This window comes from Leptosomus discolor, chromosome 10 (assembly GCF_034619465.1).
Source record: "Leptosomus discolor isolate bLepDis1 chromosome 10, bLepDis1.hap2, whole genome shotgun sequence".
NCBI classification, from domain to species: domain Eukaryota; kingdom Metazoa; phylum Chordata; class Aves; order Leptosomiformes; family Leptosomidae; genus Leptosomus; species Leptosomus discolor.
The window spans coordinates 14084218-14153611 of NC_141400.1; the positions used below are offsets into that span (position 1 = coordinate 14084218).

General features: G+C 50.6%; 2 protein-coding genes and 1 long non-coding RNA gene across 4 annotated transcripts in view; all 3 read left to right on the top strand.

The window, feature by feature from the left end:
• The window catches only part of FAM114A2 (family with sequence similarity 114 member A2), a 10591-nt gene extending 2201 nt beyond the window's left edge, over positions 1 to 8390 (top strand). The window contains exons 5-14 of the mRNA XM_009959112.2: positions 50 to 162; positions 1126 to 1260; positions 1427 to 1585; positions 2215 to 2338; positions 3355 to 3434; positions 4117 to 4242; positions 4463 to 4602; positions 5354 to 5426; positions 6009 to 6062; positions 6799 to 8390. Of these exons, the coding sequence (XP_009957414.2) occupies positions 50 to 162; positions 1126 to 1260; positions 1427 to 1585; positions 2215 to 2338; positions 3355 to 3434; positions 4117 to 4242; positions 4463 to 4602; positions 5354 to 5426; positions 6009 to 6062; positions 6799 to 6897 (1103 nt within the window). The 3' untranslated portion in view covers positions 6898 to 8390. The remainder of the gene's footprint in view (positions 1 to 49; positions 163 to 1125; positions 1261 to 1426; positions 1586 to 2214; positions 2339 to 3354; positions 3435 to 4116; positions 4243 to 4462; positions 4603 to 5353; positions 5427 to 6008; positions 6063 to 6798) is intronic.
• A 5258-nt stretch (positions 8391 to 13648) lies between these two features.
• LOC147414800 (uncharacterized) lies at positions 13649 to 15271 on the top strand. Its single transcript, XR_015183819.1, has 4 exons — positions 13649 to 13846; positions 13942 to 14081; positions 14922 to 14978; positions 15175 to 15271. It is a non-coding gene; the product is annotated as an uncharacterized LOC147414800 (long non-coding RNA).
• A 9657-nt stretch (positions 15272 to 24928) lies between these two features.
• LOC147414801 (LON peptidase N-terminal domain and RING finger protein 1-like) lies at positions 24929 to 38271 on the top strand. 2 transcript variants are annotated; one of them, XM_086471090.1, is made up of 12 exons: positions 24929 to 25319; positions 29160 to 29278; positions 29882 to 30004; positions 30697 to 30828; positions 31563 to 31695; positions 32477 to 32570; positions 34213 to 34327; positions 34970 to 35091; positions 35483 to 35641; positions 36550 to 36712; positions 36800 to 36946; positions 38074 to 38271. In XM_086471090.1, the coding sequence occupies exons 1-12, from the start codon at positions 24929 to 24931 to the stop codon at positions 38269 to 38271; spliced, it is 1896 nt and encodes a 631-aa protein (XP_086327216.1). The 2 variants fall into 2 exon arrangements, with proteins under 2 accessions (XP_086327216.1, XP_086327217.1); XM_086471091.1 differs by having other exon boundaries at positions 32486 to 32570.
• Positions 38272 to 69394: the final 31123 nt, after the last annotated feature.

Here is a 69394-nt window from a genome sequence, read left to right on the forward strand (position 1 = left end):
ATCTTTTAGGGGGGCAGTGAGGAATTTAATTTTCTGCCTTCTAATGCAGGAAGTGAGAATCCTGGTGCTAGCAGCACAGATGCAGCTGATGATGGCAGTTCCTTTCCTATTGCTGGGGCTCTTGGAGTTTTATCAACCATCTCTACTGCTGTCCAAAGCACAGTGAGTGAGTTGGGAATGCAGGAGAAAATGGGTTTAAGAGAGCATTGGGGTTTTTGCCTTTCATCTGAAACATTGTAGGAGGAAGCTTAATTTTTACTTTTGTGGGACATACGGTGAGAAACTGTTTCAGCCTTCATGCAACCTTTATCTCGTGCCTTGCTTCTAACTGGTACTTGATGCGTAAGTTCTCTTCAATTTTGATAGTTCTGTATTAAATGTTGATGCGTGTGTAACAAAAAAACCTAACGGTGGACGGTGTGGTGCGTGCATTCCTGTGCATGTCACCTCTGTAATCTGTTATCTCTGCTCCCTTCCTTCAGAGTAGTCAGATAAATGCAGGGTCAGCCTCGCTCCTGGAATATTTCCACTGAGTTCTACAGTACTGTCTAGAGATGACATCCATTCTCCTCTTCAAAAACTTCTGTGAAACTAGCTCAAATTGCTTGGAAATCAGCTTGCTCCTGTGACCATGAGAAAGGCACTTCAAAGGAACCCATTACCCTTAGAAACTGTGCTTTTGTGATCTGCTGTCTTGTCAATTTGCCCATGAATCTGAAAGAGCCGCAGATGGAAAGCTTGCTTCTGCTTTTAAGGCTTGAGCAAGACTTAGCAATGAAAACCCACAGGTCCCGTTTTCTGATTGGAAGCGTGAGAACTAAATACATTAATACTTTAATGTGCTGAGAGCCAGCCTGTTCACAAAATAAAAATGTATTTCCCATCAGATTGCTGCAGCTAAGTGCTATATTAAACTGTTGGCTGGTAGCGTACTGTGGCTCTTTCCATGTCCTTCTGCTCTTTTTGTGTCAATTAGGGTTGAATTTTAGGGTGACAAGGACCAATTTGGCATGTATGTGAGTGTCTGGCATAACACTGCTGATATAAATCCCCCAATTCAGTTTCTTGAGTTGTATAGTCTTCTGTGAGTCTTACATGCTGTCTGTATCGAAATCTGATTTCTAGGGAAAAAGTGTTGTTACTGGGGGGCTGGATGCCTTGGAATTCATTGGGAAAAAGACAATGGATGTAATAGCCGAGGGAGATCCTGGATTCAAAAAAACAAAGGGCCTAATGAACAGAAACTCTACGTTATCTCAGGTATGGCAGTTCCCTATCAGCCCCTCATTGGTTTCTCTTATTTCTTCTCCCTTCTTTTTGCTTTTCTCTCATTAAGTGACCATTTTTACTATTGAACCAAAAACCTTCTCCTCCTGTGTTCTGTATCTTCTGGCGCTGACCCGAGTCCTCTGCTTTTCTTTCTCAGGTCTTACGAGAGGCAAAGGAGAAAGAAGAGCAGCAGACTGCTACTGAGGTTACCATGGCTACGGAGAAGAAAGCCCATTATGGGTTACTGTTTGATGAGTTCCAGGGTCTTTCGCATCTGGAGGCCTTAGAGATGCTTTCCAGAGAGAGTGAATCGAAGGTAACAGCCTTGAGCAATTTGCCTTCTATTTTGAGTTCAGCTGAGCAGGGAAAAAAGACTAGAAATATATGTATATACATGTAAAATCAGGTGCTCAGAACTTGCTATGAAGTGATTGATTACACAGCTTCACTTTGGAAGCTGCGTTATGATCTGGTGTTTACCTTGGGAGCATTATGTCCTGTCATCAGCCCCTAAAGCCATTCTCTTTACCCAACTAGCCTCAGTTCCTGCATGCCTTCAACAACTTTTCACAAGCCACTCTCTCCTCATACCCACTTGTTTGCTGCCTTGGCCTGGAGAAGAGGAGAGTATTGTAAGCACAGCAGAGATTGTCCTCTCTGTCTTGGGGCAGGGAGGAAGGCAGATCAGCATGCAATTTCAGAAGTCATTCGCCTTTTTTTATGACAGAAATTTGAGTAGCTCCTTAAGAATCCATTGTTACCTAATGGGGCTTCACAGATAGGTCTTTTCCCCTTTCCTCCTTCCTGTAGGAAAATACCACTTGCTCATTACCATCAGTATGTGATGTTTTTACATGCAATATAAACCAGTGCTGCATCTTCCACCCTGCTTCTTTTTCTTTTTGGATTTGTGATTCTCTCTTTGGCTGTGCTGCCCCTAACCAGGTGAAATTGGTTCTAAATGCCCTCTCTGGAGAAGAGTTGGGCACACTGAAGGAGGAAATGGAACAACTCAGGGAAGCATTTTCTTTACCTGAATTCTTTGAAGAAGAAGAGGAAGAAAAGAAGGGTAAGAGAGCCCCAGGTTCTGGGAGAAGCTGGTTTTCCATGAGATTCTCAGTGTAGAACCAACCAGCCCTGATTGCTAGCAGTGGGCATGATGCCAAACTTATGTTATTCTTTAGCTGGATGCTTAATCCTAGAGCTGTCTGTGGCCAGGAGCATGACAGGTAGCAATACCCTTTATCTTTGGAAAGCTGCTGTGCATTAATTCTGTAGCAGGAACGATTTCTTACCAGAGCAGTATTAATGTTGCTTTACTCCTGGGCAGTTCATACAACTGACCTTGAGCCAAGATGCATATTCAAAGAGATGCTGGGTTTTCCTGACCATGAGGGAAAAACTGTGAATAGAATCGTCCAACCTGTGGGAAAGCAAAGAGCCTTTTTATTTAGTTTTTAAATGAGAGTTAGCCACACAGACCAAAAGACTCAGAGGTGCCTCCATACACAAAAGCCATCTGATTCTTGAGGATTATGCAGATTTAAATGTAAATTTCTTGCTTTGCTTTTACCTAAATGGCTCATCAGGGAGGGCTTACACACCTGCACTTGCTATCATTTAACATTTAATGTCTCTTTTATATTTGCACATGACGGATCTCACAGCCTTCCCCCCACTGTTAACATCTGCCCTGGCGTATATAATAGGAGAACCATAGGCTTTAAGTGACATTTCGGGCTTTCCAAGGTGATACACAACTTAGGGCGTTGTAAAATGCTGCCTGTAAAAAAAAAAAAAAAAAATCTATCTCTCTCTATATATATATATTTACCTTAGCTGCAAAAGCTGACTTGGGAAAACAAAAGCTAACCTTCTGGCAGTGGTGTCTCCACCTTTTCAGAACTTGCCTTATAAATTGTATTTTAAAAGACCAGGTTTGATGCATTCTTGCCTGAGGTGATTATTCAAAGAGAAATAAAGGAAACAGTTGGCAGACTTGTGCAGAACTAGTTGTGCATTGAAGTGCAGCTTATTCCTCTGTCTGCCCTTTGTGTGGTTTCTTTAACCTTTCCTGTCCTTCAGGAGATGAGGAGTTCACAAAAGAAGTTACAGAGTTGTTTTCAGAATTGCATATCTCCTCAAAGCCGGACAAACTGATCATGGTGAGTTATTCCCCATCTTCTGCTCCTCAGTCCTGTTTTGCTTCTGGAAATATCAAATGCATGAAAACAAGCTGTGTTTTAGATCCTTTGACAATGGTTGGCAAAAGAGGTGGGCCTTTTTCTTTGACTTTATGGGCAAAATCATGTTCTGTAATGTCTTTGGCTCCGAATCAGTAGACACCAGTGTGTCTTTGCCCTGTCACTGGCCAGTAAATAAGTGGTTGCAAAGATGACCGGGAGCAGTAAGCCTTCAGCCGCCACCTTGAAATCAACCTACAGTCATGAACTGAAGCCCTCCCCTTGGTACAGAGCAGCTCGCTTTACTATGTTCAGAAGTTGATATGAGGAAGAATCACCTTTCTTGCCTTGATTTCACTACCCTTCAGATCCACCAAGTGGCAGCAGCATTCTGCAGACGTGGTTTTAAAGCACCTCTGTCAGTTATGATCTTGCTGGTAAACTCCAGCACCCGGTGCTAGAGAAATGACTGCCCTCAGCCACATCAGTGCAGCCAACCCTCTACAAAGTCCTGAAGGCACTAGGATCACTTGTCCTGGTTCTTCTCACTAGCTCAGGAGTCGTAGCTGTTTCCTTCCTCTAGAGAGATCCAGTACTCCATGTTTTGTGGTGGGTGGGGGGATGTCATTCCAGTCTTTAAATGCTGTGGCACATCTTCATACAGGTGAGGACATCTGCTCATGAATGGATAGTACGATTCAACAATAGTCTTCTTAAAGAAGAAAAAGAGAATGAAGAAAACCAAGAAGAATCCAGAGATGGTGACCATGATGCTAAAAAGTCAGTAGAGGTAACTGAGTAATGAAGGAAGAGAATATCTGACCGCGGAGGGTTTACCTGGCTGCTGAGTTACAGTTACGATTCCCAGAGTTTATGGGGTTTTATTTCTGTGCAGATTCTGAGGTCTGAAAAGGCAGTCTAGTGAGATAGTACCTTGTGTGATTCGCTGGTTTTAAATAACAAAAGCTGCTAGTTTTTTATGGCCTGGGGAACCTTTTTAACTCTTGCAGGATATTCATGCGTTTGCCATAAGAAGCCTGGCTGAGCTGACAGCATGCTCCATTGAAATGTTTCACAAAACTGCAGCTTTGTTTCTACATGGTCAGAAACAAGAGGTGACAGCCACAGACAGAGCCAAGTCCCTTTCGCAGTAAGTTCATCTCCTAGTACATGTGTAGTATAGAAGTACTTCCATACCACTTAAACCGAATTCTGCATGTGTGTTCAGAGTTGCAATGGGTGACATCGCTACCTTCCAGCAGAATTCAGCTGTCTCTTTCTTTTTCCAGCTTAAACACATTTCTTGATAAGAAAGAGGAAACCCTACTTGAAAGCTTTTATATAGCCAAGAAGAATGTTTGCCCTAAGTTTATGTTGGTTGGTAGACAGACATTTAAAATATTGACAAGGCAGTTGTATGAAAGTGATTCTTAATTACCTCTTTGTTAATTATTTAGTATGTTAGGTACATGGTATTGTAAAGTTACTGCAACTAATTAATAGACTGGTCTTACCAATAATGCATAACATGAGATTTTTCTTTTACGTCGGGAGATACTTGGCAAGTGTATGAAATATGCAGTACTTTCTGATTCAGAAAATGACACTTGTCAGTAAAAAAAGCAAGTTAGTACCGTTCCTTCTTGAAGGGATGGGTCTGTCCTCTAAATGCTGTTTCAGTTCTACTGCTTTAATTATTTATTTTTCCAGCTTTTCCCCTCCCTAATTTATTTGGGGAACTTCTGGATCTTCATACACTGTTTATGTGCTCTGTATCAGTTTTAGTTTAATTTAGCCTTATGTGCGTGGGAACGAGGTATTTGTGTTTTAGAGGAATGCTAAAAGAAAGTTATTCTTGTAGACTGTATTTACTACCTGGTTTTCCCACTTTTCTTCCCCAGAATGACCATCGTGCTGTGTAAAGAACTGTCAGTTTTCTCTAAAGAGTTTACTACGTGCTTAACGACTGCAGGGGTAAGAGTTACACCACAGCTCTTAAGAATGAGGCGTGGTTAGTTGATTACAGCCTTGGGATCTGCACCATGAAGTGCTTTTTGTGTTTGCACGGTTATACATGCATTTTTTTTCCCTGTGAACTGATCTGCCAGGTCAGTGTTCCCCAAATTCTGGCAGCTGAATGCGTGCTGAGCTTTTGAATGCCTCCTGCTGCGTTCAGCCTGGCGCAGCGTGCGGGTGGGAATTGGTGCTGACAGGACTGAGGAGGCAGAAGAAGAAAAAGATTTGTGATCCCGTTGTGGATTTTCCAAAACACTCAGGTGTTACGGAAGATAATGTCATTGTCTCTGAATTCTCCAGTTGTCCACAATTCACTTCAAGATGTAATGTGTGTATTCATGTATGACTTGTGTTGGGCATATGCAGGGTACTTTGTTCTTATTTGCATGCTACAGGGCAGGTCCTCTGCGGCTTGTGACTTGGCTTCCTGTAGCCGAGGGAGCAACAGTGATGTTGAACTGACTGAGGATTTAGCTTTATCTCGCTTGAAGGAATGTGATCAAATTTTCAATCAGGATAATATATGTCTGATCTCTGCAGGTCAAAGAGAAAGCGGACGTGCTTAATCCCTTAATCACTGGAGTGTTTTTGGAGGTCAGTTATGCTAAAGTTAAAACTTTAAGCTAATACTTAAAAAATAGATACGCTGGGTTTTTTCCATTTCAGTATCCTTATGCATGCCAAGTTCTCTAACCTGTGGTCTGAGATTCTGATTACCTACCTAATAACTTAAAAGTTTTAATAAATGTCTGTAGGTTTGCACAAGAGATGAGTTAATTAGTGAAGAGTGAGCTTTATGTGCTCTCAGCTGACAGTTGTGATGGGTCAGAAGACACATATTAAATTCAACAGTCTGGATTTCTCAAATTTAAGTGTCCAAAGTCAAACCTTAGACAAGCTCAGACATTAGTGTGCAAGAGTCCCAACGCTTCCTGGCTGTGAAGCTGGTTCTCAGTGCTTGTAAGCTTCCACGGTGTGGTAGGAAATGGGTGTTTCCTGTTAGCATGTTCTTCCTTCCTGCCACAGCATGCTTATGTTCACTTTGGAATAAATTCTTCTCATCTGCTATTGAAAACAGTATCCTACATTTGGATTGCACCTGCTCTTGTTTGGCAGTTTTTAAGCCAGTTCCTTTTTTGCCTAGTGGCATAAGCCCCTCCAAAACTCAATATTAAATGGATTTTTAGAACAAAGCCTTAAAAATCCAACAAGCACTAGGCTTCCGTTTCTGATGTGCATTAATCAATGCTGTTTGGAATGAGTAGGTAGTTAGTGAAGCTGATTCGTAGCATAATTACTCACGTGTGTGTTTTGATTTTTGTTTTCGTAGGCTTCAAACAGTGCTTCATATATCCAAGATGCCTTCCAGCTCTTGCTGCCTGTGCTGCAGATCTCTCTTATTGAGGCTAGAACGGAACTATCACAGTAATAAAAATCCTTCTAATTAAGAACTCTTTGACCTTCCCACTTCGTAGTTTCCATGCTGGAGAATGATGTAATGGCTCTTATTAAAGGGAAAAAGATTAACTCTGATCGCTGCTGCTGCAAGAACGGTGATTAAATGCAGTCTGGCAATGACAGCTCTTACAGCACATGGAGAGATGTGATTAGCATAGTCCAGGCTGGTGGACAACGTGACAGACTTAACGTGCAGATTGCTCGTCTGTTTTCATGGACTGGCCGTACCTTTGCACTGAAATCCCTCTGCTGTGTGTGTTAACGAGCTCTTTGTCTTCACAGTCCAGAGAGCTTCTCCAAGGCTGGAGAAAAGAGTAGCAGCTGGCTAGTTAAAGAGTTAGATAAAATTACGGTGTGATTTTTAAGTCAGAGAGACATAATTAGGTTCCTGATAGCTCTGTGTGGGTGTTGAAGTGAATATTGGATAGGAGGTGCAAGAAAAGGCAAATATTTATGATTATGAACCTGGCAGTTCCTAGGCTGGAAAGACTAGAGCAGAGAGGATTCCTTATCAAGCCGTTGTTGCTGAAGAGAGGCCCCGGCTTCCTGAAGGTGTCTGTTAATGACTCAGGGATGTGGGACTGGGAATCTCACTAGGGTGCTGTTTCTCATTCTCTTGCAGAGTGCTTGCTTCAGCACAAGCTGGGAAAATGCTGATCTGGCCCTAAGAATGTGGGTACTTTGCTTTAGAGCAATAAATGAGAACTGGCTAAAAGGGATTGCTTCGTGTTTGGGCAATTTAATGAGAGAATTCAGCAGGAAGGTTCCCCTTTTTCAATGCAGCTTGACATGTCAGCTACAGACTGTTCATAAACTCAAATACTGCTTTTCTCCTGTTTCTGTGTAAAAACACTACAATGGAATGCTCCTTCTTCTTGGAAGGGGGAGGAAGCAATTTGTTTCTGTTAGCGGGAGTCCTGATTTGTCTCAGAAGCTGCTCCACATATGGTGTCTGTTTCTTTGTGCTGTGGAAGTTCCCTGCTTTGTTGCTTTTTGCGGTTTCTATCTTCTGAGCCTGCCCCTGGGGAGGGAGAAGCCTCTGTTGGAATCACAAGAGCAGAAATGCCCAGCTAAAATGGAACTTCAACAAGTCCAGAATAGCTAACCAGAGGTGACTGAGTGTCACACCTGCCTCTGTACTTGCTCATTGGTAATAATGATGCTCAAATCCCGTTTCGAAAATCCTCTGGGTTTTAGCAGGTCTTGCACATTTCTGCTGTACTGAAGGCTTAGCATTCCTCTGCTCTATTTGTGCAGTAGAGAAGTGTTTTTATTATTAAAATACCTTTTGGCTAATGCTCCTCTGATTTTATATATGTGGAAAAAGCCTTGCCTTAGTCGTGGTTAGACTGATCAGATCTCTAAAGGGAGAGCATTTTTTTCATCTTAAAGAAAACTAGACTTGAAAGGAGTGTGTCTGGGGTACAAAAATCTGCACTGTAATAAACTCTGTATTTTTTTCTTTATTTGGCTGATAGCATTATTAAAGAAAGGATTTCTTTTGGCAACTGTTTCAGTTAAAAGCTATCACAACAGCAATGGGCATGAACGAAATGAGAAGGAAGAACTGTGGGGTTTTTTGTCCTCAGCCCTGACTGTGGTTTGTGGGGCAGGGCTGGGTGCTGCTCTGGGGCCAGGACAACTGGGGCTTTTCTCAGGGCAGGGTACCACCTCATAGGAAAGAGGGTTCTGAACCCAGGCTGAGGCGTGAGAGCTCCCACAGCTGAGCTCCCAGTTCCTGCATCAGTGCAAAATGGCAGCTTTGCTCCTGCCGCAAAGCCAAAATTTACAGAAATGACAGAAGAGAAGGAATAAAGATAATGGGGTTTTATGAAGCAGCAGCTGCTTTTCTTGCAGATAAATTCTACTGACCTACAGTGCTTTAGTGTAGAGTAGTTTAATAATTAAAGGAAACGAGGTAATTTTTTTTTCTATTTGAAGATGCAGACAGTAATTCTTTCAGTCATATGCCCACCTGGGTTTTGTTTTAGCAGCCAATAATCAAACGTGCACCAGCTTCGCTTGTGTGCCAGTGCAAGGACTGCAATAGATAGCCAACAAAAACAGTTCCACAGTTGCTGAAATCTTCCTACCCAAAGGATTAATCAGAATTCAGCATCCCACTGTCCGGAGGTCTTACTGCTTGCCCTTGCCTTGCGCATGAACCTAATGAGAGCTGGCAGGAATTTGAGCACTCCCGGTAGTGTTTGGGGAGGTGAGAGATGGCTGAGAATAGTTAAGAGTTAGCTAAGATGCTGGCAGTGACTTGGAGGCGGAAAACAAGCCTTCCACAATTATTTTCTTTCCTTGGGAGAGATTCTGTAACTTGCAGCTGTAAAAGCTGCTTCCTGCCAGCTGCTGTGGAAAGGTTTAAAACATAAAAAAGGCTTAGTCCTCCCGATGGGCTTCAGGACTTGCTCCCAGTCCTTGCCCAGCCAGCTTCCCAGGGACTCGTTTTTCATTATTAAAACACGCATGTTCAGGAGCGGCAAAACCTCTGACACGGGCAGGATGAGCAGTTGTCCTCCTTTGGAAGAAGCAGCAGCTATGTTGCCACTGGTGGCCCCGACCAAGGGGAGGGATGTCCCGGGTCACCCACAGCACAAATTAAACAGCCTGACTCAGAAGCAGGAAGGGGAGAAATGGCAGGAGGAGAAGGAGAGCTCTGGCATTTCCTTCCTAGGTGTGCACACTGGAGCCTAAATAAACTGGTCTGTGATGATGTGATATAAGCAGAGATTGGTCTTCTGTAGCCAAAGGCTCCTTGTAAAGAAATGGAGGCCATAAGTGCCCGGTACTGTGCTAATTAATGTTTTCTGGGAGTTTTGCTAGTCCTTCACAGTTGTGACAGCAGCTGTGTGCTAGGGTTTCGGGTGCTGGCTGGCAGGTTGCTTTCCCTCCTTCAGGGGCAGCTTTGTGCCTGCTGCAGAGTGAGAGCAGAGGCCGCACAGTTTGTGGGCTGGGACCTAGAGGTGGCTGGGGCTGCTGCTCTCCGCTGTCCTGCTGGGTGGTGGCAGCTGCCCCCATGCTGTAAGATACTGGTGGCTGCAGCCTGGCCCGATGGTTGGGGGGGTCCCTGACTGCCGGTACCTTGGGGTGGTGCTTTGTGTCCCCGTGTCCAGGGAGCGATGGCAGGGCTGTCCCCTGGGCTGCCCTAACTGGAGGATACTGCAGGCTTAGGTCCCTCGCATCAGAGTACTGAAAGCCTGGCTGGGGCTGGCAGGGAGCTAGTAGTGAGGTCACCAGTTAAAAACGAGGTCAAGTGCGGTGCTTGTGGGGAAGGATCCTCCTAAAGCGGTGGCAGGAGCTGCTCGGAGGAGTGGAGTTGGCTGCCAGCTGATCCCGACACCAAACAGCCTCCCTGGATCCAGCCCAGGGTCCCGCGCTGTGTTCCCTGTGCACATCTCCACCGAGCCCCGGCACTGTACCCTGACTTCCCCAGCTGGGTCACTCCGGGACAGGCAGGATTGCTGCCATGGTTTACCCCACGACTGAGTGCTGACCGCCGGGAGTTCCTTGAATGATTTGTGTGTGAGCTGAAAGCATCTCTGCTAGAAAGCACCACTGCGACTGATTGCAAAATTGGCAGCAACAGGGACTCTACCACCAGCTTTGCTGAGCTGTTCCAGGGTTCATCCACCCTTGCCGTTAAAACCCATCCCTTATTTCTGAACTAAACCTGCCAAGGCAACTCCTGCTCTGCATTTGGGGCCAGTGCAGGCTCCAGTGAAGGAAGCCTGGGGCAGACATGGCCACGTTTTTGGAACGAGTGACTTCTGTGCGGCTGCTTGCTCCCTGCATGAGTTACCCAGGGTTAGTCTCGCTCGGTGGGAGGGGGCTCCACGCACGCTGCAATTACTGTAAATTAAACTCAAATGACTGCAGGAGCAACTTTGTTGTAGAGTTGGAGGCTTTAAATGGGGCAAATCTTGTGGGAGAGGTAATACCTTTTATTAGGTGGAGAAAACAAATTAGCTTTCAGGTACACAAGCCCTTCTTGACATTATCATTAGTGTTATTATCCCATATTGGTGCTATTAGAAATGAGGGCATTGCATTAGAGGGGAAGCACATTATGCAAGTGTTTAGACCTGCTCGTAACTGCTCTCTGCTGACAGGTATTTGCTTAATGATATGTTGGAGTGAAAGCCAGCTGCAAGGACAAGCGTCGGAGGGAGCTGGGAGTGCTGAGCTCTGCCTGGTCTGGCCTTGCCTGGACCTCCTGGAGCTGCCTGACACCTCCCACCAAAAGGGGAGCAAGGACCTGCTGGAGGTGCCTCTCACCATGGCTTTAAGGACACCCGCAAATCCCCTCTTCTCTGCCGGCAGGGTCCTGACCATAGCACGTTCCCAGTCTGAGTCCCCAGTGACCTCCCTGGTCCCCGTGCCTGTCTGTAGCCTCCAGAGCTGCCCTGGCTTGCTTGCGAAGGGTCTTTCTGCTCCTGCCCCTGCTGGAGGCAATGCCTCTTGCGGGTATGAATGCGACTGGTCATGTTCCCGGTGTCATGTGCTGTCCGTGGTAGGTGGCAGAGCCAGTTTTTCTGCTCTGAAAGTGGGACTGGGGAGGAGACCGCAACACTCAAATACCCAGATCCCTGGCAGCTGCCAGTCAGGCATCGAGAAGGCCAATTGCCTTTTTCAGCTCCAGGTAAGGCACTTTCCTGTCTCCTTCGTGTCATCGAGGGGTTTTCCAGACTCGTGTACCAATTTTACAGGCTGGGGAGGCAGAGGAGGAGGGCAAGGTGAAGCAGAGGGTGCAGCAGAAGCATCCCTGGGATGGCTTGCGCCCCGTGCGGTCTTGGGGATGGCAATCGGGCATCGTGCCTGAGTCTTCCAGGAAGGACTTTGGTCCCCTGGGTGAGACAGGAGCAGGCACAAACACCATGGTCTGTAAGCCCGTTGTGCTTGGGAAGAGTAAGGCCATCCAGGCTGGTGCATCTGGTGGGGTATGAATTCATAGGTTTGCTTCATCAGCCAGAGCTCTGATCCACGTGCTCCTCACGCTTTGCTCGGCCGTGGAGGACAATTGCAGCTTATCAGTGGGGACCATAGAGCCCATTGCTGGGTTTTGCTGGTTTGCCTGCCTGGGCTTTTGGGAATCAGCTCATCTGGGGCAGGGAAACCTGCCTGGCCAAAACACCGGGTGGCCAAGGCTCCGAAGGAACAGGCAAAACTGGATCTGCTGGTCTGGGATGGTAAAAAGATGTTGGCAGCTGTCATCTGAGCCACCACCCACAATGTCGGCTGCACAGGGTGCTGGATGGCACCCCCCTGGACAGGAGCGTGGTAGAGCCTGGGGCGGGGGAGCCCACCCCATCTCTTGGAAATCAGCTGGGTTTGTCCCCACGGACAAAGTGGTTCGGTGGGGAATTAAAGGGTTGTAACCCCCCACAGTGGCATTTCCTAGCACGCGTTGGGGCAGCACTACACCTTCCCAGCCCCCGTTGCTGCGCTTTGGTCTCGTTGACCATCTCCTAGTGCAAAGCTTGAGGTCCACCTCTATGTACTTCTGCGTACCTTGTGCCTTTCCTATCTGCTCACCCTTTGGCGGTGAAGGCACGAGGCAGGGGCATCCCCGCAGATTTGGGGCTGGGCCCATGTTGCCAGAGCTGTGGAGCAGCTTTGGTGAGCAGGACCTGGGGTCAGGGCATCAGCTACATCTCCTGCAACTTCCCAGGAGCTGCCTTTTCTTTTGTTAATGTTTGATTATTTTTAATGATTTAAAATTAATTTTAAACGTAATTATTTTCAATTAGTATTTGCACTTCTTAATTATGGAGATGAATTAGATTACTATTCATTATTAATTAGATTTTGACTTTGCACTGATTACACCTTTATCAGCCACTTCCCACACTCCTGCCCTCCCCGTCCAACCTGCCTCTCCCCCAATGCCACCCCAAACCCCACTGCTTCCCACTGCCCTGCAGCATCCCAGGGGTTTAAAAACCTGTCTGGAAAATAAAAATCAATGTTATTGGCTCAGAGGCTTCAACCAGCTCTTTTAAAAGCCCAAATACCAACCAGATGGTGTCATTTTGTGCCTAGAAAAACTTTAAAAGAAAGCATTAATATTCTGCCTCCCTTCGTCAGTGGCTGGAAGAGAAGCTGTTTCCCAATTACCTGCTGTGGCAGGAGAACAACGCTGCTCTTCCGTGTGAGCAGAAGGGACCTGATCCCTCACCCCTGCTGCCTTCCCTCTGCCCCATTTTGCCATCTGTGTCTGAGAGGGAGGGTTTGACCTGCCTGGGCTATTTCATGGACTTTGTTTGGTCCTGCTATTTTTAAAGCAAGCTGCCATCATTCTTTTCATTTGTCAACTTTCAAGCACCTAATCAATGCTCGGAGTTTTCTTGCCATTGCTCTCGGCTTCTTTTCTGTTTGCTGCTGTCTCCATCTCCATCCCTGCCATCGCTCTGTCCCCAGGGGAGGTCTCCTTTCTGCTGGGACTTCCTGGGAGCTCCAACACCTGCTCTCTATTGATTCATCCTTATTTAATTTGAAATATTTTTGTAATTTGTACCTGCTCCTGGGGTGTTTAAGGCATCTCCCTGCACATTTGCCCTGAGATTTCTCTATCTGCCTCTGTCGCTCTCCCCTTGCTGCTTCCCTAGGCAGAAAGCAGTGGGTGCTGCCTGGATGGCCACAAGTTCTGGTCCTTTTTTTTTTTTTTTTTGTGGAGGCCACAGACTGCTTTACCCCTTTCCCTGTTGTTTTCGGTGGTGGGAAGTGCACAGGGCCTCTTATCCCGTGGAGGAGAGAAAACCAAATGGTGGGGTCCAGGGAGGAGTTTTTATCCCTGAAAAGCTCACCTTACTCCACCCTCCAGTTGCTCCTTCAGGTCCTCTCTGTACCGTAGGTGTGACGGTCTCGTGCCCCAGAGCTCTTTGGCTTCGGTGAAATGTCGACAATCCTGAAATGTGAGTGTTCGGCGTGAATCCAGGGCGACCTGCTGGGTTTGTATGTGCTGGACGCTGCACGCTGGCAATGAACCTTCCTCTGTGCCCTGTTGTAGGGTTTGGACGGGAAGATAAGGAGAAAGAGGAGAAGGAGGAGGACAAGGAAGAAGAGAAGCAAGAAGAGGAGAAGGAAAAGACTGAGGGAGAAAAAGAGAAAGACAAGAACAAGAGGAAGAAGAAGGAGGAAGAGGAAAAGGTAGGGGAATGATGGAGTTTTCTGCAGATGAGCTGCTGAACCATTTGCCAAGGAGTTTCCAGCCCCGAAATCCCCAGGGTGGTGCTCAGAGTGATCCCAATGCTTCCCAAACCACCTGATGCCAGGGGTCATGCTGGGGACCCCCTGGACTAACTGTACCACTGTCTGTGGGGTGTCAGTGTGTCACCCAGCACCCTGAGCACCTGCTGCCCAGCACATGGGATGGGGCCAGCTCCTGCGAGGTGCCGCAGGGGGAGGCAGGCAGCTATGGAGTAGGACCACCTCCACAGATGAGCATGGTGCAGTGGGGACATGAATGATGCAGAGCTCCCAGGTTGCCACCGAGCCCCGTGGAGAAGGATGCTTGGCACAGGCAGCAGCCAGGACTTGTAGGGTGTTGGAAAGCATCGGCCCCAACTGATTTACATCCTGGCTGTGAAGGGAAGCGCTGTCTGACCCATGGCAACCCCACACCTCTGGTGGATGGAGCTATGCCATCCAGAGCCTAGAAATCACACTGTGTGGCTGGCTTTTCCATTGAGAGACAGCTCTCCCTTTGCTCCTGATATTCCCAGCTAGTTCTCCCTCCTTTCTTCCTATTTCAACCCAAATGAGACATTGCTGTCTGTACTGCACGTAACACCAAATCCTGGCTCTTGGCTCTGGAGGTCTCTGCAGGGCCATGGGCACACATGGTTCCACAGCAGCACCATTGGTGTAAAGCCTGGCTTGACATACCCACCAGAGCAGAGATCTCTCTGACTCAAGGCTCTAGCTCAAACAGCGAACAGGGTGCCAGGGTCCCCAGTGATGCTCATCCTTCTTTCTTCACCCCTGCAGGGAGACGGGGAAGAGGACAGGAGGAGCAGCAGCAGCTCTGACAGCAACTTAGAGGAGGTAACCACACCAGCAGCTCCGTGCTAGGGCCTGGCTGCCCTGCTGCACACCAGCCCTGTGGGGTTTGTACCTCCAAACCCCAGTGTGGGTGCTGGCTACGGGTGCCATCGAATACCTAGAGGTACTGGGGGATGGGATGTGAAACACTCAGCACTCCCCTCACATGCTGTCCCTTTTCTTTTTGTTCCTGTCCCAGGACCAAGGCATCGGTAAGGATGATGAGAAGGAAGACAAGGATTAGCCTTTCTGAGCTGGAGCAGCAGTGCACGTCCTGGGCCCACCAAGGAGGTGGGGACGCAAACAGCAGCTTGTGCTGGGGGAGGCCTTGGCCACTTTTAGCCAAATAAAGGTGTTCGTGGACTCCAAAGAGAAATGCTGTTTATTCATCCAGTCACACCTACCCAGGGCTCTCTGTCCCTCCCGAGAAGGAAACAGCCAAAGAAAGGCAATAGGCAGGGAGTCGGGATCTGGTGAGCAGGTTTTGTTCAAGACCATGAAAGAATCTGGAGAGAAATGCAGGGGCTCCGGCTGCCTCAAAATCAGGTAGCAGCACTATCCTCCCTGTCCGCTCCGTAGCTGCTTGCTCTGGGACGGAGCCGCCTGAGTGGGGACAGACTCCTGGGGCTGTGCTGAGCTGTTTACAACTGACTGATTTCAAATTTATCGAAAACATACGAAAAGCAGTACCAGGGGGAAAGAAAAAAAACCCAAAACCAGCCAAACTCTCCCTTTCTGCAGGGCTGCCCCCAGCGCAGGGGGCTCAGCGTGTGAGCAGCCTCCTCGGGGCTGGAACCGGGAGCAGGGCCAGGAAAAAAAAGGGGGAAAAACGAGCTGGTACCGCCATCTACCGGGGACGGGACGGGTGGCAGCGGGTCCCCGGGTTTCATAACCGCTCGGCTGTTTTGTAAGGCCGGGAGCGCACCGGGGCGGTGCGGGGGGCGCAGCCGGGGCTGCCTGCGGGCTCCAGCCCCGCAGCCAAAAGGGACCTCGGAAGTGGGGATTGTGCCCTTAAAAGCAGTGCCAGCACCTCGACCCACCGCTGCTGCCGGCAGGATTAGACCAAGCCCAGAAGCCTCACCGTCAATAAAAACTTCAATGCAAACACACGCACAAGCTCTCCCCGCTGCGTCGCTGCCTCGGTTTGTTTTCCTTAAGGAGTCTATTTTTAAAGGTGTTTTTCTGAGTAATGCAGTTTTCAGACAAACTCGAGTTTAAGAGTCAACACCGTGGAGGATTTTACTTTAAACTACAGAACGTGGCTTTAGATGTTGTTTTTATGGAACAAATGCAGCAGGCTCTTGAATAATCACAACAAACAGCAGGAAAGATGCTGAGGAATGTTGTCTTAACTATTCAGCCCAAAGATTAAAGGGGAAACACAAAGATGGGAAAAACAAACAACCCCAAAGGATAAATTCGGTTTCAATGCACTGGTTTGGCTTCGGCAGGCAAAGGCTGAGTCTAAGTGCCCGAGCTTATTGCTCTGCGAACAAGGGTACCTTAATGTAAAACAACTCGGTGGTGAGTTATTTTACATATTTTACTCTCCCCTCCGTGCAAGTACACAGGGCTCTTGCACAAGACACAATCTACTTTCAAATAGTATATGGAGTTACGGCATTTTACAGTCCCCTCGGGCCACGCTCCTGCAGGATGGGAATCTCTTGGAATAAATTCTCTCCCTCTGGAAAAGGGGAAGCCCTGCCTTTGCTTTTTAGGTTAAAGACTTGAAACTTTTCAAGCATGTTGTGCCAGACTCTATTTTCTGAGGTCAAGCATTCCTGTAGATGCTCAGTTGGAGCTGAGAGGTGTTGCATCTCACTGAAGCAAGATTCTGCTCTTCAGCTGATGACAGATATCTCACCTAACAAACTAAAAGCCCTAAAATTGTCCTGTGCACCTTGTGCCCCAGCTCCTGAAGTGGGTGAAGCTTGCAACTGGCCATCTGCAGCTGACCCCACCAACAGGTCCTCACACTGCCCTAAATCTCAGCATCATCATGCCCTCAGAGCCAGTGTAGGGTACACCCCGCACTGCTGGCTGATGGCGAGCATCCAGCCAGGCAAATTCTTACTGTTTGTATTTTACAGTCCCTGCTTCAGGCTACTGTGCTAAGCTCTGTGCAAATATGACGTGTGCAGCCAGATCCCTGTGGCACAAGAGCAAAAAGCAAAACACACCCAGGGACTGGCTGTGCGAACGTCCAGGCGTCTCCTCCAGTGGCCGAGAGGTTCTCTGTCCTCCCTTCAGCACCTTGCCCTGCATGTAGCTCGCTCCCCTCTGCACCTGTGTGCTGCCTTGATTTGAACTGGTCAAGTTTCCCCAGAAAGTTGTGGGGGTGAAAACCATTTCAAATTGTCTGCTGCCCCCAAGTCCTCATTGCATCTCAGCCCTGGCTTGAAGCCAGGCGACGTGAATGGGCATATAGCATGAGCATTCACACCAGCCATGTGGATTAGGGCTCTGAAAACCCTTGGTAGAGGGGGGAAAAAGTGGATGGAACATTTGGCTTTTGGGGATGCTGAGGACCCTCAGCCACAGGGGGACAGTGGCTGTCCTGTGGGATACAGCCATGGAGAGCTGGGCATCTCCCAGCACAACCTTGGCACACCGGGATGGGTGCTTGCCCACAGACGTGACAGCCAGCAGCTTCCCAAGCGCTGCTGGGCATGAGGTCTGACTTCATTTAACCACCTCATTTGTGCGAAGCATCTGCAAGCTTCAACTAGGGGCTCCTTGGAGCTGCTGTGCCTTCAGCCAGCTAGGAGAGGAGTACAGACAGAGCTGTGCTGAACAGCCGTCACGTCAGGCTCTGGAGGGGTGGAGCAGAAAAAGGAGACCAGCAAGAGAAACCGGCAGCCGTGGAGTTACTTAAGCAAGTGTTGTTTACACACATTTACTCTTCTTTATGTAACAACCTCGGCTGGTCCTCGGAGAGCAGGAGGGGTTGTGCTGTGCCTGCTCACAACAGCTGGGGGTACCCACAGGGACCCCACATGACACGCAGCCATCCGGGGCCTTGTAGGAGCAGAGGTGCTAAGAGAGCTTAGGTGTGGAGAAAGAATTGATTTCCATACCATTTCACGCAGAGACGCCCCCAAATGCAGGCATTTTTCTATAAATGCCAACAATTTCAGAACAGAAAGGCTGGACCTTTATTTTACAATGAAATCTTTCATCTTGCAACTAGGGGCTTTATTATATAAAGTGTCCTATTAAGGAAACAAACCTCTCTGAGGTAGAGATCAAAAAGAAATCTTTCCACTGTTCCCAAGTGACCTTCTTCATGGAAAATTTCAAGCTGCTTTTTCATTCTACTAAAAAATGGAAACAGTTAAGAAATCCTGACTTTCCCAGAAAAGCTGATTCTTACAGACCAGCTTATGATCTGCTAATCTCTGCAGAGCACCGGGCAGAGGTTTCCTGTGAAACAACTCTTCTATTTTTGCACTGGATAATAAGAAAAGCAAAACCCAAACAGAACTTGAGTCTTGCAAGTGAAGGACGATTTGGAAAGTCAAATCGCTGCTTCTGCTCCTGCACAGCACTCACACTTGCTCCTCTCTGTGCTGCATCCTTCTGCAACCTGTCCCTTCATTCTGAAAATCTGTAAATTAAGGCTTTTTGCTATGTTAATTAGCAGCTAAAAGCTATAGCAGAGCTTTATTCACTGAACTGCTTGGGTTTCATTTTCATAAAAAAGACTCTAAGGATACACAACTTTCTCAGCACCCTTTTCTCCCCTGCAAACCCTTCCAGGACTCCTGCATTTGCTCTTTTGGAAGAGCAGAGTAGGCTCTTTACTCCCCAAACCTCACTGCAACACATTCCTAAAATCCACAAAGAAATGGTGCCAGGCTTCTCGTGAAGGAAAACCTGCAATTTGCTCCGGCAGATCCACCAGGACAGGTTTTTGGGTGACGGACCTTTTGCCGAGTACTAACAACCTGACCTCTTTAAAAGCCGTGACGTCCACGCGTTATGAAAGGGCGCGCTGGCGGCAGAGGCGATGACTCACTCACCCAAACATGATGCACCTGCCGTCCAAAGTGCAGCGAGAGGTAGAGGTGGAACAGCCTGTGAAAAGAACAAGGCACAGCCAGAAATATGCATCTGCTCCCGGCGCAGAAGGCTGGGCCCAGGCCACCGCCGCTGCAGCCAGCCCAGGAGCCCACAAGCAGCTATTTATAATTGTGGTGGAGGCACAGCCTTGCTCATCCTGCCTGAAATCCAGCCCAGTGCCTGTGTTCAGGGCTTCACACTGGCTGGCTGTGGGGAAGGAGGGGCTGCAAGAAGACCCTGAGCAGCCCCCTGCGTTGCTCCCCGAGTCTTCAAGGTGCTTCATTACCCTCCGTCATCAGACACGGGTCTTAGCTGGACTATGAGCCGCTGGCTTTGCACGAGCTCTTTTGTCCTCACTAAGGAGGGTGCTGAATTATCAGGCTGGTGGTGGTGGAGATGCTGGAGCTGAAGGAATAAAGACCAGGGTAGAGGATGACGAAGCTACACGTGCAAAAGCTCATCTGGAAAAAAGTCTGTGCAGGAGCCAACACCGAGAGCGGAGAGAGGGGGAAAGATCTGCAGCCCCCTGGGCGATGCAGCACAGCTGGGGTGAGCGCTTGCCTGCAGCTCTTGGCCGCTGGGGAAGGGAGTATTCATGGTGGGGATGCTCAGCTGCAGGACCTCAGAGCTTGCTCGTGCTTGCCCTGCGCCCAGACAGCCCTGCTGGCACCAGCAGATTTGCTCCCAGTCCATGCCCTGGTGAAGGGGAGCTGGGCTCCTCCACTGGTTAGCACCCTCCTGTGACTCATTAGGGCGTTGGATGAGTGGGTCAAGCTGGACCCTGGACCTGACCTGACCCTGGCAGGACAGAGGCACCACTGCAGACCAGGCTCTGCCACCTGCAGAGCCCACCCGCTGCCACTTGCAGCCCCCTTTGGCAAAGTGACAAAGCAGCGCTGGGTCCCCGCCAGCCCTGCTGGCATCTCTGTCAGCTGGGTGGGAGCTGAACAGGAAAAGTAAAAAAAGGAAGAAATGAGGGAGGCGGCACGTACTCGCTTCTTGCTGGGGCAAGGAGCCAAGGCCACACCGGCTGGTGAATGAGCAGAGCAGGGCAGCCTGGCAAGTCTTCGAACTGCAGTGATGGGCCACCACGGCGTCACCCCCTGGCCACACGTCCCAGGTCAGGCTTGTGGACACACAGCAGCTTGCAAAGCCGGTAACTTTTGTCTGACCCTGCCGTAACGACTGATTATAAATCAGCTCTCCCCATCCAGAAGGTGAAGCGGGTGATGTGACCTCCAGGTCTGGCCTGCTAGGATGCAGCTCCCTGTGGACACCAACCCCCTTGGAAGTGGTGGAGCTTGCTGCAACGTTAAGGTGGAGTCATATCCTCAGAAAGTGGGTTCCTTATGGCTTTTCCTCCTCTAATCACTTGGTTATGTTATCCATGCCCTTATGCACCCTAGGATTAGATGGTGCTGAACAAGCCGTGCTGACTTTGGGCCCCTCCATGGCATCTCCTATAGATGGGGGATCTTCAGCTGCCCTTGAGACACCAAGGAAACAATTGCAAAGCATCAAGGCAAGCTTATAGCACCCTGCACTGCAGACCACGGTCTTGTCACCCATCCTAGGGCTTCCCCCTGGATAATGGGGAAAAATTCTGACCTTGCTTTTAGCTGTACTCCCTTCTCACGGATATGTGGCTTGTACATGGCCGCCCAGACATCTCCGTGCATTTTATGCGGGGCTTGCTTCCAAGACTGAGTGATAATGTTCTCCTAACCTCTTTGCCAAGATGTTTGGCCCAGGAGAGTAAAATGAGCCAGGTATGGATCTGGGCTCTCCCTCTGTGACTCTCCAGTTTCCAGGAGTTCAAGCATAAGCCCAGTTACATGAGCAATGAGGTAATGTTACATTGCAGCTCTGTGTCCTGCCAATCCATGTGATAGTCAACTAATTTCTCTAGGAATGATGATGCCTCAGGCAAAGCCTGTATGACTCAGAAGGAAAAAGTTTTCTTTAAAGAAAAACGTTAAAGTTTTCTTTAAAGGAAAATATTAAAGTTTTCTTTAATTCCCCAACCCTGTTTACATCTGATCCTCCTTACTGAGAGAGTCAGGGCCTCTCTGAGCTCTCCAGCAGCAGAGTTTCAGGACCCAGGAACAACAGCATGTAATTTATATGATTGCTCCCTGCCCAATGCCTAGTCAGCACAGCGCAGACCTCTAATATCAAACATCAAGGAGCAGTGTGGCAACCTGCTTGCCTCTGCCTGAGAGAAAACCAGGCACGGAGCAACTCCCCTTATTGCATACAGAGACCTGAAAGGAAAGGTGCTTGTTATAAAAGACAAGCCGTGACTGCAGATGAAGAGTCTCCCACACCACCTGCGTCCACGTCCTTTTGCTTCACTCCCCAGGACCGGCTTTGAACCATGCGCAGCAAATGGAGAAACCTGGTGGCTGACTGACATCCTGGATCTAGAAATATTATGATGCAAAGAAAGCAAAAAATTCCAGGAAGGTTATGTGTTTGTTGACAGGCTGGGAGGGGTATGATGCAAAGAACTCCCTGCGAGTTATTTGCACGTACTGAGGTGTAAAAATAATACCTTAGGCCAACTCTCAAGGCTGGCAGACAAGCTGGGATCCAGGTGCAGCGCTGCTGAAAGGGTGCTGTAAGCCATGGGTGCACGAGTGGGTCTGCACGGATGCCGAGGCTGGATTTGGCCCTGGCTCTTTCCCTGATTGCCCAGCAGGCTGCACTGGCTCTTACACATCCATGCCACCGTCAGCCCCGCGTGGCCCTTGCGGATGGCAATACTCCTGCTCGGCTGGGATGCTGACACTTCCCTCCTTCTGCTGCTTTTGAAACAGGGAAACTTGTTTTATTTCTGTGCAACAGGACTTTCAGGTCTGATGGTGACAGCCTTGTCCGCGCAGGAGGAGGTTGGTGGGCAGAGTGGGGACAGCTGTGTGTGAAAGGGGTCATGACATTCCCGGCGCATATTCCTGTTCAGCAAGTGCTTGTGGTGCCTTTGGAGACTCCCTAAGGAGCACACAGGTCTCTTCTCTCTGCACAAAAAAGGGCACCACTGAGAAGGTGCTGTCACCCCTGAGCCACTCCTTAATGGGTCAAAATCAAATGTCAATGCTTGCAACAAGTATTTATGCATTAAAAATGAGCAAACATAGCTGGTGTGAAATCCCTGATGCCCATGTTGCGCTGTCAACAGTCTGGACCATGTTAATGAAGCTGTACTCCAGCCGAAGCACAAGCAGCGCCTGTGGCTGGGAGCCAGAGGAAGAGCTGGTTTTCCCTGCAGTAACACCTGGAACTCCTCACCCTGCACTGACCCTGGGCTGTTTCCCGCCTTTAAAGCGAAAAAAACAATTATGAAAGAAAATCCTATTGTGCTTTGCAAATAGTTCCTAAACACAGCGTGGTCTGTTATGTGTTATGCAAAATGTGAAGTCCTCATCTGGCCAGCAGAATGGTTAGCATTAAGCATTTAAAGCTTTTTTTAAATATTTTTTTTTTCAGTTATGTACTGAGTCAGCACAAACACAGCAGTGACAAGCGAAAGCATTCGGAGCTCAGAATCAGCTCAGCTCTGGATGGAATGAAGAAAACAAATTGTTCTTGTGCTGGCGCTAATGAAGCCTGGTTTCCAATGGACTCGCGTGTCGTGGCTGATTGATTTTTAACTGCATTATGCAAAAGCAGCAGCACGTCCTCACTGCCTACAAGGCACTGGAGAGCCAACACACGTGAGAATGGTTGTGGAGTGAATCAGGAGGTGAGGAAAAGAACAAGACAGGTCCCAGGGAACAGGCTGGGGTGATGAAAAATACTCCTCTCCTCACCTGACACCAGCTGCCTGTGGCAGAGGGCTGCTGCCCCCAAGCTGAGCCACCCAAGCAGGTTATAGGAGCACTCTTCAAGCACATTGCTGCAAAGTTGGCCATGGTGGCTAAAATCACCTTCATTTCATGGCTCAGGAGCCATGACCATGTCCTTCCTGAGGGGTAATCTGGAGGTAAGACTGGTCAGGACTTCCTGGTGGCAATCTTTTGTTTTAGTGAATAGCTGGGTTTTGGTGGAAAAAACTAGCCGTGGCGAGAAGTAAATCAGGAGAGGAGAGTGTCCGGTGTGAATGAGCCTTGCCCATCTGAGAAATGCCCATGGGAGAACTGCTGGGGGGAGGGATGTGGCAGGTCCCTCTGGGAGCGCGACCAAAGACTGATCCTGCGGATGGGGAATATGGAAAATGTCCCCCGTGGGGCAGAGTCCCTGACAGCCCCACAAAGCTCCCAGCACGCCCCTAATGCCACGCTCAGGAGGTGTTTGGGGCCGTGCTGCTAAACAGGGCCTGAGATTTCTCCAGTCCGAAGGGATCCCTTAAAAAGATAACAGAGCAAGCAGCGAAGCCTTCCAAGCCCACATAAAATACTTAGTTGTTGAGCTTTCAAAACCACTCATGAGCTGTTTAATGTAATCGCAGTAGATTTTGAAACAAACCTGCTCCACATCCCAAACCTCCACCAGCCACTCCCTTAGTGGGGCACAGGTTTCAGCAGCACTCATGTCCTACTGGTGATCCCTCCCTGAGCGTCCCTTCCAGTGTGGGCATGGGTTCAGTTTGTTTCTGGGGACACTCAAAAGAGCCCTTGGGGAATGTGCATCATCCTTAGATAAAGTCTGATCCACTAAGCTCCAGAGTTGCCAGATTTCAGCTGGTTTCCTCAGCACCTGCTATGCAAGAGCTGCCGGCCCCTTGCTGCACGGCTGTGTGGTGGGGGGATGCATCTCCCTTGGGACACAGAGCCCATCCTGGGGGTCTGTGAGTGGGAAGGGGACTGTCACCACAGGTCTGAACTCATTCAATTCTGGGTAAGTACAGCATCTGAGGGAGATACAGTTTCCCATCTACATCGGAGGGACACCCCTTTCCCACAAAACATCCTGCCACAGCAGGTCTGCATGGTGGGGTCTGCAAAGGGGCCCTTGGTGTGCGCCAGCCTCACCAGCCCTGGCACCCCAACACCCTGCACCCCAGCCCTCCTCTGGAGAGCCTTGGCTAGCTCAGGCACCCCGCGCCCCGGGCTGTGCTGGAGCACCGCGGGGCATCCAGTGCCCCAGCCGCTCTGGGTTATCCCACCCCCTGTCCCCACCCCAGCGCACCCTGTGTCCCCCAGGCCATGTGCCCCAGCCGTGCTCCACAGCATCCCAGTTAGCCCAGGCCGCCTCCATCACGGGCTGGCTCCAAACTGCCTTGGCCCCACTCCGGAGCACCCCAAAACATCGCCCAGCACTTTACACCCTGCCTCAGAGCGCCCCACATCCCCCCTGCGCCCCAGCTGGTCCGGACACCGCTCCAGCACCCCCCGCGTGGCTTCACACCCGAGTGCTCCCACTTGTGCCTCGCAACCCGGTTGCTCCCGAGCCCCCCAACACCCCCCAGCTACAGGGGATCGGACCCGGAGCCCCCCCACACCCCCGGGGCGCTGCTCAGCCGCCCGTGCCCGACCCCACACCGGGGTAACGCCCCCCCTCCCGCCCGCTTCGCGGCGCCCCCGGTGCCGCCAGCGCCGTTACGAAACGCGGCCGGGGCGGGGCGGGGCGGCGCAGCGCGGCGGGCCCGGCAGCCAATGGCGGCCCCGGCAGCTCCGCCACCGGCGGCCCCCGTCGGTTCGGCTCCGGTGGGGGGGCGGGGCAGGGCGCGGGCGGGGGGTCCTGCCCTGGCGGGATGGGACGGGACGCGCCGTGCCGGGAGCCGCAGCGCTCCGGCCGGGCGGGGCCAGGCCGGGCCGGGAGCCGCGGGGAGGATGGGCTGAGGCGGGCGGAGCGGAGCGGGGCAATGCGCGGGGACCCGGCGGCGGCGGCGGCCGGGATGTGCGGGCACCGCCGGCCCTAGGGGCAGCTGCCCCTCGTCTGCTGCGGCGATGAGCCGCCACCCCCCTAGCCCTTCCTCCCCACCCGGGGGGGGGAGCCCCGTCCGGCGGACTCTCGGCTCCGGGAGTGGGGGTTTGGACATGCTGCGCTGCCCCTCCTGCCTCCTCCTCCTCTGGGAGCCGGTGACCGTGTCCTGCGGTCACTCCTTCTGCAAGGCGTGCCTGGGGGGGGCCGTGCCCTCGCGCTGCCCCGTTTGCCAGGAGAGGTTGAAGCTGCTGGGCGTCGGGGCGGCGAGGTGCAACGTGGTGCTCTGCGGCCTCCTGGAGAAATGCGTGGAGCGGGAGAGCCGGCTGGCCTGGCTGGCAGCACGCGTGCGGGACTGTGTCACCCGTGGGGACCCTCGGGAAGCGCTGAGGATCGCCCGGAGAGGGGTCGAGCTGGGTAAGCACCACCGGGCCCGAGGGGCTGGCGGGGCGGGCTGGGGGGTGCGATGCTGGGTGCGATGGGCCAGCCCTGCCGCCGAGGCGAGGATGCGCAGGCTGTGCCCTTGGAGCAGGTGGGTACCAACGTGGGTCACTTTGTCCCAGCGCCGCAGTGCCCTCCGAGCCTGCGCTGTCCAGAACTGGGATACCTGGGAAGTTGGAAGGGCTAGTGGGGGTGGGGAGGGGGGATCCAGCTGCTGGGCATTTCTCCCATGTCCACATGGGGTGATGGGAGGGGGTGGGTGGTCGGGTAAGCCCCGCTGCTCATCCCGGCTTCCAGGGCTGTGGGCAGGGCAGGGCACACAGCCTGGGTCCCATCGGCCACATGCTTCTGGTGTTAGCAAGTGGCCGGAGAGGAAAGAGCAGCAGCAGCAGCAGCCAGCTTCTTGCGTCTTGCCACCCGGCAATATTTCAGGGTCAGAGGAAGAGCTCTGCCCGGGGGGGTGGGGTGGCCATTATGTAAAGTGGTTGGGACTTTTCCAGTCTGGGACAGACACGTCCTCGCCCCCAGAGCCTGGCGAGGACACAGCCTTGGCTGAGCTCCTGCGCCAGCCCCACAGCACAGGGCAGGGTGTCATGTCCCACCCCCACCCCCCCGCCTCTCCCGGTCCCCTTCTAAAACCAGCTCCAGCGAGACGTTTGCCTACAGGGTCAGGATTGGGCCCAGGGGGGTTGATCTGCTTTAATGTGTGGCTGTAAGTGGATTTCTTGGAGAGGAATGCTTAAATAAAAGGGGTTATACAATGTGTCTGGAGCAGGGGGTTGGGGTGGCGGAGGCAGAAGGTCCTTTCTCCGCCGGCGTTTCTATGACAGCAGTCAGCTCTCCTCCCGCCGCGCAGAGACTTATTCATCGCCCGCTTTGAGACAAGTGCCAGAGGTTCAGGGTACGCCTGGAACCAAAGGGCTGAGTGGGCTGGCCAATGCTGGTGTTGGCAGCAGAAAGCAGGTCCCTTTGTGCAACTTCCCGAGGCACCCATGGTTCGACACAAATGCACGTGCACAGTTCTCTAGTACTGTTTTCCTTACTGCCAGGCTTTTCTCTGATTGGGGTGTACAATTATATATCTCTTTTTAAAAAGCCTCTGTGAATATAAAGAGAAAACATTGCAAGTTCTGTCCTCAGTCTTCCCTGCACGCTCCGTTCCCCGAAGGACAGGGGAAGTCTGGTTTAGGGCAGCGAGGAAATTGCAGTCACCGCCGCAGCGCCCGTACACCTGCGCTCGCTGGTGCTGCTCAGGCTCAGCCACGTGGGTGGTGCTTTCAGGACATGTTTTCCAATTCCTGCAGCCTGCTTTCAGGCTGCACAACTTCTCACGGGCTCCCCTTCGCTTTCAAAGATAACTGCTGATAAATGTTCAACCCACGAGAATGGATTTTTTTGTGTGTGTGTGGTTCAGCGTCACACTGCAGGCCAGTTTGCAGTGCCCCGCTCAGCCCAGCCCGCAGAGCAGCTTTCTTTGCTTGGGAGGAAATAAATTGTCAACTTTTTGTCTTCTGTTTTTCCGAGTCAATGAAAAAAGTGCACTGTGACGCGTAACACAGGAGGCCTCCCGACATGCCTGGAGCCAGGAGGCTGGGGAGCACTAGCAGTCACTCATCACCCACCGGGGCCGCCAGCTGGCTTATGTCCCTAATGTCTAGTGATATCATAGACCAAGAATAGCTGCAGCAGAAGAGAAATGCAGAATTCATAGCCCCATTTTACACATCTTTTTTTCACCGAATCAGTTGCTTTATTGCTGGGCCGTGCAAATGTTTGAACGAGTTTGCCCACAGGGAAAATAAGCCTCTAGACTTTGTACCCATTTGTTCATCCCTACCTGTTGTTAGGGGCTGGAATATTTAATCTCTGGATGAATGCTTGTGGGACAAGGTACTGAGCAGCAAGTTCTCACATTTCCTGACTTGAGCCCTAAGGTCCTGGCTAACATTATAAATGAAAATAAGCTCTGAGGTGTTGCTCTGCTGCGCAGCTCAGCATGGCCAGTGCAGCCTTGATGCAGGAGTGGCTGGGCCTGGGCTCTCTGGTGCTCTCTGGGCTATGGTGGCACCAGGTAGAGAGAAAGGTCTCCCTGTGCTCCAGGGAGTGGGAAACAAGGAAGCAATAGCCATGGTGGAGCTCCCTCTTCCATGACAAGATGTGGAAGGCGCCCGGGCAGATCGGTGGATGCCTGGGCATGGTGACAGTGGAGGCAGACAGGAGTGCAGGCAGATGCTGGCTTCCTGCACCCTGCTGTCACGAGGCTGCTAGTCCAGACCTGGTGGCAAAGCTGCATCAGCACCATGTTTGAACTGGGGCAGGAGGAAAGGCTGCCGGGGTTGGGAGCATGGGGGACACCATCAGCAACGACGTCTCCCGGTGATCGCTGATCAGCTGCTGGCCAGGCCCTTGGACCCGGCTCACCCCAGAGGGAGCTGCTGGCTCTTCAGCAAGGGGATGTTGCCTGGACCACTTTGCCACAGTAAATGCAGCACCAGTGCCTGTAAATGGTGCCTAATTTATGATGCAAGGTTGGCCTCAAAGCCAGCATCCTGCAGGGTCACCATCACCACACGTGCTACCCATGCAGGACCTACCATCGTCCCATGGGGAGCTGGGAGCCAGTGAGGAGCTGCGTGACATTGGAAGCCCCCCAAAGGGCCCAGGGAGCAGTGGGTCCCCAATCCCAACCCCAGCCCTCAGCAGCCCTCGGGTGATGCTCAGCACTGGTAGGAACGCAGGGCTGGATGCGCAGACCCATTGTCTTGGCTGGAAAGCCAGCACAGCACTGGATGTAGGTCACCTCCACAGCAAGCTGTGATATAACGGGGTGGGTCTGGGAATCTCTTGCAGTTCAAATCCGCAAACATCACCACACCTGGTTACTCCATGAGTGTGGGCTTTTGGGATGCTGCTTGCTCATACTACCTGACATCCCCCACCCCAATTTCCCTGCTGGCAGTGCTGGTAGGTAGGAAGGTCTTTAAGGGTTTTCTCGGAGGCAGGAGAGAAGAAGGTCTCACTGCCTGTTATTTAGTAGCAGGCAGGAGCATGTGGGGTGCCCAGCACTGTGACACTTGGGGTATCATGGCCAACAGCACCTGTGGGAGCTGTGCTGCCCCCCCCAGCCCTGCCCCGCCCCCACTACTGAGGTCCCATCAGTGACATCTTGCTGATCAGGAACTGGATGCTCGGTTCCCCTCCTCTGTTCTGGGAAATCTCAGCCTTTTCTTGTACTTGGAAACCCTGAGTCATGTGGTAGGGGCAGATCCTTGCACCCCCTCTGGTTTCTCCTCTGCCCCAGGAGAGCGGTGGCAGCCAGGTGGGTCTGGGAGGCTCCCTGGTGTTTTGGGAATTCAGGTCTCTGTAGCTGCAGGCTTGTTTGGTAAGTGTTATTGTGGCTCTGCTGGGTGAATCACATCTCAGAGCCTTCTGTGGCAACAGCCCCCATAGGGACTACGTGTATGGTACAGCCTTTTTGCTGCATCCCAAAAGGATGGATGAAAGCCCAGATCCCAGCATGGCTGAGCTCCAAGGCAAGTGGTGGGGCCCCTTGGCTGAGGGCATTTGGAGGAGATGGGGAAAAGCAAAGGGAAGAGCCTCAAGGGGTTTAGAACTAGATATTTAGGGGAAATAACTTCTTTGCAGAGACTGATGAGGCCGGTGACTCCTACTGAAGAGGAGTGTAGGAGCTGGCTGTGCTCGGTGTGAGGCAGGGCTGCAGCAGCTGCCCGACCTTGGTGGCATCTCCCCGGCCTGATCCAGCCCCACTGCCTCACCATGGATTCGTCACATGAGTGACAACATTTCTCTTTCCAGCCCCAGATGCCAGCTCCCTGCGGCTGTGCCGTGCAGAGGTGTTCGCGGCACTGGGGGAGCACCAGCAAGCGCTGGAGGACCTGGACGCTGTGTGCAGGGCTGAGCCTGGAGAACACGAGGTGAGCGGAGGGGAGGCCCCATTGGCCATTTGCGCTTGGAGCCAGATCTTGCTGTACGGGAGCAGTTTCCTGAGTTCTCTTAGCCATTGGATTCATCCTGCTGGGAAACACCCTTGCCGGTGCAAATCCAGGCTGAAAGTGCTGCGTTGCTGTAAGGGCAGAGGTCTGGTGCCACGTCCGTCCTTGTGCGTGTGCAGGGGAAGCTCGGGGAAGCGTTGGCCAGAGGCTGAGCTGCCCTTGGAGGAATCAGCCCCTGGGAGCTCACTTGCTGATTTGTGAAGCACACATTGGCAATAATTTCGTGGCTTCAAAGGCAGAAGCCCTTGACTCCTTCTCTAGGTCTCTGTAGGGCTTGTCTGCTTGCCTTTTGCAACTGCTGCGTTTTGGGAGAGTCCTGTCTTATGGGTACCTGGCTGTGGGTGGACCTGACTTTTTTAGACAAGTCTGAGCATGGGAGCAGCAACGTGTCCAGGTACTTTGGCGTGGGGTGGCAACGGGCAGGAGGCTGGAGGGAAATTCCCTCGGGGCTCACACGGGAGCTGAAGGGGCATGTGCACAGCTGGTCACTGTCTCATAGTCACTGCAGGTTTTTCTGCTCTACAGGGCTTCTTCAGGAAAGGGAAGGTGCTTCTGGAGATGGGACAGAGAGACGAAGCCCTGCTGGCGTGGGAGCACTGCCTGACACTCAGTCCCCATTTCCACCCGGCGCGGAGAGAGATGGAGAAGGTGTGTGGGATGTACCGTGGCAGGGTTCCTGTGCCCTCGCATCAGACAGGGAGGTGCCCTTGTCCTCTGAAGGACTCATGTCCATTCACAGTTGTGCTGCTCTGGCCAGCAGTGGGATCAAGGGCAGTCAGGTCCTGGTCCAAGAGCCTTCCCGTCCCTCTGATGCAGGTTCATGTGTGAAACAAACTCCCTCAGTCCATCTTTTCGAGTCTCAGGTGTCGCAGGGTTTAGATGCTGACATGGCACAAGGTGGGCTTCGAGGCTGCATCAGTAGTCACCCAAAGCAAAGCAGTCAGCCGAAAGCTGCCGCTGGAGAGCCAGTGTCTTTTCTGCAGTCACTGGTGGGGACCCCGCCAGTGTCTCTGGCGTGGGATCTGCATGCCATGAGTGGACATGTGCCCTCCAGGAGGGAAAGGGCAGGGCAATGGGGAATGACCTTATACCCCCCTCAGCTCACTTCCTTCCTGCTCTTTGAGGGTGAAGGAGAACATGTCTCCCAGCCCTTAAAATACACCATTTTGTTTGCTGCCTCATGCTGCTTTCTTCCTTATGTGCTGCTAAGGCATTTGTTTGACAGAGACCTGTCCTGTGGTGAGCAGGAGGCTGCTTTGGGGAAAGAGGGAGCCTGGCAGCCCACCCACCTCCCTGCTTCCTTCTCCCAGCACCTGCTGAGCCCCACTTTCTCCTTGCAGATCCTCATGCAAGAAGATGCTCCTCAACCATGCGCGGCTGCTGCACACCTGGGTGATGCTCACCAGGGCTTGACTGGTCCCCAGGTTGATGGAGGGAGCCCTGCACTGCCATTGTCTTCTGCACAAGCTCAGGTAAGAGAGCATGCAACAACCTGAGTCTGTGATGGACTTAATGTCCCTCTGGGAATCCCAAATTGGGGTTTTCCAGCGATGGGAAAGGAGGTGTGATAAGGAGAGGCTGTGCAGGATTGTAGCAGCTTGCACATGACCGTATGCTGGGATGAGAAGCTGCAGGTAGTGGAGAGTGGGAGAGCAAAAGCACCGTCAGAACTGATACTGCAGAGACTGGGGAAACAGAGGAAGCTCTTTCTGTCTCCATTCCTCTCCTAGTTTTATTCTGCAATACTTCTGGTAAGATTTTAGACTTCTGTGTTTAAAACACCCAAGTCACACTACATTCAGGGAAAAAAGAAAATAAAGAAAAAGTCAGTTTTAATGGGTTTTTTAATCCAAAAAACCACATTTTAGAACAGTTCAGACCATTAGCAGCCGTTAAAGAAGCTCATCTTTTGCCTTTTGCCTTCTATAGATGAATTTGGCAGGTTTGGAGAGAGGGGGAAGTCAGAGAAAATGGGCTCATATACACCCAAATACTAGGTGATACATCTGGACAGAGTAAACCCATGTTTTAACCATGAGGTGAGCAGGAGTGTCTGAAGGCCACGCTCTCCTGCTGTCCTGCAGATGCAAGATAGAGCAACACACCAGAAAGCTTCCCGGTGCGATTAGGCTGGATGGGACAGATGGGGCTATGCATTCAAAGGGAGAAGAAGTTTTGGGCTCGATTTCATCTTTGCTGTGCTTAGGATCAGGAGGGAGAGCCGGCGGAGGGCAGAGGGGATGCAGGGTCTGAGCACGGCCAGGGGACAGCCACCCTTTCCCAGCCAGGGCGACGGCAGGAACCAGAGACTTCAGCAGAAAGGCAGGACCAGTTGGTAGGTGAGTGTTGTCAAAGGTACCAAAATCTTGTCTCATGCAAAATACTTGTTTAAAATCCTTTTGCCACTGAAAACTTAGTGTTTGTGTTGCCAGCTCAGCAGGCAGACATCCCAGGGGCACACGGTGGGACAGCTCTGGCCAGCACATTGGCTGCTTCTCGTGCGTGTGAGGAGGATCCGATCTTCCTGCGTTGAGCTGGTGAACTTACACCAAACTTTCAGGACTAGCTTGGTGAAAAGTTCTTGCTAAAGCCAGACGTCACTTGTTCCCTGTGCAGAGTCAGGGAGAGGCTTCCTTTGGTTCCCTTGGGTTTAGATGGCTTTAGATTTAGATTAAATTCTCTTGGGAGGGACATGGTGTGCCGTGCACTGGGGGAAGCAGCACCTCCATTGGCATTAACTTGCCATCAGTGTCCAGGCAGGTGGCTGCCACGTACGTGGGTTTGCATAAAGCGATGGTGATGATGCGGGGCAGGTCTCCAGAGACCTCCACCTGGGAGCTTCTTAAGTCACTTCACCTCCCAGTGCCTCAGTTTCCCTGCCTGCAAAAGGAGGTAGGGAAATACCATCTTCCTCTACCAAGTAGCATGAGGCCCACCGGATGAACATGGATGGGTTAATAGAGGGGTTTATGTCACGTTTCCTAGTGATTTTGTTTTTAACTTTCAGAGCACTTGGTAGCAGTTAACTGCTTACACTTCAGAACAAGGTCAGAAAGCAAAGATTAATTTTTAGTATTGAAATGGGGGATCTTTTTCTCTTTCCTTCTCTTTTGCCACTAGATAACGAAGAGGAAACAGCAGCAGCAAAGTGTACCCAGCCATGCCTCGGGGAGCTGCTGAGCCTGTCTGACTTGGAGTGCTCCCTCTGCATACGGTGAGTTCTCCGGCAGGAGAGTTTTTAGGGTGAAGAATTAGCAGCTGCTGAGTTTTCTTTCCTGGTGTGGATCTTTCTTCATATCTTAGTAGCAAACTCAATCCCCAGTATTGCTGAAATGCAGGTTTCAGTAGAGATAAGAGATAGGGGAAGACAGGGGCATGCTTTGCCCTGGCAGGCTGTAAGAGCTCGGATCGCCCTGTCTCATCTGTATCGTCTGGGACATCAGGGTGGAGGTGGGGATGTTCAGTGGGGTCAAAGACTGAAAGCGGTGATTGCCCTTTTTAACTGCAGGCTGGAACAAGCAGGCGTTTCCCCAGGGAAATATCATCTGTGATGGGGGTGTTGCAAACCCAGAGGGGAGCATTTCGGAGCTCTGTGCCTGCTGGAGGAGGAAAAGGGGACAGTGCAGAGCTTGTGTCTGTCTGCTGACTCGGGGCTGGGGAAGGGCTGGGTGCTGCCGTAGGGCATGCTGAAACCAGACTGTTGTTTCTGGCGTGTCCCAGGGCCTTGGGCAGTTGTGCAAGCGACTGCTGGCAGAGGACTGGGTGTTGCACCGCCGGACGTGCAAGACGGTCAAGGTCTCCTTGTACGGCAGCTTTTTCTGGGTCTGGGCATGGCATGGGGGAATGACATGGGAGAGAGAGATCAAGGCGGTATCTGACCTGAATTAGGTGAATTTATGTCTCTTCTGAGAGCAGGGAAACATGATGTTCAGGAGGAGTCAGGGCTCAGTGCTGAGCTGGGCTTTCCCAAGACCTTCGACACTGTAGCTACCTGTGAGCAACCCGAGTGCTTGCTGCCAGCTCTGCTCTTGGAGCAGGGGAGGAGGAGGAGGCACTTGCCTGTTCCTGCCTTTTGGGCTACACACCACTACGGGTGTCTGAGGAACTGCAGCACTGCCAGGACCGAGGGGTACCGTGTGTGTACTGATGGGTCCACAGGGATACCACAGGGGTAGGGAGCAGCGCTCAGGCCTGGGACAGTTCTCGTCTTACATCATTGTGCAAGTCCAACAGTCTGAGCCTAGACTGCTAATTAAAGGAATAAGCCGGTTAGGAACCTTTACATTTAATTAACAAGAGTTACGAGCAAAGCTTTGCCAATGCAGCTTTAGTGAAGGTGAATTTCATAGCCATGGGCTGCCAGGGCTTGGAAGACATGGTGTGAGATAGCTTTCCGTGGCATTGCATCCCTGCAGCATTGCTGTGATAAGTGCAGAAGGCTGGTGAAGGCAGCAGATTTCCCTTGAAATGGTAGGAGGGGACATGGAAAATGTCTTGTTCACGCTGGAAGCAAAATCTCTTGCTCTCAGCAAGGTGATTCAAGGAAGATGCAGGTACAAGGCTGGGGATAACCAGAAGCTGCAACCACAGCTTTTCCCACCCTGACTTGCTCGACCCTTGCAGCACCAGCCTGGTCTTCTGCAAGTCCCTGGGCACTTTGTGGAACCCCTGCACTGTGGGGCTGAGACCAGCCAGGGTTTCCAAAGCAGGGTGCTGAGCCAGGCCTGGGGGACTATACCTTTGAGGGCACCCAGCCCTGTGAACAGAGGCTCTGTGAAGTCTCTCTCTGCTGGACTTAGCTGTGCTCCTTCCCCTGTGTTATTCCCTGCGGTCCGTTGACTTTGGTCACTTTGCAGGATGTTCTTCGAGCCAGTGACAACGCCGTGCGGGCACACCTTCTGCAAGGAGTGCCTCGAGCGCTGCCTGGACCACCGGCCCAACTGCCCCCTCTGCAAACAGAGCCTGAGAGAGGTGAGGGCACGTGTCCTGCGGGATGGAGCCCGAGGGAGAGCCGGGCAGCGGCCCTGGCTGCCAGCAGCGTGCCCAGGGCTGGGAATGTGTGATGCCGTCACGTTGGCAGCTCCCTGGCATGGCGGCATCAGCTCCGTTCACATGGGAATGACCAGACAGTTGATAATTAAGACCAAGAGATTAATTTCCACAAGATGCCACAGTGGTTTAGTGAAATTGTAAACAGGACTGAGAGGGAGAGAGAGAGAGAGAGAAAGAAAGAAGTGAATGCTAATTACTTTTTAAAATGGGAATGGATGGAAAACCTGCTAGCCTGGAGATTTGATTTAATCTTTAATGAAAAGGGATTCGAATGAGACCGTCAGGGAAATTAGGTTGTCATACAAGGACTGCATCACTGTCAGAGACAGGGCGCTGCGTTGGACGGGCCCTGGGTCTGAGCCATGTCTGGAGGTCTCAGTGGAGGTGACATCCTGTCCTGCTGGATGGCTCGACATCCCCAGATAGGTTTTATCCCTGACTTTCTCTGATCTAAAATTACCCTCAGCTCCAATAAAAGTGTGTGTGACTCAGAGCCTGGCAGGGTCTCAGGGCTCCCCCCGTGCTCTTCTCCAACCTATTTCTGGGTCTAATTTCTTTCAGTACCTGAAGGCTGGAAGCTACAGCCCCACCGTACTGCTGCTGGACATCATGCTGGCCACCTTCCCCGCAGAGCTGGCCGAGCGCCGGGAGTTGCACCAGGCTGAGATGGCAGAGCTCTCCAAGTAAGCAGGGACCTGATGCAGTGTGTGTGTGTGTGCATGGGGGCTCCGAGGGGGCAGTCCACACCACACACCACTGGGGCTGCTCAAGTGATGTCTGTCCCACTTCTAGGACCATGTCACAGCAGTGCTGGGTGGGTGTGGATGTTCCCCATGGGGTGTGGATGTTCCCCATGGGGCGTCTGGGGATGAGGGAGCATCTCTTCAAGGAGCTTTTTTGTGGCTCTGGGTGAGCCAAGTGGAAGCTTTGGTGTTGCTCTGCACTGGAGCATCACTTCCTGGGATGAAGGACAGATCTGGTTTGAGGAGTGGCCATGGCAGAAGCCAATGCAGAGCCCTTGGCGTGGGATTTGCTCCAGGAGATTTCATAGTGGTCTCTCCTCCTGTCCCTCAGCCTGACGAAGAACATCCCCATCTTCGTATGCACGATGTCCTTCCCAGGCATCGCCTGCCCTCTGCACGTCTTTGAGCCTCGCTACCGCCTCATGATCCGGCGCTGCCAGGAGACTGGCACAAGGAGGTTCGGCATGTGTATATATGAGAATGGGAAAAGGTGAGCTCCTGGGCAAGGGGGCTTCCCTCTGCCCTGTCTGATTTGCCCCTTTCTGCCCCAGCCCCAAATTTCTAGAATCCCGAGTAGTCTCAAGAGGAGAAACCAGGTGCAGTTTCCTGTCCCACCGCACCCCCACAGATAAAATCAGCAGGGAGGTGGTGCATACCCCACACAGGAGAGTGCAATGGGATCTTCCTGCTTTCCAGCATCACCACTGGCCAGGCAGGGAATGGGGCCAGTGCTGGAGCTGGGCAGAACCAGTGGTTGCTGTTAAATACGATGGTTCGGGAAGAGCTTCTGGCTCAGGACGTCTCTAAGCTATATTGTTCCCTGCCTGTGACCTCCAGCTCCTCTTAGTGAGCATTTGAAAATTGCTATATTTCTCATACTTTGTCCTTAACAAGCTGTGAGAAGACATTGGGTGAAATGGGCTTTTGTTTGGTGTAATGTGGCCATCCTTATGTTCCTGGTGGCACCTCTAGATCTCAGATGGGCTGTCTCCAGGCTTCTAACTCAGGTTAAATACCTATATTTACATGACATATCCTCTGCCTGATCCAGCCTTGTTCAAGTGAAACGAGATAAATAGCACTTTCTGGGCTTTGGGAAGATGTCTCTGCAAGGGATGGTGTCTTCAGGAGCACTGGACATCAGGGCAGTATGAGGACCCAAGTCATTTTGGTATATGGCAAATCCAAGGGAGTGCAGGCAGTGTGCTCGCTAGTCCCTGCCCTCTTAGCAGTGAGTGGTAACTCAACAGAGTTGAGTGAATCTCTGAATTTGCCCCCTCCCAGCCAGCTTGTTCCTGGGCCATTTCCTCCTTTGGAGATGGTACCTTCAGGAGAAGCAGCTCTCTCACCACCAGTATCCTAGCTCAGCCCCTCTTTTTTCTCCCTGGCTCCCCCCAGTTTTGCTGACTACGGCTGCATGCTGGAGATACGGCAGATTGAGCTGCTGCCGGATGGGAGGTCTTTGGTGGACACCATTGGCAGGCAGCGGTTCCGGGTGCTGAGACGAGGACACAGGGATGGCTACAACACTGCTGACATCGAGTACCTGGAGGACAAGAAGGTAAGGACAGGGCCAGGGCAAAAGATCCTGCTGTAGTGGAACAGCCTCCCCATGGACACCTTCTATGTTCCTCTTCCCTCCATGCAGGTGGCTGGGGAGGAGCTGCAGGAGCTGCAATGTCTGCACGAAAGCACCTACCGCTTGGCTCAGCGGTTCTGTGAGCACGGAGACCTTGCCTCCAGGCACATTTTGATGCAGCATGGACCGCTGCCGGAGAAGGAGGAGGACATCCAGGTAATGCCCTGAGGGAAGGGATGCTCTAAATAGAGAGGGTACCAAGAAAGCCTCTGAAGCAGTGCCATTCCTGCGCTAACCATCCTGTTTCCCTGCTTGGTTCTGCCCCCAAGATGAGCAAAACAAACCCTGTTTTTCACTCCCGTTACCGGTTACAGCATCTCTCACTCAGAGAGGTGGTAGGGCTTGTTTGTTAAAACTGTTTAATGTTTCTTTACGGTTCTAAACTGTTCTTGGAAGCTGAGCACTGAGTTTTAAAAGCTTTCCTAGCGTCTTTTCCTAAATGAGAGCTGAGAAACTGAACTGTCTGGATTTGAAAACACTTGGGAAAACACCCCAAACTAATAGGCAAAGAAATGAACCCCACAGCTCAGCAATTCTGCGGCCTCCTTTCTCATCGAGTTCCTTTGAGACAGCCATAGCTGTCCAGAGGAGAGGAGCTAAGAGGGCAGGATCCAGTTTGCTTGTTAAGTTGCTCTGACAAATTCAGATTCTGGAGAGAAACAAGCAAACAAACAAGCCCAAAATTTAGTTTTCACTCCTTTAAGAAAGTGTTTCCTGCCTGGTTCATTACAAATACGCTCTTGCTGGCGTGTCCCAGGCTAAGGCTGTCCTGGCCAGCCGTCACATCAACGCTGTGCCCAAAATTACAAAATGATTCATCCTCCTTCAGCTGAATCGAGCATTTCCTTCTTAGTTTGGCTCAGGTTTTAAAAAAGCCAGTTTACAGAAGCACTGCCCAGCGGTTGTGCCTGCCTGGCCCACACTTTGCTTCTTTGAGTGATGATAAGGCCAATGCCCCAAAAGCCAGTGACCACACAGGATTTGGCCTATGTTTACAAAAAGCATTGCCTTAAACAAGGAAGTGCACCAGATATTTCTTTGTCTCTTTAGTGCAGACTTTCTCCTGGTTACAGCTGTGTCTGGAGACTCCCTAGGGAATGCTTGTCTGGAAATTAAATTAGATTATCCGGCAGTTTTGAGCCTGGACAGACAAAAGAGCTGTTCAGAGGAGTACCTTAGCCAAAGCTGTCATTGCCGTCCTGACAAGAGCAACTGTTTCCCATCAGCGATGCCGCCCAGAGTGCAGTGCCTGACGCGGGGGTCTCTCCCTCTCTCCCCTCCAGGCTTCGGCAGACGGTCCGACATGGTGCTGGTGGCTCATCTCCATCCTGCCCCTTGACCCCTCCTACCAACTGAACCTCTTCTCCACCACCTCCCTGCGTGCCCGCCTCACCCAGCTGCAGCGCATCCTCGCCGCCCTGCTGCAGCAGCCCCCCGCCAGGCACCCGCTGCCCGAGCGCAGCCCCCAGGGCCGTGTCTGAGCCCCCCGGCCCCCGCCCCCTCTGCAGGGGAGACCTGCACCCCCTTGGGTTTCGCTCTGTGTTGCTTTGTGGTTTTGCATGTGGTTTGAGCACGCCCCAAAAGTGACCTCAGCTGTGAGCTGAGCACCCTCTGCCTGGCTCGGCGGGGCTGGTGCTGCAGCGGCAGCGATGCTACACCGTCCACACCGCCTCTGGGAGCTGCTCGGTGACAACCGTGCCGTGCCATCGGAGGGGGGGACCAGCATGGAAAGCTGGGTTGTGTCTTTGGAGCCAGAGTCACTTACTGAGCTGCTTTGGCACTGAGGAGGACTCTCCCTAGGGCAGATGACCGAGTGCCAAGATCACCTTTTCCTCTTTGAAGGACAACATAGGGTTTTTGGTAGATGGTCCTGCTCTGTGCAGCAGATTTTCAGGCTTGGGAGAGGTGGCATTGAGAGACAGAGAGGTCCCAATGGCTCCCCCCAGCCTTGGGAGCTGCCGGCTCTGCCGGCTCTGCCTCTGCTTACGAGTTTGACTTCATTTCTATTCAAACAAGAAGAAAAGTTAAATTAAACAATCTGAAAGCCACAGTGCTGCTCCTCCATAGCCACACAGCGAGGAGATGGTGCTCTCTGAACATGCCTGGATCAGGACATCCCCTTCCCACTGCTCTGCTCGGTGCTCTGCCTTACTCACTGTGCTGAGCTCACCGGCTGCTTCCTTGGGCTGGAGCTGTGCTGGACACTGCTGGCCCCTTCCCCAACTGCTGGCTCCACTGCCGTGAAGTGCTGTGGGAAGGGGGGGATTTGGCAGCGTTGGTGCTTTTTCCCCACCCAACGGCTGCTGTTCCCAAGTCTGGCTGGGTTCAGATTGCGGGGTCGGACCTGGGGGCTGGAAGGAGCTAATGGCATGAGGGAGTTAAGCGTGGAAGTGGCTTTGTGAGACTTTCTACTCCTTGAATAGTGCAGTTTTCCCATGTTCAGTGTCTCTTGTGAACTTTCTGCCTCCTCAGGAGAAAATCAGGATCTGAGTTGAGGCCAGATCCTTGCACTTGGGATCCAGAACAGTTCAGGATTCCCCAAAAGAGCACAGAGTGATGTCAAAGGGAGCTGAACCTCTGGAGAGCCAAGGAGGGGCCATGACCAGTGACCAAGGCTGTGAGCCCCACATTAGGGGACCAAGTGCCTGGCTGCTGCTTGTCTCTAAACACAGGGAGAAGAGCACCCCTGCCCCTGGACAGCCCAGGCTTTCCACCGTGGAAATCCTGAAGGTTTGGGATCATCCATAATTTCAGTGGCTTTGGGTTGAAATCGAGGAATGATACCCACCTAGTGAGCTGTTGGATTAACATTGTTTGCAGAATTTTATCCGTGCTTTTTTCAAAGGGGATTCTGGGGGTTCAGTGGGCTGTTGGATGTGTGTGTGGAAAAGAAAATCAAACTGGGGTTACAGTGCTCCTTGCTGCACATGTTGCTGGGCTGAGTCTGGGGCAGGAGGCTCTGGACACAGCTCTAGGGGGGGCTCCCTGCCCAGGGCCACTGTCTTTCGCTGTCCTGCTCTCTCCAGGAGTGAGAAGTCCCTCCTTTCCAGCAAAGTGCCTCACTGGAGTGACAGTTGGGGGAGCTGAGGACTTGCTCCCCAGGGACCATAGTGAGCGCAGGGCAGCTGAGGACAACTCAACGCTGGATTTGCTCCTCTACTTTTGAGCCAGGTCCTCCCCCACTTTGCTCCTCTCTCTGGGGCACTGTGACTCCCCCAAGGGGCTATATCGCTGAGACATTAGACTGGGGTGGGCAGGGGTAGGTGATGGAGGGACACCTCATGGTTTTGGGGTGGGTGCATGTAGGTGGCGAGATGCCACTGAAGTTTGGGAAGTGCCTTTCTTTTCCACAGGCTCAATGTGAGCTCACCCATTGAAACCCCCCCTGCCCCTGAGCCCCTCACCTATGCCCAGAGTTGCCTGTTGCCCAGGTGTGGGAGCTCCTTGGGCCATTGCAGGTCCCTACAGCAAGGAGGTGGCATGGGGGGATGCAGGGGAGAAGTATGGGTCTGCACCATGTCCATCTGGTGGAGAGCTGGGGACCAGAGCCACATCTGCCTGGTGGCTTTGGGAAGGGACTTGTGCAAATCGCTCTGGTTTGCTTGGAGTGCCTTTGGGGTTTGTATTAGTATATTTGCTCTTTGAATTAAATTTTCTTCCTGGTCATTGAAATAAAGACCTTTTTCTTTGTTGTTTTGTGGCTGGTGTTTAACTTTTAGCTGCTCATTGGTGAAGGTGCTTGGACATCACCAGGGAGCTTTGGGGACATGTGGAAAGGTGACACCCTGGCCTTCAAACAGCAGATAGACACAGTGGACACAGTCCAGCAAAGGTAGATGGCGACAAGGCAAAAAAATTAAGTGGTTTTGCTCACAGAAAGTGAGCATATGAAGCAAGGCAGGTGGGTCTAGCTCCTGCCCATCATTGCAGCTAAAGGCTTTGGGGAAGGGTGGGAACTGGGAGACTTGCCCTGGTAGAGATGCTGACCAGTGTGGGATGACCCTGAAAGGTGTCCGTCCCTTGAATGCTGTAGAGAGCATTTGTCTCAGTCCTGCCTTTGCAACCATGGGCAGAGGGCTGTGAGCTGTGAGCAGGTTTGCTTTTGGCAGCTGATTTTAGGGATGAATGACAACCCAAGGAGACATGCATGGGCTCTAAAATGAGAGGGCGGCCCTCGATGGAGAGGAAATGGTTTTCAACCCTGAGCGTGGGGATGTCCTGTCAGGACAGCTCTCACCTGTCTCTTGCTCCCACCTCACCTCTTCCCTCTACCTCCCCTCTTCCCTCTACCTCCCAAATGTGCCATCGAAAGCCAAGGGCAAGAAGGGAACTTCCTCTGCCCAGCTATGCTTTGCACCCTGTCTGGGAACCTGGAACAACTGTAGAAGAGAGGGAGAGAGCTCAAATGGTCCGAGATGGTGGGTAACCCTAAAAAGATCCCATGCCTCAGAGCAGGTCTCTGCTAGGTCATTAATAACTGGCTCCATGAGGAAATACACCTTGAATTTCACCCCCAGCAATTCTCTACAGAAATAGCCATGCCCTGGTGAAGCCCAGCTGTGTGCTGCGGTCGATGCCAGCCGCTTTGATGGCTCCAGCAGCCCAGACCTTGTGCCTGGATGGGTGGCCAGCCCAGGTCTTTGTGTCTGGGAGTCTGGAGCTGGCACCAGATCCCTTTGCCATGTTGCTCTGCTCCCACTAGATGTCAGGAAGAGGCTGAGTGCGGGTGAGGAGGAAGGCACAGCGGAGGGGATGTGCAGCATCAGCTGCTGCCAGAGCCCTGGCCGTGCTTTTCTCACCCACAGCCCCAAAAGCATCCCTGCTCTCAGCCCTGGCCCTGCACAGTGAGTAGGGCTGGGCTGCCTTGAGCTCTCCATCAGCACAGAAGTGAAGCTGGTTACCAGTGCAGGGTGTCACCTGAGGCCACCTCCTCTTTCCCAGGTGCACAGGGTTTGTCCTGGGAGATCCTTTCTCCACTCCAGCCAGCAAGGTCTTGTTTGCCCTCCTGGGACTGGGGCAGCTGGGGGTGGGGGAGGGGGTGCCCTCCTCCTTATCCTCCACTGGCCACCCTGCTGGTCATGGCTTTATCTTGAAGGTGGGAGGTGAGGCAACTTCTTGTCCCAGCACACAGCTGGGACATAACGGTGTCACACAACCCCTTGCAAAAGCAGACCTGGCATCTCGCAGCCCCACTGGGATGATGGGTTGCTTCACTGAGGGTTCTGGATGGGGGCAGCTGGGAGGGACCTGGCTGCATCCACGCTCCCACTCTCCCAGCCTTGCTGCAAGTGTCTACACAGGCGAGGGAACCCCAGCACACCCCTCATCGGGTGGAACTGTGGATGTTGGGCTCGTTATTGGCTCCCAGCAAACCATTCTCTCCTGAGATGCTCTACTCTTCAAGGTCAGTTTTGGGCAGCTTTTGGGTCCAGGCTGCTATGGCCTGCCTCTGTCTGTGGGGCCACAGAGGACCTGGGGTGGCCAGGAGCGGGTACTTCCCCAGCTCCAAGGGTTCCAGCTTCACCTCGTCCTCTGTCACGAGCCCATGGAGAGGCCATGTGTGGTTCTGCCTGGCATGGCTGGGCCTGGCAGCTATGGGCACATTCAGACTCTCTGCCTCAGGCTCACTGATAGCATGCACGGCAGCTTCACCCCCAAATCAGCAGCCAGAGCCATGGGGAGACACGTCTGTCTCTGCATAGGCTCCTTGGAAGCACTCGGGGTCCAAGCCACCTGACCCCACAGCACAGGAGGTCCATCCCGCCTGCATCACCGCGCTTTGCTTTCTGCTGCTTGGATTTGTTTCCGCTCTGTATTTTTCCATCTCCGCGTGCACTCCTCCCCTGCACATCCTAACAATAACTAGTAAAGATTTCTGGCCTTTATATAACACTCATCATCAGAGCTTTTCAAACGGACATCTGTATCCTTCTCTGGATTTTACAGGCAGGATCTGGGGGTGGGAAGAGGCAACATGTTGCCTAGGGTGACCCAACAAGGTCCCTGGTAGTCGGGGGACCATGTTCCCAATGGGTTCCTCTTCCCACCTCATCCAGCCCCCACCTCTGTGGATGCTAGGACATATCCTGCACCTGGCTTTTACATCCCTGGGGAGGTGTAAACCAGAACTACCACTGGCCCTGCTCCCACCATCCCAATACGCATCCTCCAGCTCCCCCAACCACCTCTCCAACAGCACCATTTCCTCCCTTCCCATTCAGCACCTTCAACTCAAGACATTGGTGACAACTTCCTTCATCTAATAGTGTGGGCAAGCAATTAGCTAAAGAGGCAAGTAATTAATACAGCAGGTGTCAGGCTGTGCCTCATCTTTAACAAACGGTGCATTTCCAAACTAATTAGACCAGCTGGTACTTGAGATAGCGGAAAATCAACACGAGATTGTTCAAGCTAAGATCTTCTCTAGCAAGGCCACACTCGTGCTGGAAGAGGAGCACAGTACATGTTAAGGTTAATGAAGGTGGGAAGAAAAGGGAGAAAACCAGCACCTAATTTTTTTCCATCCTTTAGCAATACCAGTTGGTGCAATGAAAGATGGATCATATTGTTCCTGCTTTTTAAAAAAGAATAAAGGAAAGCAATGAAGACAGATGTGCCATCTCTTTCAAGAAAACTCACCCACGGGATGTATTCAAAGACAGAAAATGACAAGTGATTAAAAAAGTGACTCAAAGCCACTGCCGGCGCAGTTGGAGTGGGACCTGCCTGTCCCCCTGAAGAAAGGGCCCCCATCGCTTCCTCCGGCCAGGCTGTGCCTGGCATGAACTCAGTCTCTGTCCTGTATGGAGCAGAGCAGGGTGACTGTGGACATGTGCTGAAGGTGACCCAGAGCAGAGATCATGCAGCAGCTAGATAAATGCCTTTATCTTCCGTTTGGTGGCATTTTGGAGGTGCCTCGCTGTCACGTCCCCAGGCTGTGCTGCACACAGGAGCTGTGCAAAGCCAAGCCAAGCAGGAGCAGGAAACCTGGGAAGATACATCAGGTGGAGCTGTCTCAGCACGACTATGGGTCATTTATACCTTTAGTAAACAGATTTACTAGGACAGGCTTTTCCTACAGGCTTTATAAAACCCATTTGGGCCCATCACACCGGAGGTGCCGCCAACCTGCAGGCAAGGAGCCCTGGATTTGGGGCAGCTGCATGGGGCTGCCTCACAGCCCTCCCACATCACCTGATCCTGGACCATCTTTCAGCCCCCCGGGGAGCACCTGGATGAGGAATTACACCCCCCCCCCCCCCCCCCCCCCCCCGCCCCCGTGTGTGTGTGACTGTCCCCAGTCCCATGACAGTGACACACCTGAGGCTGAGCATGGGGTGGGAGGTGCAGGATCACCCCCAGCACCGCTCTGTCCAGTCCCTGCCATGGCAAGATCCAAGTGGGACCGCAGATGGTACAGTAACACAGAGAGCCATCACGGATGCTGATGGCTCACTGGGGGGCTGTCAAAGTTTTAATGAACACCAATTAGCTTCAGTTCAGGTGTGTAGGATTGTAAGGGGGGGTGTTGGCTGCAGGGAGTGGAAGTGGCGGGCACTGCTCACTCAGTGAGGTCTCCCTTGGCGTAGGGCAAGACCACCCAACCAAAGCAAACCTCAGCAAAGCAAGCCATCACCAATACTCTGTTGGAGCATGCCAGTGTGTGGAGAGAGGAAGGTTATACAGCTCTCTCTCTCTCCTGGCCCCTTGCCTGAGTCTCTGCCCACAGCCATGTCCCCTAAGTGCCTGCTGGTGATTCAGTCTCTCCCTGTCCTGTGTCCTCCCTGTTGACTTCTTATTTCACAAAACCTTTTCAGCCCAGGCAAAATATTTACAGGACTGATTAAACTTTGAGGAAATGGGAAACTTGTTAAAAGTGTGGAACTTGTATAAATACAGCATTATTAAAATAAAATGTGACTTTTAGCAAGGACAGCTCTCTCAGCTGTGGTGTGTTTACCTTAATCGTTTCCCTCCATTAATTATAGTCTGAGAGGGAGACTTGTGCAAATTGAAATAAATTAATCGAATTTGTTTAGAGTTTTGTGTGGCTCGCTTATGGGGATTGCAATTAAGTCTGTACGTTTGGGGTATTAAATTACATTGCCTAGATTTGTTCTTCCCTTTTCGAGCACCAGGAACGTGAAAAGGCAGGAGTCAGTGACAATTAGAAGGTAAACGGACAGTGTGAGCAATGGTTATTTTAGCTCCTCTGCCTCAAGAATTTCACTCCTTGCAAGTATTAAGGCTCATCCCTTAATAAATGCAGCCCGACTTTGCACAATGCAAGATAAAGGGGGCATGGGGGAGTGGAGACCAGGGCACATCTCAGCTCTGCCCTGGCAGTGGAAACAGTGATGTGGGCGGGAGTTTAGTCCGATTCCCCAGGAAAATTAGGCTACATGACTCAGCAGCCTTGCGTGTGTTCTTGCTGGTTCCCACTAGCAGCTGCCCAGTACCACCCACATTTGGCACAGCGGAAGAGGCTCCAGATATACCGAGGTCCTGACAAGCTCTGTGAAAACAGGCAATGAAATAGGGAAGCGAATGAATAGAGAATGAACTACATCTGCCAGTGGGGAGAGGAAGGGTTGAGCATCCCTTTGAGAATGAGAGGATGTTCAGCCCTTATGAGACACCAGAGAATATACACCACAGTATTTAAGAGGAAACCTGGCTTCACTGTTGTTGTCCATGAGCCAATCTGTTCTGGTCTTGTCCCAAACCAGCCAGAGGAGTGGGCTGTGCAGGAGTTTGCTCTGAGACCCTCTAGCCCTGTGGAGAAGCTCAGCCAAACTTCGAGTGGGATTTCAGCCCAAAGTAAGGAGAAAGGCGCAGTTTCCTCCCTAGAGAAAAAGGAATTTGGGGAAGAGAAAAAAGAAGAAAAAAAAAAAAAATCCAAATTTCAGTCTGCAGAGTTGTGCTGCCCTGATAGCTCCCAAGGCGACTCCTCAAGCATGATGCTTGCAGGACAGGCTCAGGTGGGAGGACCAGGCAGGAGATGAGGAGGGTACACCAGAGCTGCTGGGCTACACAGACACCCAGGAAACCTGCTGTTCAGAGGTATGACCAGGGTGTAAGGCACTTGATTCCCCTTTTCCTGCCTTCTGGCTCATTTATGAAACCACAGGGGATTCAAAACTCCCCTTCTGTCATGTCTCTGCAGATCCTTCTCCCTTCCCTACTGCCCTGAGCCATCCTCAGTCCAGCAGATTTGTTGCTGCCTTTGTATTCATGTTACCAGTTAAAAACTATCCCTTGTGCCCCAACAGGAGCAAATTCCTGTGGGAAGCCTCCGTTGGCATTACTGTGCAGAACAGCCTTGCACTATCCTTGCCTCCTGCCGCTGCTCTGGGCACTGCTGGGAGGGCAGAAGGATGCAGCCTCCTCCCTGGTCGTAAATATGGGGTAGACAAGGCTGCCAGGGACAAGCAGTGTCTGGCAGATGTGTTCTCCGCAAGCGAACCTCTTCACCTGGCCGTTGCCTGCACCCGGATGATATATGGAGTGGCTGGGCTGCAACAGGATTTCTACCCAGAATATTGGCTGGATGATAAAAGGAGTCTGTCTGCGGTGATAATTGCACCATAAATAGCGCTGGGTTCGGCAGTGACGAGTGAGGCGTTAGGAAACCTCACCCTTTGGATTCTTCCTGCTTCCTTCCATCTTCCTGAGTGCTAACAAGCTGGAAGAATAGCTCATCGGTTTTTACCAGCCGCGAGAGGTTTATTGCGCTCAGATGCAGCTGGGCACCTTCCTCCCCATAAATCTTAATAGTGAAAAAAGGAGAGAGAGGGAAAAGTAACCAGCTAAATTGGGTGATTACTGAAAAGCAGCAGGTAGGGCTGCCTTGTGGCGCAGCTGTCTCTCTTCATTCTTTCTGCTGCAAGGACGGTGCCGTCCCGCTCCCTCCTCCAGACTTGCCGTGGCTCTTCTGGGTGCTCTCAGACACTTGGGGGTAACCACCCACTCACTGATGGAAACTGAAAACCTGCCAGTTAGCCCCAAACACTGAAAAATGAGGAGCTCAAACTAGGGAGTGCTGTAAAAGTCAAGACTGGAAAGAAATATAATGAATATGAATAGATGGGAAGCTCTCTCTGGCTCCTTGCTTTTTGAGCCTGCAGAATGCACATAGAGCCTCATCTTTTCTTCACAAAGAAAAGCAGGGAAACAGATCTGACTCCACTGGCACGTTAACCTGCTCTTGAACTTCAAAAGGTCCCTTAAAAACAGGGGTTTTAACCTTAAACCCCTTTACGTTAGGGTTTCTCACTCACATCAAACTCAAGTCCACCTGAGCTCTGTTCTCTGGGCAGATTCGCTCACTGTTCACGATAAACCACTGGGTACTTTGGGGAGTGTGGTATAAGTGGAAAAAGTAGCCAGGACTGAACAGAGGTATGTTCTCATCAAATTTCATTCATGGGTCAGTGAATTGCTGATGCAGCTCTTCTTTTACTTATATGCAGTGCCCCGTTTTGCTGCAAATAGGTAAAAGATGGACCATGTAGTACAAATGCTCTTTACAACCCTGGAGAGCTTGCAAGATCCTGGTCAAAAGTTAAACCTTGAGGAGTCGGGCAGGATGTACCCCAAATGCTGGGAAAACTCCGTTTTTCCTACGTTCCTAGGTCCCAACTCAGGCTGAGGGGTTATAACATCTTGTGGCGGACAGCCCCAAGCAGTGGGAAATGCCCTGCTGCCACCAGACTCACTCTGCCATGCTCCCAATGGGTTGGAAAACTTACTTATATCAGAGAGATGGGATTTGGCCTGTCCCTCTTTGTGCCCCCCTCTGGGAAATGGCTTAAGCTGTCTTCATCCCTGTGGCCAGGCTTTGCCTCAAGGTCACAGCTCCTTCGCTAGTGCCCCTGGCTGCGCACTCTGCAGTCCGGCGATGCTGCGGAGTGTGCGGCTCGAGTGTATTTCTGCAGCGAGGGATGCAGGTGGTGTCGCTGGGCTGATGCGAACACTCGGCTTCAGCTGGTGTGTGCCGTCAGAGCTCTTCAGCAGTGGGATGAAAATCTGCGCTGGCGGAGCATCCTCCGCTGCCAGTCACCTCCAGCGCTGCTGGCAGGGCACAGCTCCCCACTCTGCCGCTTGCAGGCTCCTTTGGAGCGGAGACCCATGCGGACCCTTCAGGCTGTCTCCATGACCAGTCCTGGCATCACTCAGACACACTGACATCATTATTGTTTTTCTAGGAAGATGATTATATTATTTTTCAGAATTCTGAAGGGCCCAGGAGTGAAGGGGGAAAATGATTCTCCTTCCCGGACACTTTGTAAAGCTTCCACAAATAACTGCAGTAGGAGGAAGGCAAGTTTTATTCTGAGATGGGAAAAGAGATGCTTAAAATGCAATTTTTAAAGACATTGAGTAGACTTGGGGGAAATCCATCCCCAGTGCCCACACTGAAGCAGGAGCCCTCAGTGTGGATGGATGGGCACTGCTGGGGCTCACGTTGGCACACGAGAAGCAGAGCAACTCTCTCCTTTCTGCGTGCATTGCAGTGAAGGATGCTAAGCAGGCAGGAGCTTTTCAGCTCCTGTACAAATCCGTAAGCTCCCCCAAACCTTCCTCTTCTGCACACACAACAAATCCAAAAGCCAAATATAGAGCACAATTTTTCTCCCTTTTCTTTCTTTTTTTTTTTTTTTTTTTTAACCATCCTGGAGTGTTTGAAGCAAAACTATTTACCCCGTTTAAGCTTTGGATTTGCAAGTTAAAAGCTTTCACAGTTCCAGGTGCACCCAAAAAGATAAGGGAGCTAGGAGGTGCACTGCTGTACTTAAAAATAAATAAATAAAGCTGAGATTAATTCTAAGCTACTTCTTAATACTCGGTATTTCTCCATTATCTACTGCTTTTATTACATTGACCTTGCCTAAGCTGACATGGGATAGCACAAACCCCTTGAAACAACAAAAGCAACGACCACTCTTTGGCTCTATGTTTTTCTCTTGCTTTTCTTCTTTTTTTTTTCTCTCTCCACGTCTCTAATACTTGTTGGCAGAAGTGAGGACAGTGATTTTGTAGCCTCGTGGGCAGGAGGTCCCCGTTAATGAACACCGCAGCAGAGGAGCAGGTGGGTGGGGAGAGCAGGAGGGAGGCACTCTGGGGAGGTGTAACAACCATTTGAAAATGCTGGAAGCCCTGATGGCTTGGGACCAGGGAGGGAATGACTGGGCAGAAGAGAACGGTGTGTTCTCCCACACCGACTGCTGCAATGGGGCTCCTCCTCTGCCAGTGCCAAAAGCTGTGGTTTGGAGCTGAAATAAGCCGCCAATGTTTGTCTGTCTCTGGGATTTAAAGCTTTATGGAAATGGTAGTGGGATTTTAGTCCAGGTCAGGAAAAACATCCGTTACGAAAGTTACTCATTTTCTTGTCTTTATTTTTGAAAGTAATTTTCTACATTATATTTTATCAGCTTTTTCGCTCTCAAAAGCTCAACACCACCCACAGTACTGTCTACTGCTGAGCTCTGGCTCTCAGTCAAACCCTCTTGCCATCAGGGAGATGGAAACCAATCAATGAGGAATATTAAACAATATGAAAGCTGCAATGATTTAGCATTTCCCACAAAGGTCAGAGTCCTCCAACAGCTCCACAATAACACTGAGCTGAAGGCAGCACAGGGAGATGACATATCTCAGAGAGAAGGTCTTATCTCTCTGTTTTCTACAGGGGATGTTTTCCTATGTGATGGAAAAGATCCTGCTGCTGAGCAGGACCAGGCTAGCCGGGCTTCTGTGCTTGTGCTAGACTGAGCTTAGATTTGCCAGGTGCTCGTGGGGAGCCTGGGCTGTCTCAGCCCTGGGTTTGCAGGGGTGGGTTTGTGGGGGGCAGGGGGCCCTGCTGCGGCGCATTCCTGCTTCAGCGCTTTTGCCCAGTCTGAAAGTCTCCAGAGTTTTGCTGGGAACAGGGTGATGTGTTCAGGTCAGCCCAGGGATGCTCAGAAGAGCTTGCCACTGGGATTTCAGGATCCTTCAATCGACTGAGTATAACTCATCTGTCCAACAGTGGCTACCTCCATCTACCTGAGGCTGGGGCTTTCACTGGATCCCTGAAAGGAGATTTTAACCCCGATTCAGCTCTGGGTTCACGTCTTGATTTGACACCTTACCTCCTTCTCCGAAGATGAGTGGTGTTGGGATCCAAGGAGGGCTCTTGTGACTCACTGTTCAAGAGAGGATGCAGGATGCAGCCCAGCCGGTGGGAGCAGGTGTACCTACTGACCATAGAAAAATAACAGAAATACAAATCCTGAAATATACCTACATCTCCATTGTTTTTCTCTATATAGATCCTTCTCCTATTTCTGTGGCAGCAGTGAGAATTTTAAATAATCTCCAGGTGGAGATTAAATTTCTGGTACAGCGCTTATTTTTCTAAGCAATCTTAACAAGTCACTTCTCACTGAATCCAGGACTTCTGCCTCTGTATAAGAAGGATGATGACACTTAACTTTCATTTCCTGTTAATATGAAGTGGCCGATAATGCTTAAGCATCAGTGTCAGCTGAGAGACTTCTCTAAGTGAGACCAGTAATCAGCTGATCCTTGTTTCCATTTCAATAGCAAACCTGGTTAAAATCTAACTATTTCAGGCATCACTGGCAGAGCTGAAAAGATGCAGACACAGAAGTTCAAAACAGCCAGACTGCTCAAGACTCTTGTATTTAAGTTTGAACAAGGGTTTGCAAAAACACTGCAGCAATTAGCATTAGTGAGTGAATGAGAGGAGCAGAAAGGACCTTGAACAATGCCAGGCTGCAGCAAGGCAGAGCCCTCTGGATGGAAACCCAAGGAGCCAGGGCGTTTTGGAGATTGCTGTGAGCCATTGCATTTTGCATTCCGATCATTTTTCTCAAGTGCATAGTTAACTGACAGTAGTTGGTCCTCACTGAGTTTCTTGACAAGCAATTTATTGCTAGAAAGGATGAAAATCAGCAGGTGCTAATTCCATCACAACGCCCCTCCTTTCCCATCCCAAATCCTCCCATCTTCTTCATTTGCTCCTCTTAATAAGATTTTGTATATTGCTACTGCACCTGGTTGCACACCACGGTTATGAATTTAATGTGCAAAGTTAAATGTAAACAGGATTAAAAAAAATCTTAGTAATTATAGAATACTTGAAAGCTTTCTCCCTCCCCCACTTTGTTTGCAGACTCTTCATTCTGCCTGTCTTGCACATCCAGCTACTGCAATCATTTCTCGGGGGTAGTTTAACTTTTTCCAGACATTTCAGCCAAAAAGGAGCATTAATTTCTATGATAAAAGTGGCAGGAGAAAAAGGCAAGTGTTTGCCTTTATTCAGCAGGAATGAGAGACGTGGTGAAAGCAGACTTCATTAATCTAAATTCAAAAATGTCAAGTGAAGTTTTGTCTCCTTAGAACCAAGGGCAAAAATTTCTTAAAATTTCTGTGACTTCAGAAAGACAAAACTACACATGTGAGTGCTTTTACCTGGACAGAATTTGACTGTCAATCTGTGCTCCTTGGTGATGTACTTCTGTGCTGTTGTAATCTAGGGGGTTTTATTCTGAGGGCTTTCAGGATCAGCAGAGATGTTTATTATCCATCTCATTTGGAGCAATATCAGTTTTGGTGAATGGAAGCATCATTTTCTTGGGATCGGAGTTTAAGGTATATGTTAGGTCAGCATTTGGGGATAAACACAGCATTTCCACAGGGTGCTTAGATCCTCCTTAGTGCAGCTAAACAATGGTTACTGAAATATTGTGCTTTAGTGGAAACATCTGTCATCAGACCATCACAGTCTGTGGAGGCAACTCAAACTGTTTGACCCACCGACCTCCCATGGGAATGGTTGTTTCTGACCACTACTCACTTTCTTCTTTGGTAGCACAGTGAGGAATATCTTGCTGTCAGGAGAAGAGAGAGATTTGGAAATAATTAGGTGGAATTGGGGGGCATTAAGGGAAATCCAAGTCTGTCTTTGGGCTGCACAAGTTAACAGGGACACTGCTCAGGGATGCTGCTTAAAGGATGCAGAAATTTCATTTTCAAAGCAGAAGGGTGACTCGCCACACCCTTACACTGGCCAAAGCACCCTGCAGAGCCTGCCCAGCGCTCCTGCTGCACATGGGGCACTGGCAGTTTGGCCTTTGGGTAGCTGTATTTCAAAGCCTTCTAAGGCGAGCAGCAAGAGATCCGCGCTTGCTTTAGGAATGTAAGTGACAGGGAGTCAAAGCTTTGGCTGGCAGGAGGAACAGTTCGGCTTGAGGGTGCCTGCTGGCTGCTGCCAGCCCAGTGCTGCAGGGAGTGGGTGCAGCATCCCCACGGGGTGCCAGTGCCAGCTCCCACCCAGCCACCAGCTCCCTCGCCTTAGCATGTGGCCACCGCAGCAGAGTCGTGGGCTGGTGTGCAGGAAAGTAAGGAGCTGGCTTAGCCTGGCCAGCAGCTTCTGAAAGGCACAGCGCAGCGACATCGCCGTTCCGTTTTTCTAATTTGTCTGAAATCTCAGCAGGCTGACACCTTCTCATTTGCTGTTTGTTGCCACTCTCCTAGAAGTCCAGCTGATCGCACTGTTGGTGTCAGCAGATCAATCTCACAGAAACAGACTTATTTTTCTTCTGGTCTTGAAGAGGTTAGTTTTCCAAACATCTGCGCTTACCTGCTGAGCTGAGCAAGATTGCTCTCGCTTGTCCATGCTGTTTTCGCGTGCTGCCAGGCACACCTTCAGCTTAGGGCAGAGCTGGAAGAGAGGCTTGAGTCTGGCCCAACAGTTGGATTTTTACGTGTGTAGTGGAACTGGTAGGAGAGTGGCAAGGGAGAAGCACACAGAAAAATGTCCATAGAGCTATTTTCAATGTCATTAGTTTTATAGTTGTATTAAATTGAGTTTGGCTGGCCAAGATGCAGTGGGAGAGGGAGGCAGGGTGGGCTTGCACAGAGCAGCCATGTAAGGACACATTGCAGCCCAACACTGCAGAAGTGGGGCTACCCCACCTCACCCCAGGAGAACTTTTGGGCCCTCCAAACTTAAAGACCTGCAAATTACTCCCTGGGAGTATTTGCATATTGCAGTCTGTGCACATCTTGACAAAAGAACTCATTTGCCATATTCCATCTCCGCCACTGTCCCTCTCACTGAGTGCCAACACCCATTGCCCGTCTTGTTTCCACTGCTCAAGCTTCATATTGAACTGCTGGAGCACCTGTATCACCCCACTCTGTCCTCTGGGAGCAGGAGCTGCTCCAGCTGCGTGCATCCGTGGTGTTTGTTGGCACAGCATTAATTTTGTATGTAGGGTGTCATCTGGCCTTCATGGGACTGTCCTTCAAGAGGAAGCAAGTTACCTGCTGCAGCCCAGCTACCTGCCAGAAAGGGGCTCAAATGCTGCATGGGGTAGTGGGAGGTGGGCAAGGAGCAAACCCTGCTCATCCCCTTTCTTTTCTCAGGGTCCACACTGACTCCAGCATATTACTAATGCAGCAAAGCTTTGCTTCATTTATCTTAAGAAGGGATAGGGAAGAAATATCCTAGAAACCCAAGAAATAGTTCTCATAAAGGAAGAGCACTTAATTTAGTACTTTTTTTTTAAAAAAACCCAAGTCATTATTTCCTCAACACCAGAATTTGCTGAAAGCACTCCAAGTTCTGTTTTGCGAGTGCCACGGAACAAAATAATTGCGCAATTAGTAGTGCAACTCTCACTTTGTGAAATGAAAGATTTTTTTACTTTCAACAAGTACAAAATGTAACATTTTGCTTTTCCATGGTGGGAAAGCACTGGCCGTTCCTTCCCCCTCCTCCCTTTTTTACATGCACTGCAGTATTTAATTAATAAATTTAATAATAAATATCCTCCACAAAGCAGGAGGAGAGAGATGTGAATGGCACAGGCACAACGTGGATAGTTTGGGATTGCCAGAGCAGCCAGCAGCTTCCAAATATTAATTATAGCTCTCTTGAGGAGGAGTTGTGTCCTCTCCAGCCCTTTCCAACGTGCTGCTCCCGGGCGCTGTGGAAGCGGAGGCCGTTTGCCCAGGGCTGACCAGCAGATCCATGGCCAGGCTGGGATGGGAGCCCAGCTGCTGCCAGCACAGGGCTTGTGCCTGCAGCCACAAGCTCCTGATTACACAAGAGGGTCGCTGTTAATTCAGTGACTGGAGTGATGTTTCTGTAGCTCCAGCGCTCCTGTGCTTAGCACTTGTTTTATGTTTAGCCCCAGCTAAGCACCACACAGCCTCTCGCTCATTACCCCCCACCTTGGTGGGATGGGGAGAAGAATTGAAAAAAAAAAACCAAACTTGTGGGTTGAGATAAGAACAGCTTAATAACTAAAATAAAATAATAGTAACAACAACAACAACAATAATAGTAAGAAAATCAATGTAGCAAAACCAGACAGAAATAAAACGCAAGGAAAGACAAGTGATGCTCAGTGCGATTGCTCACCACCCGCTGAGCGATGCCCAGCCAGTCCCCGAGCAGCGATCGGCTCCTCCCAGCCAACTCCCCCCAGTTTATCTACTGAGCATGACGTCCTATGGTATGGAATATCCCTCTGGCTGGTTCGGGGCAGCTGTCCTGGCCGTGCTGCCTCCCAGCTTCTTGTGCATCTCTCCAGTGGCAGTGAATGGGAAACTGAAAAATCCGTAGCTTAGAATAAGCACTACTCAGCACAACTAACCCATCAGTGTGTTATCAACATTCTCACACTAATTTGAAAACGCAGTGCTGCAGCAGCTACTAGGAAGAAAATTAACTCTCTCCCAGCTGAAAGCAGGACAGCTCACAAGTGACTAGCCTGTGCACGTTAACAAAGGTCCTCTTGGTGTTTGCCTGGCCCACAGGAAAGGCTCTGCTGTAACTTGCCTGGCTTGTATTTGGTGAGACAAACAAAGCTGCTGCCTGGGCGATAGCATCCTCCTGCCCTGCTAGGTACCACTGGATAAACAGCTTTCCCTGTCTCTGCAGCTCATGGCACACTGAGGCTGCTGCTGTGATGGGAAGCGCTACCAAACCCTTTTTAAAGTGGTGCTCCCCAGCCGTGTGTCTCTCCCTCCTGGCTGCTCAGCCGCAGTGGGCCGGGAGAAGGAGTGAGACAGCCGGGGGCATTGTGGTGTGGAGCAGCTGGACACGCGGGATGTGGGAGCATCACCTGGCAGAGCTCTGCCCTGATGGGAGCACGCTGCCACTGCTGCCCAAACCCCGGCAGAGCACTGAGGTTGTAGTGTGGACGGGAGCAGCATGGGAACCAGGGGCACTGAGAGCAGTGGTGGGCAGGAGAGCGTGGCAGGGCAGGAGCTGGGCACACCTGGGGATGAGCTCTACCAACATGGAGAGGTGCAAGCCCCCATGCAGAGTCTATACCAAGGAATCTGCACCCATCCGTGATGCAGGGGAAGGAGATCCAAGCATGGTCCTTGTTGGACTCAGCCCTCAGTCACCCTTGGTGCAGCCTCAAACACATAACTTTGACCTTTAGCTGCAAATCAGTGCTGTGCAAGCAAGTTGACTTAATTATATATATTTAAATTGCTTTCTACACCATGCCATGCCCAGCCCAGCTGTGAGGAGGGCAGTGGGGATTTAATTCTCGGGCTGCATCTTTGCCCCTTTCCCGGGGAACCTCTGGAGCCGTCCCTTGTCCCTCTCCCTTGCACACTCTGCTGAGCCTGGCAGCTCAGTCGGCTGTTTCCATGGCACGGCAGTGTTTCAGAGGCAGGGCAGGGAGGGCAGCCTGGCAGGGATGTAAGCAGGGGTATTTTGGTGCATGCTAACGAGATGGTGCCTGGCAGAAAATGGAGCCAGCAGGGGTGGGCAAGCGGGAGCCGAGCATGGCTTATCGCTCCTCCGCACAAAAGGACTCTCGCAGAGATGGTGGCTGCTAAATAAATAAATAAGGCAAACATCAAACACCTCGACTTGCCGCAGTCCCTGGCCTGTGTGCCTGCCCAGGGGTCCCAGCCGCATTGTCCCCCCTCTAGCAGCTGTTCTGACATGGGATGCTGCAGGCAGGCAGCAGCGGCTGGGTGTGCAGAGATTGCTTTTTGCCCCAAACTAAATTGCCTTGGAAATTAAACGCCGCTGCAGTCACAGAAGAACCAGAGTCCTGCAGGCCAGAGCAGGGCCTGTCAGTGTGATAAAAGACCCGCGGGCTACTGTTCCCTGATAAGGAAAAGCTTGCACCGAGAGATGGCTGGAGGACAGGAGACCCGAGGTTCTTGGATTGCTCATCTGGGTCTGAAGCCAAAGGCAATGACAGCACAGGACACGGTGTGACTGGTGCTGAGTGTCCCCTCATGCCTGCTAACATGGACTGATGTGTAGCTGCTGAAATCACAAAGCCAGAACAAAAGCTCTCCTTAAAATGATTTTTTTGGGGGAGGGGGAGGATAGGAAGGGCCCAGGCCACCCAGCAACAGGCACCAAACAGTTAGGGCAGGAAGGGACCCTTCTGGCTTGGTCCTTCTTGGGTGAGCTGCTGCTGCAAGGCAGCGTTTGCTGGGGAGCACTGGGCATGGTGGTCACAAATGGGGTGTGAGGGGCTGGGTTTAGATGGAGAGGAGAGAGGACATTGTGCTGCCCTACACAGGCTCTCCTCCTGGGCTTTGTCCCCAGTGCAGAGCTGGTGATTGGGACATGGTGTCTGACTGGTTTGCACAAGCTGTGGGTGAATTTGGGCTGCAAGGCAGCTGTGTTCTCTGTTTTTGTAAAGTCTCCAAGATTTCTGGAGAAATGTGCCCGCTCATTCCCTTCACAAACATGCATGCATGGCGCTTTTCTTCTGCAAGCACGTGGAGCGGGGCTGGTGTCAGCAAAAGTGGTCTGTCCGCTTTGACCTCAGTGTCAACAAAGGCCAACTGAATAAAAGGAATGTCTTACCTAAAAATGCAAGAGGCACAAATATTGCTTGAATCTTAGGGATAAACCAGAATCCTAAACACGAGCGGACACTAGGTGGCAAGGAGAAAACTAGAGATCTGGTAGGAAACACCGCAGGGAGATCGGGTGAGCTGCCAGCTGGCTGTGTGCCCATCACACCAGGGACCAGCCAGAACACCCGTCCTTTTGACATAGCACACCCTACGCCAGTGAGATCAGGTCTTCAGGCAGGGAAACATGTAACAGGAAAGACAGGGATGGAAGAAATAGTCACAGAAATTATATAAAGACACAAGAAGGAGAAGTCTGGGTGCTCCAAGAGGGCTGGATCAACAGCCCTCAACACAGAAGTCCTCCTGTAACATTTCCATGCTCCATGGAGGTGAACATATGGCTACCAAGCATTGCCCACGGAGGCTGACCAGCTTTCCTTCCTTGTGGAGGGGAAGAAGCAATGATGTTCCAGCTACTTATCCAGGACCTACTTTAAGCTCTCTAGTTTTTCAACTGCTCTGCGTCATTTTGGGTTCCTCAGCCTGCCGAGAGCAAGTTTCTCATGTCCTTCCACCTGCTACACTGTCCATTTTCAGCGTGCAGCTCACCTCATCTGGCTTTTGTGCTGGGCAAAAGCCAAGCTGCTGTCTCCTGTCTTGGTCTTGTCTTCTAGCAAACTTTTGCTGGCTCCACAGATTGTGTTTCAGGCCTGATGTGAAGCTTCACTGCAATCCAATCCAATCAAACCAACAGTCCCTGGTTGGCTATTCCTATTCTGGAAAAGCCACTTCCAATGGTGTTATCACTTCATCAGACTCAGAGGAGAAACTTTATGAGGCACCTGAGGATTTTCATGCTAATGAGTTCCAGTCCATCATCAATTCCTCACTGCTTGTGTTTCACCTGCCTGTGCACAGAGTCAGTGATTTCTCTTGTAAGATCTCCTTCATTCACTCTCTCTCTTGCCACACTGGAAAGACCAGATAATAAAAGAGTGGAATGAAAAGAAATAAGAAAGATTTTAGCCCCAGATTAAGAGATATCAGAGTCTGAGTCATAAAAGGAACAGAGATACTTAGTGCCTTTCTTCCAATAAGTTTTTTCTACTTTATGCACTTTTGAGATGATCCATAAGGGAATGGGAATGAACATCATCATTGCTGTTGTACAACTGATCAGGAATATCAGGTTATTGAGAGCTCAGAAAACCCGTTCAAGGTTTCAGGAGGAGCTAGAAGGACCAAGACATCTTGAGAGGTTCTCAACTGATTACAGGAGAGTTGAACACCTGGTTAGGACATCTCCTTCCCACTGGCCAAGCTTCAGCAGTGATAAAATCCACCTATTTCTCCCCATTCCTAAAAAACACCAAACCCTTTCTCCAGAAAGGCAGTACTAGGAGTTGTTGTCATCAATGGGTGATGAGGAGGATTAATTTATCTTGATGATAAATTTATCTTTAGGATGCTTTCCCAGAAGGTCTACAGAAGAGCAGCCAATCTGGTCCATGGACTTGCTTGACATCCCCCTGCTTGCTGTTCACCAGAACATTTTGCCCTTTGAGATTATCAACAACAACAACAACAATCATTGTAGAACTGTACTTGGAGGGTAAATACCACTCTGAGTGTCTCTACGCAATGATGCAGGCCCAGTGCTGCCTTGTTGAACTCACCTCCCTCCCCTCCAGAGCAAGCTGGGCTTGTCAGTCTCCTCTAATGATGCCCATTCTCTCCTTGGTTTCTGGAAGGAGAGTGAAAAATGGACAGTCATTTGTCTTTCAGTCTCTTTAAGTCTTGATGCTCCTATTTCTCTCCTTCCCCTGCCTCTTCTCCTACGCCTGCATGCCACCATCCTTTGATGAGCCGCACTTATTAAAGACTGAAGGGGATTTGCCACGTGTCGCTTTCAAAGGTCCGGGGGCAGGAAGCTTTAATTGCCGGATATTTCACACAGGGTGTTAAAATTTATTAAAGTCAGTTTCTCTGATTTCCCTTTAATGAGATGACAACTGTGTGTACGAGATAACATTAGGTTCAATTGGTGGGAAACTCACAGAGGAGGTTTAAGTAATCAAACCAAGAAAGAGCAAAAATGAAACCCAAACCTGTGCTAGATCTCATGTCTTAAGGACTTTCTTTGCAGCTTAATTTAAAGGTAAGAAACTAAGATCATTCTTCAAACAGTACAGCATGGCTGGCAGACTTCTTTTTCAAGGGCTTTCCTTGGGAAATGGAGCAGGAGGTGGGCTTTTGGGGTTATTTGATTTTCAAGACACTTTTGACATTTCAGCTACTATTTCCCCAGGAGCATGATTACCCCTGTGAAAACAAAGATGAGACGAACAGCTACGTGGGGTTTGCCTGGCACCTGAGGAAATACATTAAATGCAGCTGCTTGTGCTCTGTTTTACCCCCCATGTGAGCTACCCTATGCTTTGGTGGCCCCTGCCAGCACTGAGACATCAGTGGGAGCAGAGGGGATAAACCCCGGGATCGCAGCAAGAGCCAGTGTCCCCCACCCCAAGCACACATAACCCTGCTGACAGCGCAAATCAGGACACCCTGAAAGCATTGAAGCCATCAAGGAAAAAAAAAAAAAAAAACAAACAAAAAACCTGAACTTTTTCCCTTAGCCACCCTGGCTGCTCTCTTGCCTGAGCTTTATTTCCCCCCTCCTTCTGTTACTTGGTGCTACCTTTACACTGGATTTTGTTGCCCTACTTTTGTCCAGCCTTCTAGAGATAAGATAAACACTATTTTCAATTAACAAGACTTGATTGCTGAAAGCAATAGGAGGCAGTTCATTTAGAGCCAGCAAATTAATTGAAACCTAAATGTACATAGGCAGTGTATTGCTGGGAGAGCAATTATCCCGATCATTTGGCCCTTGCCACGCAAGGCGGCAGGCAGCGTCTGCGGCACCGCAGCTGGGCTGGGCTGGGCTGAACTGCACGAGCAGGAGAAGCTATGTTGCTGTTGTCTTTGCTGAAGTTTCTCTCTCGTTTATCTTGCAAGAGGAAGCTCTTTGTGGCTGCAATTGTGAATTAGAGCGATAGGACGAGTCCTGGGACTTTGGCACTGATGGGAGGCAAGCTGGTTTCTAAACAAGTGGTCAGACATGATGAGATCTCCTTCCTCACTCCTCTTTTGGGGGGCTTTTGCTACCATGTGAAAACAGGATCAGTGCAATATTCACCAGCCATCTGGATCCCTTGCCCTTTGCAGCACTTACCAGAACGACTACTTATGGACACATGGTGGGATCTGTGACCTTGGGAATTAATTTTTCCTTAAAATATGTTTACATATGACAAATAGCAGAGGGGAAGACAGAAAAGCAATCAGCCAGTGAAAGAAATATCCCATCATAAGAAAGAACTTCCATGGCTTTTAAGGCCCAAATGCTTTTGGCCCTGACATTGCCCTGTGGTCGCTGATTGCCAAGGGAACCACTGCACCTTCTGCACCACCAGGTCCCTCATGAGCTGGACCTGCCCCCTCTCATCACCTGAGGGGACAGGTTTCCCTGTTCTTACAGTGTCAGGGAGAAACCTCAGGATGTTTTCCTCTCCTAAAATAGGTGGAAATGGGAAAACCTTAGGAATTGTCTAAACACACCTGAGCCATGGAGGAGCACCCAGGTATCCTAATACTTCCAGGGTAACATGCACTTTGGGCATCTCCTCTTCTTCATCACCGGTGGCAAAGGACTGCTCATGATCGTGGGGAGGGGTGCATTTGGGATGTGCATCACCTGGGCCCTGGGTAAGTCAGATCTGAGCAGCAAGGAGACACCACCTCCCTCCACGGGGTCATCCCCAGCCTTGCTGCCATCATCCCACAGCTCTTCAGAAGCACCCCGCTAAAAAACTACTGCTCCACAATTTACATATCAGGGCACTGCAGGAAACAACCCACTCTCTAAAGTGCAATTTACCTAGAAGTGGTAAAAAGCAGTAATTACAAGCCAGTCTCTACTGGAGAGATGACAAACCCACCAAACAAAATCATGTTTTCCCTGCTGCACCTCTCTACCTCCGAGCCAACTGGCACAAAGATGCTGCTTTTTTATTCCTGTACAAATTATGCTTTTAAGCTTTCCTTCCCTGCCTCCCTGCCAAGCGTAGGAGGAGCCCCACGTGTCAGCTCAGTAGTATTTCTGAGGCGGGCTGTTCTCAGCCCAGCGCCTCTCAAAGCCAGCAAACCTGGAGCTCGTACGAATTTTCTCTCACCTTCGAGAGATGCTGACAACGGGGGCCGGAGCAATGCCCCAGTTATATAGCTGTCATCTCTGAAGGGAGCCGGCACGTTCGCAGGGAGCAGCCGAAGCTTATTAAATCAGGAAAGTAACACCTACGGAGTGTCACGGCGCTTCCCGCTCCCTCGGTGCAGTGTGCTTGCAGCCTTGCTGCGCCTTGTAAACTGGCTGGTTGGGGACGAGCTCCATCACCACTCATTATAAGGTACTGGTTATGCACCAGCATCTGTTTTATGATCCTCCCTTCTCTCATTTTCTCCTGTCTACCAGCTCGCTGTGTCTTTGGCCCCTTCTCCATCTTGCTTTCCTCCCTGTTTAAATTTCAGAACAGATTTTCCCAGGCAGGTTGAAAAACTTTTTGGAGAGACAATTTGGGGCTAGCTAGCCCAGGAAGGGGAGATTCCTCTTGCTCTTGGCAAGTCCATGGCCCAGGAACCTCATGAGTAAGATTATGGGACATGGCAGAGAAGGCATTTCATAGATAGAGGCTGCTTCGGTGACAGCGGCTACCACAGTGCTGGTAGGCAGGAACATAAATGAGGCTGGAAAGGATCTCTTGTGTCATCGAATTCCCACTTATTCTGGTTTCAGGTCAGATTTCTTGATGGTGCATGGCCAGGATTGTGCATAACATTTCTGGTATCCCCAAAAGTTTCTCCCAGCTGGAACTCTCTTGCTGTGACTCTTGAATGTGTTGCTTTATCTTTTTCTTTCCTTTTTTCAATGACTGCAGCATGTTGTCCCATTAGTGGCAAACATCCGTGTGGCAATCAGCAAGCATACCCAGATCTTCGTCTGCACTTCCCAGCACTAGGTAGTCTTGCAGTCAGCCCCTCAATCATGATGTTGAACCACTGCCTTTCATCCTGTCTTTCTAGCCACCAAATTTGAAGTCGTTCAATTTGTCATGTGAACTAACAGTGGTTGCGAGAAAAATCCTTCAGAGAAACTCTATATGCACCTTTCCTTCCACCCAGTTACGCTTTGCAGTACAACTCATTAGCTTCTCTTTAGATGTCTCACTTTGACAACTCTCCTTTTACAGTCTTCATTTTAGCTAATGAGCTCCCCCACAAAATCAAATGTCTTTGCAAAGCTCATTTACATTAAACCTACCACACCTCCGTCACTTAGAAACACAAGCATCTTCAGGAGAAAAACAGACAAACAAAACAAATCACATCAGTCTTTCGTGGTACATCTTTGGGAAAGCACACAGGGCTTTTTCTCTTGTTTGCAGGCTGCTTGCAGGCGTTTGGTTATTCCTTCCTGGCCTAGAGCTAGGCTGTATTTGCTCTTCCTGGCACATAGCACTACCTGATGCACTGTAGTTACCAAAACAGTATTTCCTGGCCTGCAAAGTAGTTGGCTTTGCTCACCTGAGGGCATGAATTTCTGAATTTTGCCTCTGCTTAGAGCAGAGAAAGTCTCCCTTGCTGTGCCCTGATTCCCTTTAATGTTAATGTAATCCCCACCACCACCTTTGCACCAGTCTCCTATGAAGACCCAGGTGCATTATTCAGCAGTTTTCAGGCTCTCTCTTGACCCCTTTTAATCTTCCTCCCATTATTCCTGCACAGCAGCCTCCTATGTCTGTCAACAGCTGAAGAACTTGCTATCAACGAGGTGAACCACTAGTGCCACAGCCCAGGGTAAGGAAGCTTACTGTCCTACACACCTGCCTGGAGACCAGCTCAGCAGCCAGCAGGAGGAAGCATTGACAGAGTTTCCCCTCCTACCTGTGGTATTAAAAGCAAGTGAGTGCCTTTTCTCTTATCTCCTCCACAAGTCCAACAGAGGATGCAGGCAGCGATTGATTGCAGAAGCCTCCCTGCATTAGGGCAGCAGACTGCCTGCCTTATCCCTTCCTAGATCCCAGCCATGTCTCCTGTTTCAGCCCAGGTCTCCCAGTAAAGCTCTCCCTACCCTCCCAGCACACCTTTATAGTGTCAAATAATCTCCCAGTTCCTCCCAGTCTGGCCTAGCTTTGCAGCCAACAGCTGGGGGTGGGGTTAACCCTTTCTCCACCAGCCTCCAGACACAGAACTTTACATCCCACCGTGTAGCACACATGTGGTCTTTTGTGTAGCGTCAGGGGACACTGAGAACACCAGGAATGAAAAGCTTGTCCTGGAAAGCTGTCCTTATGCCCCATGGAGAGAGGTGGTGCCGCTATCGTGAAGTCATAGCTAATTATAGACCTAGCAGGCTGGGCTGAGAGCATTTACTACAAAACTAAATATCTGGGCTTGCTTCTCTTAAGCGTGAATATCTTTCTGAATTAACATTTTGGTCCCTTCAAGAAATATAACAGAAAGGGAAGCAGGCTGAAGTGGAGTTTCTCTTGCTCGACTGCATCAAACCACAGGCTATTTCCTTCTTCTCTGACCTTGCACAAACTCGTGGCATCACAAAATCCCTTTAAAAAGGATGAGGGTTTGCAGTGTGGGCATGCCCCTGTGTTTCTGGAAATACTGAGCTCCATGGAAGGGTCAGGATGGCCTTGGTGGGGTGATCTACTGACTGTAGAAGAGTGGAGCCCTCTGGGAGCCAGAAGAACAGGCAGTGACCTGTCCCTCTGCCTGGGCTTCTTATGTAGCTTAAATCCCACAGGAATCTTTCTGTGCCTCAGTTTCCCCTTTTCAGAAAGGATCTTTGCAGCCCTTTCTGTGCTGATTACTGTGGAAGAGGATCCAGGAGTCACTGGGACAGTCTTTAGGCTCTCTTAGTGCTTTTTGGATAATCAGCAAAGTACTAAAAAGATGGCATATGGTCTGTGAGGAATGGATAGAGTTCTCTCACACCAGAACGAAAAGCGCTTCTTCAAATGAAACCTAAAAGCTGATCACACTGCAGTCATGTCGCTGTGTCAGGATCCTGTCAAAATATATTGTGGCATAGACAGAGATATTTGACATCTTGCTGAATTCTGCCAGATGTCTGATGGGGTGTCAGAGAGGGTTGTTAGAGCCTAAAATTTGCTTATGAGTCGCTGGGAATGTATGGCTTGTGGGTGCCAGGGTTGCGACTATAACCTATCTCCCATCAGGGATGCCAGCAGTTGTCCTGGGGCAAACTGGCCACAGAGGGGTTAACTTAGATTTCCCTTTGATTGTTCAATGAGTGCAATAGCTTAGTTGTTTTCCTTCTGAAAGAACAATTAACAGCACCTGGCTTGCCCTTTCATCTTGCCATATGGATTACCACACTAAAGGGAATTGGTAGTGAGGATATAAAGGTCCTCACATTTCTCTCTCCAAAGAGCTGCTCTTTGTGCTCATCTTTGATCTTTTGGGGGGTGGCTGCTTTATTTTTTAAATGACACACAGATGCACACTGTGTAAATACACATGCACACGATGCTCAGTTTGAACATATCAATTGCTGCCTGTTTAGAAAGATCAATGCTTTCTCTAAAAGGCCTCACTAGGTTAGATGGTTTCCAAATATCTCCCCAAATATCCCCAGCCAAAAAGTACATCACCAGCTAAGAGCAGATACAATTCACTATAAATCAGCTGCTTCCTTAGAGGAAGAAAGTTTTCCCAAGTCTTTGCCATGTCTCTTCCTACTTCTCGAACCAGCACTCTGGCTTGTATTGGCTATCGGCAAACAGACACACTTCAGCACACAAATGGGAAAGAAAATCACAACAGCCTTTAGCCGATCTTTCCCCATGTTTATTAGACTGAAATTAGAAATGCTGATGACCATTGTCAGTTAAAAACCCAGAAAAACACAGAACATGGAAACCACCTCTGTGGCAAGCAAACAGCCATGCGGTCCTCCAACCCCCCTTTGTGAGACCCTGTGGGCAGGACGGTGCTGGGTCCCACAGCATTGCAAAACTAGGGGCAGAAGGGGCCTCCTGAGCTGCTGACCCCCATCCTGTCCCCTCCTTGACACCATGGCACAGCCTAACCTGCCTGTGTCATGCTAGCCTGCATGAGCAGGGCGGAGATGGCAGGGATGAAAATGAAATATGAATAAAATGGGCTGACTGGTAGGGATTTTCTCTCTCTCTTTCAAAAAAAAAAAAAAAAGCCCTCTTCAAGCCTAAGTTAGCAGATGCTTTATTCAGAAATCTTCCTGGAAATCTCATTTATTGTCTAAGCCAGTAATTGTGGTCTATTTGGAGCTGGCCCTTGGCTGCAAAAGGTGCCTTCAGAACGGTTTTAATCCTGCCCTGCCTGTGGGGTTATGCCTCCATACTGTGGCTTCCCAATCACAGCCCTTGCCCAGCTCCATGGAGGAGAAGCAGCAAGAGGCCATTATATTTTAATAGCAATAATATTCAGCACTTAGGCAGGTGTTAGAGGGCTCAGTTGAGCTGTTAAGCATAAGTGTCTCTTGCCCATGATGAGTGCCAGCGAACGCGGGGTGCTCGGATTCCCTCCTGAACTTGCTCCTGCACTTGCTCACAGCTGCCAGGCATGTGGTGGCCATGACCTTCTCCCCTTTCCAGCCTGCTCTGTCTCCAGGCTGGAGGGGACATCAGTTGCAATCACCCTTGAGTGGGACTGGGACCTCAGCTTTGCGCAGACCTTCTCCATGTCCAGCACTGAGCTGAGTTAGTCTGCGGGGTGAGGGGTGTGAATAACCTGTGGCAGGGCAAGGCTCACAGTAAATTCGCCCCTCTCTGAAGCAAGGAGGATGGCAGTGAGCGTGTGGACCCACGGGCACGGTGGTTTAGCAGCATGCTGGTGAGGTGCATCACCTCTGGGGCTGCCCCCAGGAACTGGGAAATGCCCTGCCAAGGCAGCGGCCACTGCCACAGCCACTGCTGCTGGAATCGCTCCATGGCACATGGACGTGGTTACAAGATCCCCTCTATCCCAGCTGAGAAGCACCAAGACACAGCAACCTGATTACCTGGGGGGCTCGGGCATTGGCAGATTTGTTGTCCCTACTATGGTGATGCTGCTTGGCGGTGTGAGGGGTTGCTGGTACCAGTTATTGCTGTGACTCTCCTGTGGGGTCAAGATGGGGGTGGAAACCCATGGCTGCTCATCTCAGGGCTTAGCTCAAGCCCATCGGCCAGGGTGGTTTTCCTTGAATGCAGGGGCTTTGCAGAGCAATGCAGTGGGTGGTTTGTAGTGCCGTGCTGCTGGAAAAAGGGGCATGCCACCTCCCCTGCTGCTGCAGCCATGGGCCCCCGCCAGTGCCCTCCTGGTGTTAGTGGAGAGAGCTGGGCCAGCCCTGGAAGGAGCTGAAACACTTTTGCTTTCATTATTTTGGTTTACTTTTGTCTTTTTTTTTTTAATATTGTTTGGAAAGTTGTCCCAATTGTTCTGCAACCAACAGTGGCTGGAGTCTGTGAAAGGCCACGCGGGAACCAGCTGTTTCCAGCCCTGAGCATGGCTGCACGGGTCTAACTGGATTGTGAGGCCATCCATCCACCTGCGACTGGGTGCACTCCTGCATCTACAGGCTGCTGTGGTGGTGACAACTCCTTGCAAGGGACATCTGGGACCGTAATGGCTCAAACCACAGCAGCACCTCCCCAGGGCTTGGCTGCCAGGGCAGATGATCTTCTTGCTCTGCTTGTTTTTGTGCTTTTGTTATACTGGATGTGCAACGAGTTGAGTGAGGGCTCACAGGGGTGGTGGGCGGGGAGGGGAGGGAGAGGGGGTGGGAGCAGCCCCCAGAAAACGATGCCGTTCCTCCAAACACTATTGATCACCTTGTAGAGACACTTATAGATGAGGAGCATTTTCTTTAACAAATACGAATCTAATGGATTAGGGCTGATCTAATTACGCATTCTGCATTAAGCCGATGCTCCCACTGTCTGTGGCTGCTAGCATAATTAAACTTAATGTACTTTTAATGATGTCTTCTTAACTCATGCATTCATATATGATTAGAATCAAACAGGACGAGCTGTCACGAGTCCAGGAGAGCTCTTTCGGCAGCTCCTGATGGGACTCATGTTGAAATATTAATAATGAAGATTTCAAGGTTAACAACATTGGTTTTGAAGTGAGGAAAGCTTGTCACACAGTTTGAGTTAATCTGAGGCAACAAAACGGCTCCCCTTTCAAGTTCAGCTTCTTCCCGTCTTACACGTGTGCTCCTGGGAGCAGGGGAATTTAAGTTTTACTTGGTAAAGATATCGTTAAGTAAGTGAACTGCACTCTGGGCGGCAGCTACCAAAGAAGCTGGGACAGTAACTCTGAGCAACTTTGGAAGGGTTGCTGGGTGCTCTGTCCTGGTACACTCAGTCTTTGCTCCTCTGCCCCTCTCCTGCTGCTTTTCTGAAAAGTGGGAGCAGTTTGCTCTAGGGTCTGGCATTCAGAAGGCAAACTCTACTTCTGTCTCTGCTCGATTTGGTTAAGTGAAATCAGGCTGTGTTCTCCCTCCCAGATTCTGTTGGCTTTGACGGTAATCTCCTCGGTGCAGAGAATGTGCTGCCTTGTGCTGTGCACCACCTTGTGCAATGGGGCCTGGTGAAAATCTGGCATTTCTGCCCTGGCTCCAGTGTCCTACATGAAGCAGGTAACAATACTGCAATGAAATGTTGGGGTTTTTTTTCCTTCTTTTTTCTGTTTTTATGGATTTATTTTTTTTTTATCGGCCCATGGTCTGGCAGACAGGTTGTCTTTTGTGTTCCAGAGAGCAAGTTGTAAAATCGTCTGAAATCCTTCCAATGGGAAAGCATTGATTTATTACACTGTAATACTGATGCGAACAACACCATGTACCTTTCATCTAAAAAGTCAGGACTTATAGAACACGACATGCCATTAATTTTGATGCCAGCTCGAACAGAGGAGGAATTACTGCCAAAGAGATCCAGAGAGCATGTTAAACCAGCCCTGCAGAGTAATGAACATACTTCGTGGCTGTTCCATTGATCCTTAGGTACCTTGACAGCTAATTTGGGCCATCAAATGCATCTCTTAATATATGTGTATACGTGTGTGTGTACACTATATAATTAGTGCATGAGAAAGAGATGTACAAACATTGGGTAATTACACTTCTCAATATCCCTTCTGGGGGTGAGGATCACTGTGTTTCACTTCTCTAGAGACAGCTCTCCCCTTGCACACATTCGGCAGGTGAGTTGACTCAGGTACCAGCTCAGTGGAGATGATGCCCAGCACTCTGCCTCTCTCCATCCCCAAGCCAGCTGTACCTCCTGGCAGCCAGGCAGCGATGCCTCCTTGGGATAAGTGCACACCCTCAAAAGGGAGATTAGTTGGAAGTGCTCTGGGAACAGCCAAATAACTCAAATGCTTTGCAGGGCTGTGGCTCCGTACAACGCCCGGTTTGCAGAAAGGCTCCTTGCTGCCAGAGTACAGCGTGACGGGTTATGTGATCGTTTCTGCCCTGTGTGGAGCTGGATTCACATCTCTGTCCCCATGCCAAAGGAAGGTGACTTCATTTGCTTTCTAAAGCTATATGGTGATACAGACTTATCTGCAATAAGACAATTACCGTGTACATACACAGAGCCTATTTCAGGTCCTGGAGAGGAGTAGCTTGCCGTACTGAGGGTGGGACTGACATACAGATGAAGGAGAGATGGGGATGGACAGAAGGGAAATGGGAGGTGATGCTGAAGATCAGGGCTAAGTAGAGAATCACAGAGTGGGAATTGTCAGGGTTTTGATGGAGAGATCAGTCTCAAGCTACACCTCCATGCTTAAGACAATCTTTTCCAGGTCCTCACACACTAAATTCATCTCTCTTGCACACTTAAACCATGAGGACCAAGTGCCTGGAAAAGAACAGAGCAGTTCTGTGTAAGAAGGAAGCTGGGAGGGGTGTTATCTTCATAATGAAGCTGGAGCAACATGGAGCTCAAGTTTTGTCTGGCACTGTCTGCTGTTTTTTGAGCTGGGGTTTGCATATGGATTTTGCCCCAAAACGCTTGCCCTCCTGTGGGCTGGTGGGCAGCTGTGCATGGCACAGTGACATCCCTGTATTTCTGTTAATTAATTAACTGGGTAGCAGAGATGCAAGCATGGGGGCTTCAGCCAAGAAACAAACCCAGCACTGGTGGCTGACATATTGATCTATGCCCATAGGTAACATGAAGGCAACTGGGAAATCTGTGTTTGAGAGGTCAGCAGCTACAAAAGGCATCAGAGAACAGGCCACACAGGTCTCTCAAAGGTATTTGGGGTTAATCTGGTACCTTTGCTGGTGGGAAGGGCCTAAATCCACCTCCTCCAACCTCCAAGGTGGTTCAGAGCGACCTCCACTAGCTAAGCCCAATCTGTGCTGTTATTTCTCATGCCATGGCAGTGAAGAGTACCAGCAGTGTCCTAAGGGTACCCTACACCACTGTGATGGGTCATCTAAGCTCTGACATGAGCCTCTGTGGTGGACTGACATGTTAGTTAGAAACATGCACAAAAAAATGTTCTCCTGAGGACCCAGAGCCATGTGTGAAACTCGGGTGACTGACCCTGTCATTGAAAACTGAGCACAACCTTGTGTCCACAGTGAAAACTTCCCCATGTGTCCCAAAT

Bases quoted from the DNA above. Each gene is read 5' to 3' on its own strand.
- LOC147414801 (XM_086471090.1), top strand. From the start codon at position 24,929: ATGAGCCGCCACCCCCCTAGCCCTTCCTCCCCACCCGGGGGGGGGAGC. The intron at 30,829-31,562 runs GTAAGAGAGCAT...TGCTGTGCTTAG, and splicing joins TGTCTTCTGCACAAGCTCAG to GATCAGGAGGGAGAGCCGGC. The intron at 36,713-36,799 runs GTAAGGACAGGG...CCCTCCATGCAG, and splicing joins AGTACCTGGAGGACAAGAAG to GTGGCTGGGGAGGAGCTGCA.